This window comes from Lactuca virosa, chromosome 3, assembly GCF_052849685.1.
Source record: "Lactuca virosa cultivar CGN04683 chromosome 3, Lactuca_virosa_CGN04683_v6, whole genome shotgun sequence".
NCBI classification, from domain to species: Eukaryota; Viridiplantae; Streptophyta; class Magnoliopsida; order Asterales; family Asteraceae; genus Lactuca; species Lactuca virosa.
In genome coordinates, this window is record NC_136428.1 from 24,682,173 (window position 1) to 24,754,261 (window position 72,089).

Consider the following 72,089-nt stretch of genomic DNA (forward strand, 5'->3'; position numbering starts at 1 on the left):
TTACGGCATCCCTTTTCATAGTTCTGAAATTGTTTAGACACACATGCATGCTATCTAAGGAAAGGTGTATGATTTTCATAAAGTTTTATCAAAGCATCTCGTATCAGAAATCTGAACTTTGGTAAGAAAGTCAATAAAGTATTGATTTCTAGAAGTCCAGCTGATTTCTGAGTACATGTCAAAGCTAGTGAGAGCATAAGTGTTATGCTAATAATCATCATGTTAGTGGGAGCATGATAATTATTGTTAGTGTTGCAAATTAGCAATGTTAATTATAGAAAACAAAAGTTTAAATTCGTGAGGCTGCAGGGATTGAAAAAGTTGTTTTGCTATAATTAAGGGAGAGGATATACTTCATTCCAGTTCTAAAGGCTTAGATTGAGACCTTAATCATCTTTAGTCAAGAATATATATATGAATTTCATGTTGGATTGGTTCAACTTAAGGAAATTCTATATATTGCGTTCTCAAAATTCGATTATGATTACGGCATCCCTCTTCATAGTCAAATTTTGAAAACATGGAAAATAAAAATATTGTAGCAAAAGACTGGTCTAGAATCATGTCTTTATGTGAGACATCATGAATCGTGTATCATTTGCTTTGGGTACAGGATCGATTGCATGTGCTATAATATTTGTCATTTCTAAATTTTTCCAAATGCCCAGAGGCATTAAGAAGGGAAAAGGTCTAGAATTGGATATGACTAAAATGATTAAGCAATTGTCGAGGACAATCTGAGGTTTACCAAAGATTGGTTGCTCAGGGACAGTTGGAAGTATAGTGCTAATTTTGGAAGGACCATATTGACATATTCTGAAAAGAGGCATCTCTTATTCAGAAGTGATAGTCAAAATGAGAATATGGAGTTGTCTCCATAGGTGGAAGTTATCTGTGTAAGATTAGAAAACTTAATGCAAGAAGCATGTCCAAAGCAATGTACTTTGAATATGACACTTAGTTTCCATAGAGTTGATCTCCATTGGAATACCTTATAATGACTGTTGACAAGTCTTTGTGACTTTGTACATATTCATTACAGGAGGGTCAGTGCATATAAGTTTAAAATCTAAACAGATTTCGATAAATGATAGGAATTTGAAATTCTCACATTTTTCGATAAGGATTTGGGAGTGTGAAATTAGAATCATTGAAATTATGTTCAATTGGTTTATTTCACAAAGTAAGGATCATAGAAAAACATAGAGTGCATACTTGGTGTATGGCAAAGCTATTGTTTAAGAAAAACATAGTGTACATGCTTGGAGCATGGGACAACTAGTGTTTTTAATTCAAGTATAAAGTTGATAAAACCGAAACAATAAATAGTGAGTAATCAGTATGGTGATAAATAAAAGTGTTTATTTATATTCATACGGTTTGATACCATATTTGATTCATTTATTCTTGTGTTTCACTTTGCATGTTTTGACTTCCAGAATAACTAAGTCGCTCTTCCTGAATGATTAAGTTATTCAAACCATCCACAGTCGGTCATATGTTGGAAGTAGATATGAATCAAGACTGTCATGGGTTGGTTTGTAGAGGTCCAAGTTGGTGGACAAAGTGGTGCTACAACACTCATGAGTGCTCATAAGTTCTGAGTATTGGATTCAACCCGCGCTCATTTGAATCACTTCATGGATTTTATCACGAGTGATCATTTGACGATAATATCTTATATTCTTCAAACCTAGAGATATGAGTTGTTACTATGAGTTGGTTATACATTGATTGCACGAAAATGCATTTGGTAACTCGATGTTATAAAACGTGCCTTTGTGTATGATTCAACAAGTAGTAGAACAAGCCATATGATTCGAAGTTTATCCATTCCTTTTACCTTCGGGATAAAAGCGATATATGTGGGCCCCTCGATGATTTAGCGATGACACATGTGAGTGCTTGGCCAAGCCAGGACTGATTTGATTTGTTCAATCAGTCAGTCATCATAAATCAAAAATCGGGAAACAACAAATGGACAGAGAGAATGATTATAATCCATGTCTCAGTCCATATGATATCTAGAATGGAGGAATATATGATCCCTTATCTAATGGACAAGTCATTGACAAGGTCAGAGTTCGACAGCGGCTTTAAGAGCTACGATTGCCAGTTAGGTTTTGAAGTCATACTCAATAATAGTTTTAGACTTATCCAAGTGGGAGACTGTTGGATTAATGTCTAAGTCCATAACTATATTTGGTATGTACTTGACCCGACCCGACATGGTCCATTTGGGTTGCACTTCACCGGCACAATTTATATGGATAGTCTTTTGAGAATAGTATATTTATGATTTATATTAATATATTATAAGTTCTAATATATTAATATGGAATCATATTATTTAATTAGTATTGATCAAGAATTAATTAAGTGAACAAAAAGAACTAATTAAATATGGACTCTTATGTATATGGAATGGGCCAAGTTCATTTAGGTTGGGCTAAGCTTTCATGGATGGTCCATGGAGCTTTTAACCCATGGATCCTATGTAAATGAAAGGTCATGGGTATTAGGGTTTACATGGATGTAACCCTAATCCTCCATAATATATAAAGGGGTCCTTGGCTCATAAAATTGGCACAAGTGTGTGAAAATAAGAGTGGGCCGATTTTAGTGTGCATACATATTCTCTCAAGTTCTTCCAAGGTGTTTTGGTGATTTGTGATTCCATTTTAGGCTTCCACACTATTGGGGCTAAGCTCTTAAAGCTTGAAGAAATCAAGCACCAACAAAGAGGTATGTAATTCTACTAGATTTTATATTACATGTACTTTATATTATGCTAGTTAGAACAATACCTTGGAAAATTGATATTTGCATGTATAATAGAGAAAACATAGATCCAAGGTATTTAGGGTTGCATGTACACCATAGGTGTGTTAGAATGCTCAAAACCCAACAGTAACAACTTGTTCTACAAGTGGATAGTGTAGGGTGAGGTTTCTGTTGGATATAGTGTCTAAGTCCATAACTTTATTTGGTATGTACTTGACCCGACCCGGCATGGTCCATTTGGGTTGCATGGCATTGCAATACTTGGATAGACTAAATGAGAGAATAAGGCACTTAGGATTATTAATATATTATAAGTTCTAATATATTAATAATAGTATTATTTAATTAGTATTGATCAAGTATTAATCTAGGATTAATTTGGTGATCAAAGTGAGACTAATTAAATATATAGGGTTGATTATGACAATCATCAATTCTTTTATGGTGGATTAATGATCCATGGTTTATGGGTTATGGATGTAACCATATGGAGCTCCATGGATAGTCCATGGGAGTTACAAATCCATGGGTCATGGGAAATCAAGAGTCATGACAATTAAGGGCATTCATGTGTAAACCCTAATTGTGACAACACTATAAAAGGAACCCTATGGCTAGCAAAATGAGGACCGAGTAGACATAGTGTTACTAGAGAGGGCATAACCGATTTTGAGTGCTAGAAGTATTCTCTCAAGTTATTCCAAGTCTTGTGGTGTTGTGTGAAGCATTTGAGGCACAACATTTGGGGTGCTAGGCTCACAAAGTCTTGAAGGAATCCAAGCAACAACAAGGTATGTATTTCTAATAGTTTTATGTTTTATGTAATCCCCATGCCATGCTAGTTAGGAAATAACCTTGAAAAAGAAATTTGCATGTATATAGAGAAAACATAGATTCAAGGTTATTAGGGTTGCATGTACACTTAGGAAGTGTTAGAATGCTCAAAACCCATCAGTGGTATCAGAGCCTAGGATTGTTTTCTGTATACTTGATGCAAAACTGCTTAAAAATCGAAAATTCTGCATTCTGACGACTGGACTCGCCGAGTCCATGGGGAGGACTCGCCGAGTCCATGAACAAATTCATTCTACTCGCCAAGTAGAATAGTGCACTCGGCGAGTAGGAGCGTGTTGGGCAGTTTTTTCGAGTTTTGTTGCTGGAAATGGATTAAGATCATTATCCCAATCTGTTTTGGACTTGTAAAATCTGTTTTTCAAAATGATAATGATTATGTTAACCAATTTTACATGGCTTTTATCAATTTTCAAGTATTGTATATAGTTATATGATTTCTTGAAATTGCTTGACATGAATTTGTGTTCTTATGAGTTTTTAGAAGATCATAGGAATTATGTGTAACCACCATGTGTGTTTAATTCATGATCTTAATGGCTATGATGGTGTCCATAACTTGTCCTCAAGTTATGGATAACCAAAAGTCACTTCTTTTAATTGTGATTAAAGAACTAAAGAGGTTTCATAAAATGAAGAGTCTTCATTTTATGAACCATTAAAACTCATAAGTTACAAATTGAAGAGACTTGGAATAGTTTCAATTCTTGCCCTCAAGTTTTGGAATTTGAAAAGTCTTACACTCTAATACTTTAATTCCAAATTAAACCTTAGATTTTTAAAGAGTTTAAAAATCAACACTTATACTATTATTATAATTTTATTATATAGATATGTATAAGAATATGTCATTCTTACCGTTAGTAGGCCTCATTCACGAAGCCGGTCTATAAGGGAGGTATAAGGTTGTTGCCTATAAAATGGTGACTTAATGGGTGTCCACTCTCACCCACCGCTTCCTTGATCGGTGGAGGGTCGTTAGCCAAATGGGTAGGATACGACTTTAAATACTCGTTAAAAGTATAATGAATTATAAAGTAACTATACATTATAAATTCTCAATCTTAGTTACTTTAGGAAAATGTGAAATTGGTGCTAGCCCATAAAATTACACTTTGTATCTTACCAAGTCGTTAGTGGAGCGTGTGTGGTTAACCGGCACACTAACATGGACTAGTAAGAGTGGCAAAGGGTAACTTGACCTTATTATAGATCGGTGGAGCGTGTGTGGTTAACCGGCACATCGATTAGGTAATATTGTTGAGGGTACCAAGTCAATTTGTATGGTTATTCACACCTTGTTTGTGATCCTCGACATCCCAGTCAAAAACTTGAGAGGGCACAATCGAGATTCAAACATGCCATTGAAAAGTTCAATGTATCTCAAAAGATCTAGGAGTTTCAAAACCAATAAAACCTAATAATAAAATATTTCATTCTTATGGTGGAAATTGGTAAATCGTCATTTACCTACCTTCAAATATTTTATAGTATGGATTACGGCATCCCTCTTCCAACTATAAATAGTTTGTTGGATCCTAGCCTTAATATTTCATTTGGGTGAATTATTAAGGATTCCTAATCAAATGAAACTTGTCTTTCTTTCCTTTCAGATCTCTTCCAACAATGCTTCTGGCTCAAACCCAACAGGCTCCTTTTCCCTTATGAACTTGTGTGGTAAGGTCATCTTTGATGGATCCAATTTCAATGAGTGGATCAGAAACATCAGAATGATTACCCGCTATGAGGACAAAGAATATGTCCTCGATAGGGAGCTTAAGGTCGTGAATGAAGCCACTGCTACTCCTGAAGAGTTTGCGGAGTTTGTTGCACATGAAAAGGATGCTACTAAAGTATCATGCATCATGATGGCCACCATGACTCCTGAACTTCAAAAATCCTATGAATATTTCTACCCCTATGAGATGCACCTGGATCTGATGGAAAGGTACCATCAGAGCGCGCGTCAGGAGAGGTATGAAATCATCTCCTCCATGATAACCGCAAGGATGAAGGATGGTGAACCCATCACCGGTCACTTGCAGAAGATGCAAAGGTTCGTTGACCGGTTGCTGAAGCTAAATGTTGACTTTCCTGAGGAAATGGCGATTGACATCATTCTCCATTCCTTACCTCCAAGTTATGATCAGTTTCGTATGACTTATCATATGAACAAGGAGGAAGTCACACTTAGCAAACTTCAAGGACTCTTAAGGACAGCTGAAAATGGCCTTAAGGGTAAAGCGGTTGCTACTTCTACTCCTTCAACAGCCCTTGTTCTGGCTATTGGGCAGGGAAAGGGTAAGAAGAGGAAAAGCCCTTCGAAGGGTACCAAGGGTAAGACTCTTGATGGTTCCTCTTCAAGTGGGACAAAGAAAGGTCCCATTACTCCTTCTTCAAACCCAAAGGAAGCACAGTGCTTCTATTGCCAGGATAAGGGACACTTCAAGCGAAGCTGCCCCAAATATCTGCAAGATCTAAAGGATGGGAAGGTTAAACCCACCCATGCAGGTATTTACACAATATTGTCTAATAACTCATCTAATGCTAATTCTTGGGTGCTTGATACAGGTTGTGGTATTCACATCTGTACTGATTTGCAGGCACTAAGAAGAAGTGAGCAAGTGGAGCACGGGAAGATAAACTTAGTCATGGGCAACAGGAAAGCATCACCTGTTACCAAGATAGGAGTTTATTCTTTATTGCTTAATAATGGGTTAATGTTAGATTTGAATAAGTGTTGTTACTCGCCCGAAATGGTGAGAATATTATTTCCTTTCATGGCTTGTACAAACAAGGTTTTACATTTTCATTTGATAATAAAAATGGTGCTATTAATGTTTATTACAATGATGTATTTTACTTTAAAGCATTACCTTGTGATGGTGTATCTGAAGCCGTGAATGTTGTAGAAAATCTAGGAAATAATGTGTTGTATATTGATTCTTCAGATAGCTTGGATAGAGCATCCTTGTGGCATTGTCGTCTTGGACATGTTAACAAGAAGCGCATAGGCCAACTCCAAAAGGCTGGAGTCTTGGAATCATTTGACCTCAAGTCAGATGATAGCTGCAAGTCTTGTTTACTTGGAAAAATGACAAAGTCACCCTTCACAGGTACTTGTGGTAGGGGTGAAGGTTTGTTGAACCTTGTACACAAGGATGTGTGTGGGCCCTTCAGAGTTGCTACAAGGGATGCTAATCGCTATTATGTGACTTTTACTGATGATTACAGTAGATATGGATATATTTACTTAATCAAGCATAAGTCAGAAACCTTTGAAAAGTTCAAAGAGTTTAAGCAGGAAGTTGAGAATCAATTGGGCAGGAACATCAAGATGCTCCAATCCGATCGGGGAGGAGAGTATCTTAGCATTAAGTTCCTTGACTATCTTAAGGAATGTGGGATTGTCTCACAATTGACACCTCCCAGAGCACCACAGTTGAATGGTGTAGCTGAGAGGCGCAATCGAACCTTGTTGGATATGGTTCGTTCCATGATGAGTCGAGCTTCGTTACCAATCTCTTTCTGGGGGTATGCCTTAGAGACTGCCGCCCATATCCTTAATCTAGTCCCTACTAAAAAGGTTGCCAAAACACCTCACGAGATGTGGACTGGGAAAGTTCCCAATTTGGACCACATCAAGATTTGGGGTTGTGAAGCTTTCGTGAGGCGTGAGACTCATGATAAGCTTGAACCTCGAAGTGAGAGGTGTATTTTCATCGGCTACCCACAGAGATCCTTTGATTACCTCTTCTACAGACCCAGTGATAATGTGGTTTTTGTAGCAAGAAGAGGAGTCTTTCGTGAAAGAGAATTTATAAGCCAAGGGGACAGTGGGAGGCAAATTGACCTTGAAGAACTTCAAGAGTCAAGTGGTGAAGGAACCTCAAATGCTATCGACCAACCTGAGGAGGAAACTCTTGTTGATCCGATAGATGAGTCTGTACCTCCAAGACGTTCCACTAGGGTGAGGAACACACCTGATTTTTATTATGGTTATCACATCACCACTGAAGGTGATACATTTATTAGTGATAGTACACTAATAGATTTGGATGAACCTAATAATTACAGGGAAGCCATGGCAGGCCCTGAGTCTGCTAAATGGAAGGAGGCTATGGACAGCGAGATTCAGTCCATGTATGACAATCAAGTTTGGAACTTGGTTGACAATGTACCAGGTCGTAAGACAGTTGGGTGCAAATGGATCTTCAAGAAGAAGACCGACATGGATGGGAAGGTACACACTTATAAAGCGCGACTGGTTGCGAAGGGCTTTACTCAAACTCCGGGAGTTGACTATGATGAGACCTTCTCACCAGTAGCTAAGATTAAGTCTATTAGAGTATTGTTAGCCATAGCTGCATTTCATGATTATGAAATATGGCAAATGGATGTCAAAACCGCTTTCCTTAATGGAAAGTTGGATGAGGATGTTTACATGGCTGAACCAGAGGGTTTTGTCGATACAAGATACCCTAATAGAGTGTGTAAGCTTGATAAATCCATTTATGGATTGAAACAAGCATCTCGCAGATGGAATCTTTGCTTTGATGAGAAAGTCAAAGAGTTTGGCTTTTCTAGGAGTGAGGATGAGTCTTGTGTGTATGTCAGGGCTAGTGGGAGCATAGTTAGCTTCTTGGTGTTGTATGTGGATGACATACTTCTCATAGGAAACGACGTCCCAACCTTGCAGGAGGTTAAGTCCTGGCTTGGGAAGTGTTTCGCTATGAAGGACCTTGGGGAAGCTGTCTATATCCTAGGGATAAGGATATTGAGAGATAGGAGTAAGAGACTAATTGGACTTAGTCAAAATACTTACTTGGATAAGGTGCTGAAGAGGTTCAGTATGCAAGATTCCAAGAAAGGAGAATTACCAATCCAGAGTAATGCCAAGCTGAGTAAAACTCAGAGTCCGAGTACAAAGGCTGAGATAGCTGAGATGAGTCATATACCATATGCTTCCACTGTGGGCTCGATCATGTATGCTATGACTTGTACTCGCCCTGATATGGCCTTTGCTTTGAGCATGGTCAGTAGATATCAAGGGAACCCTGGCAAAGCACACTGGACAGCGGTAAAGAACATTCTCAAGTATCTGCGGAGGACTAAGGATTGGGTCCTTACCCTCGGAGGCAGTGATGACTTGAGAGTGGAAGGATATAGCGATGCTAGCTTCCAAACTGATAGGGATAATTTCCACTCTCAGTCAGGCTGGGTCTTTATCCTAAATGGAGGGGCAATTACTTGGAAAAGTTCCAAGCAGGAGACAGTAGCTGATTCTACTTGTGAATCAGAGTACATAGCAGCAAGTGAAGCAGCTAAGGAGGCGATATGGCTAAAGAACTTCATCGGAGACCTTGGAGTTGTACCAGCTATAAAAGAGCCAATGGAAATTTTCTGTGACAGCGAAAGTGCGGTTGCTTTGGCTAAGGAACCGAGAGATCACGGGAGATCTAGGCACATTGACAGAAAATACCATTTCATCAGACATCGAATAGAAGAAGGACTCCTCGTGGCTAAGAGGGTATCATCAGATGAGAACCCGGCAGATCCCCTCACGAAGGGACTGAGCAGGGTTAAGCATCTACAGCATGCGAGGCGCATTGGGCTGAAGGATGATATTAGTTTCAATAATTAGATTCCTGAAACTTGTAAAATGTAATTGACATTTGATGATAAATAAAAGTTGTTATTTATTTATGAGTAAGGTGTTACTATCTTGTGTTGATTGTTTACTATGTTTCAATTTTGCATGTTTTTACTTCCAGAATAATTATGTTATTATTCAAACCATCCACAGTCAGTCAAACTTTGGAAGTAAGTATTGATTTAAGACTGTCATGAATTTGGCTTGTATGATTTGTCTAAAAGTGCTTTGGACAATGCAATGGTTGCTACAACATTCATGAGTACTCATAAGGGCTGAGTATTGGATCCAACCCACGCTCACTTGCATCACTTCATGGAATTTATCTCGAGTGATCGTGAGACGGTAATATCATATAAATCTTCAAACCTAAAGATATGAGTTGTTGACTATGAGTTGGTTATTCATTGATTGTACGAAAACGCATTGGTAACTCGATGTTATAAAACGTGCCTTTGTGAATAATTCAACAAGTAGTTAGTACAAGCATATCAGTCGAAGTTTATATGTTCCTTCTAGAAATAGAAGCGATATCTGGGCCCCTCGATGATTTGGTTTTGACCTATGTACCGGGCCCGGTCAGAACCTAATTGATGTGTTCAATTTAGTTATATGTCGAAACAAATCAGAGATCGAGAAATAAATGCTGGACAATAAGTAAGACCATGTTCCATGTGTTTGTCCGGCTGATATCATGAGAACAGAGGATTATATGATCACTTATCTTAAATGGAGTATCATCATCATCTCAGTTCCGAGAGACTTTGAAAGAGCTACGATTGCTAGTCGGATTTTGAAGTCATATTCGCAAATATAGTTATTAGACTTATCCAAGTGGGAGACTGTTGGATATAGTGTCTAAGTCCATAACTTTATTTGGTATGTACTTGACCCGACCCGGCATGGTCCATTTGGGTTGCATGGCATTGCAATACTTGGATAGACTAAATGAGAGAATAAGGCACTTAGGATTATTAATATATTATAAGTTCTAATATATTAATAATAGTATTATTTAATTAGTATTGATCAAGTATTAATCTAGGATTAATTTGGTGATCAAAGTGAGACTAATTAAATATATAGGGTTGATTATGACAATCATCAATTCTTTTATGGTGGATTAATGATCCATGGTTTATGGGTTATGGATGTAACCATATGGAGCTCCATGGATAGTCCATGGGAGTTACAAATCCATGGGTCATGGGAAATCAAGAGTCATGACAATTAAGGGCATTCATGTGTAAACCCTAATTGTGACAACACTATAAAAGGAACCCTATGGCTAGCAAAATGAGGACCGAGTGGACATAGTGTTACTAGAGAGGGCATAACCGATTTTGAGTGCTAGAAGTATTCTCTCAAGTTATTCCAAGTCTTGTGGTGTTGTGTGAAGCATTTGAGGCACAACATTTGGGGTGCTAGGCTCACAAAGTCTTGAAGGAATCCAAGCAACAACAAGGTATGTATTTCTACTAGTTTTATGTTTTATGTAATCCCCATGCCATGCTAGTTAGGAAATAACCTTGAAAAAGAAATTTGCATGTATATAGAGAAAACATAGATTCAAGGTTATTAGGGTTGCATGTACACTTAGGAAGTGTTAGAATGCTCAAAACCCATCAGTTTCAGCACTGTGACACTTGTTGGTGTTGTGAAGGACAATGATTAGGCCTTCTTGGGCAATGGGGGAAGTGAGTACCTCCAGGATGGAGTGCTGGACAACTGAAGTGACGACATCAGTGTCGATAGGTTATCGGGAGCATTCCAGTCATGAGCTGAGGGCCGGAGAGGGCATACCAGACTCATGTTGTGGGCTCAGTGGCAATCCAGACCTATGCTGAGGACCATGTAAGGGTATTCCAGTCATAGGTTGTGGGCATATAGATTATGTTGGTTATGTCTCTTGTAGGAGCGTGTTCGAATTGGATGTATTGTTGAGATTCGGGGGAGTTGCACTTGGTTGTGACGAATCAGAGGATGGTGGATGAGACGCAATGATAGATCCTTGGTTCTCAAGTTATGGGTTAGACCCGATTTATGTATATAGTGGTATTCCAATCTAGGGTATTCCATCGTGAGGATGACCGGACCCTACGATTAAGTACACCTGACGTGTTTGGTATTCCAACCCGAGGGTTGATTGGACCAAACATGTGCGTGATACGAGGGTATTCCATCCTAGGGATGACTGGACCCGTTGTAGGCATGCCTGGTATTCCAGCCCGAGGCTGATTGGGCCATGTGTGAGTGTCCGTGCTCGTGAGATGATTGTTATCTGTATGATGGATCGGGAGTTAAAGGAAGCACTGTCTTGTCGACACTTAAGGGTTCACCTCTCAGTTTGTCTCCCATTGTTCATCATATCCTTGGAAATATTGTCATCAGAATTAGCTTCCTCCAGAAGGATTATCGAGTCTCTTTTGTCCAGTAAAGAGTTCTCGGCAGTAGAGTATGATCTGTGGTTCTGTACTCTGGTAGGGACCTCAGGTTATCAGTAGTTGAGTAGCGAGTTGGGAATTAAGTGCAATGAATTTTGCAATGATCCAGTGGGGGTGGTCTATCAGGGAGCCAGACCCTCTCGAGACTTCAGATTTCAGATTGACTAAATGTGATCATATTGGAAGGGAATCGCTTATCTTCAGTTTTAGAACCCTGCGAGGGTTGGTTACGGTTGCCTTGGAAAGGCTGGGGTTATGCTTGGGATTATGCATTTTCTTCGGGTGGAATTTTCTATGGAGTTATCCTCCCTAGAATATCGTCATACGTTATGGTTGTGAATGTGCCCCTCGGGATTTTGGGTTGCCAGGATTGGTAAGAAACGATTTCGAAGACGAAATCAATTTAAGTTGGGGAAATTTGTAACGCCCTGTTTCGAATAAAGTCCTAAGTCGAGGCTGTGGCCCGAAGAGCGGTCATCATAAGGATTAGGGCCTTTATAAAGGTAATATTTAGGCCCATTTGAATGTGGGTAATGTAGGTATGTGACCCAATAGCTCGGTTTGCACTTTGAGGTCAAGGGTAAAACGGGAATGTAGTGTTTCAGACTTCTTTTATGAATTTTGGATTTTATTTCGGTTGGGTTTCAGGTTAAATAAAGTTTATAGAAGTGTGAGGCTTCTCGTTACCTTTCCGTGGATATAAGGATCGTCGGAATCGGATTTATAACGAAGAAGTTATGGCCTTCGGAAGTTTCATGGTTTTCAGGCTTAACCGAGTACACGGGGCGTACACAAAGCGTACAAGGGGCGTACTAGTGAAGAGGGAGTACGTTGGGCGTACTGACCAAGATGGTCGCGAATATTCTTCGGAGTACGCTGGGCGTACTCCAGTCAGATCAGAACCCTATTTTAGGGTCTTGGACCCTATTTAAACTCCTTATCTCATAACCTAACCCTAATAACTTCAGCCTCCATCCCTCTAAACCCTAGAAATCGACCCTTAGCCTCCATTTGAGTGATTCTTGAGCTTTTTGGTGATTTAGTGGGTTTTTGGTGCTTATTGTGGAAGAAGGAGTTCCTTGGGGAAGCATTGGTTGGCTTGAAGCTTGTGGATCCAAGCCCTAATCATATTGATCTAACTCCAGAAAGTATAAAGTTTGGATCTTGGTGGCTTTCTCATGTGGATCTAGTTGGGTTATGACTTGTTATGTTTGGACCTTGAAGAAGAAGGAACTTGGTGATCAAGCTTCTAGATCCAGAACCTTCATCAACTTTGCAAGCTTTTGGAGGTATAAAGTCTCAACCTTGACAACTCTTTCATGTAGATCTAGCTAGGTGGTTTTTGTTTATGGTTTTGGTCCCTTTGTGGTGGTTCTTATGAGTAGAAGTTACTCCAGAACCTTTGAAGCTCTATATGTCACTATGATCTGTTAGATCAGTATCCTGGTAGATAGGATGTTGTTATACTGTTATGATTTGTTAGATCGGTTTGTCTGTTTATAGACTGGTATCTGTTATATGTTCACATGTTTGTTTGGCAGTTGAGGCTTATCTGCTTTGTGCGAAAGCCAATAGACCTCGGCATTCCAACCTATTGGTTGTGGGCCGTGAGTATTCCATCCCGAGGATGATTGGACTCATAGTATGTTGGCATTCCAACCGGTTGGTTGAGGGCCTGGGGTATTCCAACCCGATGGTTGACTGGACCCATAGTATTTTGTTTATGATTTTATGTGTATTGTTGTGAGTATGGGTATTTTGGGGTAACTCACTAAGCTTTCGGGCTTACAGTTTCAGTTTATTGTTTCAGGTTCAACGGATGGTCGCGGGAAGGAGAAGGCGTGACCGTACACTTCCTCGATTGATGATTATGATTTATGGGAACTCTAATGTTTAAACTATTTTGAAAACAAATTGTAATAACTGAATGGTTTTAAATGATTTAAAAAGCTTTAAATTGGCTCGAATTTTATGGGTGTTACAGCTCGTATCTCACTAACAGCAGGAGTGTGGACGGGGCTCCATAACTCATCAGTAGCAGACCAGGGGCGGGGCCCAAGATAGGTGAGGCCTTAGTACAGGAGTACAGTAGAGTATGTTTTCTTTATGTGCTAGTATGTCATTTGATTGTATGTATGTGTATAGCGGGCGAGGCCCAGTGACAGGCGGGGCCTAAGAGAGACAGATTTGTATACCGAGCGGGGCTCGATGCCAGGCGGGGCCTGATGTCGGGCGGTGCCCGATGCCGAGCGGTGCCCAATGTCGGGCGGTGGCCGATGTCGGGCAAGGCCCGATGCAGTGGGCGGGGGCCCAGTATGTGGTTATGTGTATGTGGATATGCTTGCGTGATATGTAGTAGGTTGGGGAACTCACTAAGCTTCGTGCTTATAGTTTTCAGTTTTGGTTTCAGGTACTTCCGGTAGCGAAGGGAAGAGCTCGGGATGATCGCATGGCACACACCAAGAAGTTTTAGCCTGAGATGTTTGGTCTGATAAAAAGAACATGTTTTGAGATGATGCTCTGATTTGACATATATAAACCTTTGTTTATGGATGAAATGATTTGATACTTATGATTTTATTAAATTTTTAAAAAGAAATTTTTTTGTCATGATTTTTGGGATGTTACACTTTTGCATCCTTTTATGAAGCACCATTTCAGCATATGGGGTGAGTACAGTAGTCAAACTCGCTGAAAAGTAAATATAATCAAATAAGGTTCTTATACAAGTATTTAAATAAATTTAATATTTCACCCGATATTTTACTTGCCATTAATCTGCGTTCATGGAAAGTTCGTTGAATGTAGTCACGAATTGACTCGGTAAACATTATTATCGATACATTGTGTTGATTTACTGATAATACAAAAAAAAAATTAGGGAACATCAATGTTGACTACATTCCAACGGATGTTAGGGAAATAGGCTCTTCCCCATTTCGCATGACCGATGTTGGCAAGAATTTCACGAGCATCAGGGGTTAGCCGGCAAAAGTTTTCTTCAAAATCATACATAGTATATGAGCTGGATGTCATCCAAAACAAAGGTTGTAATTTTCTGCCAGATACGCATCTTGTGCGCATATAATGGAACACGCGTTTAGAAGTATAACCATGATAAAAATTAGAGAATACATGCTCTATGCAAGAACTAACGGCGTCTTCCATATTTTTTATGAACGATACATCCATACCCTATCTCAGAGCTTCTCTTAGCTTCATAACGAACCAGGATCAACCGTAGAGATTAATTTTCAACGGCCAGACCAAATGTTATAGAGAGGGTCTGGTTGTTCCTGTGGATAGCAACCGCTACAAACATTGTTTTTAGGTAATCCCCTCTAAAAGGGACACTACCTATGAAGATGACAGGCAATAAACAGCCTGTGAATGCATGGATCTGTATTTTTTTGGGAACAAAAATGAATTAATTTAGATGTAGAAACGTTATATATTTTAAAGAAACAATAGAAAAGTGCAAAAAACAAATATATCACCCATCCAATAGCCAGAAAACAAGCTTCCAAACGATCCATCAAATTAGTTTGGATGTGAGTGTAAGTATGCGTGTTGGTTCGCCTAAAGTTGTGAAGGTAAACACGCAGGTTGTTAAAGCTTTATTCGTGTTGACGCTCGGAGAAAATCATTTTAAAACAGTTTTATAAGAGATAATTACAAATTACTTGATTGACGTTAAGGCTCTAAGAGCGTTATATATATATATATATATATATATATATATATATATATATATATATATATATATATATATATATATATATATATATATATAAAAGACGAAAAAAAAAGTTGAGGTTATAATCCGGAGTATGAACTCCGGAACGAATACCCCAGCTCTGGAATGCTATGTTCCGGAGCAAGTGGTCATTTTACAAAAAAAGATATAAATAAATAATTATTTTTGTTAAAATGGTTCTTTATAAGGGTTAGATTACTCAATTTATCTGTTATTAATTACAAATTGGGAAATTTCTTTATTAAACAAACCCTTGTGAATTGTGACTAACCCCTTGTCTTTTCTTTTATGTCCAGCAGTAACTCACGTACATTTTTTAACAAATCCAGTCCTACACCACAACAAAATAAATAACCTGATTGCTATTCTTTCAAAATAAGATTGTTGTACAGAGAAAGTACTCTTAAACAGATTCCCTTTTAAGAGAAAAAAACTACACCTAACTTATGAATTACATCATTTAAGACTGAATATATTTGTCTGTTGTTGATAATATATTATAACATAAAATAATAGAGTAAAATTTGTTGACGGCATGATTATTGCTTTTCGTAGCTGTTTTATTGGAAGTTTTTTGTTTCTGTTTTTGGCTTATATGTCTCCATAACCATCTTTAACAATTTTGTAATATGATATTAAGACGGCTTATTAATTAAAAGTTCAATAATTTCATTTTCAAATCAGGTGCAAATTATTTACAAGATCTTTAAAAAGATTATAATTATTATTTAATTATTTCCATTACATATAATCGGTTTAATGATTATAATATTCTATATTATTATTATGGTATATATATATATATATATATATATATATATATATATATATATATATATATATATATATATATATATATATATATATATATAACTGTAATCATCATAATACATCATGGTTAAAACATTTATGTATTAAATAACAGCATAGTTGTTAGTATGAACTATGCAACTCATTTGCTAAAACTTACATATTACATCGTAGTTTATTATAAAGTAAAAGTATCTTCCTATTGGTCTCAATTTTAAATTAATATAAGTAGGATGACATTTCGATATTTAAAGAACCTATACAATCAAATCAAAATCAAGTAATTAATATTGGGTACGTAGCCGGAGCGCCACTGGAAGCCAAAGAACCACCATGCAAAACCACCCCCCTCCACTTCACACACGGTTGACCTGCCATCGCACATGGCCCAATCGTATATTTGCACTGATATACGCATGCAACATCGTAGCCATTCTTTATCACCAAACCACCATCCTCTTCCACACCACCAACACCACCGTCTCTGTACTCATGTTACTGGCTGATATCGTCTTAGCTTTTATGTGGTTCACTCACCAAGGCTTTAGAATGAATCCGGTTCACCGGAGAACCTTCCCTGAAAACCTCCCAAAGGATGAGACCAAATATCCGGCCATGGATGTGTTCGTATGCACGGCGGATCCCTACAAAGAACCACCAATGGTGGTGGTGAATACGGCTTTGTCAATCATGGCTTATGATTACCCGACAGAGAAATTGTCGGTTTATTTGTCAGACGATGGAGGCTCAAAACTTACACTGTTTGCTTTCATGGAAGCTGCTAAGTTTGCAAAACAATGGTTGCCATATTGCAAGAAGAACGGAATAATGGATAGATGTCCAGAAGCTCATTTTACCTCCCACTACCCTCGCTTCCCTGAGACCCATGAAATCAAGGTCTTTTTTTTTTAATATAAAAAGTATTTATCAAAATTATCTTGTTACAAAAAATAAAGAATATGACATATAATAAGATTTACGTTTTGGCATTTTACCTTTTACCCAAATTTAACATCGTTATATCTATCTATCTATCTTGAAACTTATCTACGAAAAGATTTATGTGGTCGATCTTCACCAAAATCCAAACTTTTATTGCAGTCGATGTATGAGAGAATGAAAGTGAAAGTGGAAGAAAGTGTCGTATGTGGAAATGTTGATCTTGATGATGATGATGATGATAAGAAGTATGGCCATGTCTTCAACCAGTGGAACATTGAATTCACACGTGTGGACCACCCGACTGTTGTCCAGGTTAGAATTAGGTCCAACGAAAATTTATGTAGCTGCTAGAGCATTTAATTAGCTCATTCTGTAATTTATTATTTTTGATATATTATTTTTGATATATTACGTACTAGTTTATAACGCGTGAGAAGTATGGTTAGACAATTAATTAAACTTTTATAGTAAAACTCAAAATTATTAATCAATTATTTCAAATAAATTATTTTCAATAAATTATTAATTAAAAGATATTTTCTTATGTATATAAAATTAAAATCGTTGATTTAAATAAATATATGAAATTATATCACCATATATATATATTAATTTTATTTTATTTTTTATTCAAATATTATTAATTTAATGTAATTAGAGTGTAAAATTTAAAATTTAAAATTTGAAATAAAGAATCAATTGATAATTTAATTTAACTAAAGTGGGAAATTTTAAATTTTAAATTTGAAATAGAAAAATAATTAGTTGACATGTGGCATGATATGTAGCATATAATATTAACAAATGTTTCTAATATTATAACACTTGTCAATAACAGAATAAACTTATTTATTTATTAGAATATGGATTCATCATTTTAATTTAAAGAAACTGGGTTTTATGCAAAAACAAATAAATAAAAAGAAAATAAAAATGACAATTTTATTAAGAACTTGCAAGAAGAAGCTAGCAAAGTATCAATAAAGTGGGTTATATGCATTATTTCCAATACACAACTTTTTTTATAAAGCTTTTCTCAACAACTATATTTAAAATGTTTAATAAAACTTTTCAAAAATATAATATTTGATATTGATCAAGTATGTAGTTTTAGTAAATAAAATGCGATAAACAAAAGTTCGATATTCTATATATATATATATATATATATATATATATATATATATATATATATATATATATATATACACGGGGATAGGGAATATACATTACAGCCCCATCTAAGCTTAGGTACTAAACCTCTAAAATAAGTCGTTTTAACTTGGAAAATATACCCGGTTTGGTTTCACTTGGTAAATATACCATCCTCGATAACATTTCTTTCTTTCATTATCGTTTTACCATCTCTGTTTATTACTTTCTTTCACTTGGTACATATATCGTTTATTACTTCACCCAAGTGAACATTACTTGTTTTCACTGTCACGCAGGGCCAAGATAATCAATATTTTTGCTTCCTTATCAACCCTAAACCCTAAACCGTAAATGCTAAACCCTAAACCCTAAACCCTAAACCATAAATGTTAAACCCTAAACCCTAAACCATAAACCATAAACCCTAAACCCTAAACCCTAAACGCTAAACCTTAAACCCTACACCCTAAACCCTATTGTGTCGATCTTGAATTTACATCTTCAAGTATTAATCGTGAATCCACTAACCGTAATCTGTATATAGTAAAATAATGTATTTTCAAGAGGTTTAGTACCTAAGCTTAGGTGGGGCTGTAATATATATTCCCTTTTTCCCTATATATATAGATATATATATATATATATATATATATATATATAGAGAGAGAGAGAGAGAGAGAGATCCAGGTTCATTTGAGACTGCTAATTTTATGAGACCGTGAGACGCAATATAAAAATAATTTTAAAATGTAAAATAAAATGAAAAATCCGAAAATTCTTTTTTTTAATTATTATGCTAATGTAATTTTTAGATTGTTAGAATATTCTACTAGATTTTTCAGATATGTAAAATATTCTAATATTCTACTAGAATATGTAAAACAATGGTATTTTTTTTATTTTTTTTATTTAATTTTTGGAAAATATAAATGAAGAAAATAATATTTGAAAAAAAAATTCAAAAATTTTCAATTATTTTGCATTTTAAAAATGTTATTTTTATCTATAAAATGAGTGGCTAGGATTTCGTCTCACGGTCTGACAAAATTAGGTCGTCTCATATGAACTTAACCATATATATATATATATATATATATATATATATATATATATATATATATATATATATATATATATATATATATATATATATATATATATATATATATATATATATATCACAAAATGACCAACAGACCACATGCAACGATATTTAAATAAGGCGACAAGAGAAGGTTGAAAAGAAATAGTTGCTGAAAAAAATACAATACAAAAAAGGTTTATGCCCCACTAGTATTATCTTTCATAGGTGTTTTTATATTATAACTTTCATTGATCTATAATATAAAACAATTTATATATATAAATTATTTAATTATGTTTTAATTCGTTAATACAACTCCATAAATTTTTACATGTATAAATTGTTCATAAAAGATGAAATTTATTATTTGGATTGGTAAAAGAAATTTTGAGAATGTATTAAACATTATTGTGAAGGTCAGTAAAAAGTTCATTATGTTAAATAAGTTCGTAAAAGAAAAATATGTGGTTGTATAAATATTTTCTTAATCGTTTAAGATTTATATATAATAACATGTGTTTTCTATATGTAGTTGTTTGTATCTATATATTGCAAAATATAAATGCCACGATGCTAATGTATGATGTGAACAGGTTTTGTTAAATGGCACTATAGACAACGATGTCCAAGGTAATGTGATGCCAAACCTTATTTATGTCTCACGGGAGAAACGCAAAGGCACACCTCACAGATTTAAGGCTGGTGCTCTTAATGTTTTGGTAAAAATACTTAACTATTCGCATGTCTTTTCGAATTTGTGTAATATGTAAATACTGGTATAATGTTTCTTTTGTTTGTTTCAGCTTCGTGTATCACATACCATGACAAATGCACCAATTGTCCTAACTATGGACTGTGACATGTACTCAAATGACCCAAAAACACCACTAGAAGCATTGTGTTACTTCTTAGACCCTTCAAAAGATTCTCAAAACATAGCATATATCCAATATCCTCAACTATTTCATGGGATCAATAAAGAAGATTTATACGGTGCTGAATTTAAATTCATATTCCAAATCAATATGACCGGGTTAGATGGTTTAATAGGCCCTTCTCATGCTGGCACTGGGTGTTTCTTCAGAAGAGGGGCCTTTTATGGAAAACCCTCATCATGTACATTTGAACAAAGTCAAATTCAAAATCAAAGACAAGCAATCCAATCTAATGAAGTGTTGGCTCGAGCGCATGAGGTAGCTAGATGTGATTTTGAGGCTCAAACTGAATGGGGCTCCAAGGTATGTATATGAACTTTGTGCTTTAATATGTTATTGTTAGTATATCAAACATTTCTATAAATGTTGGAGTTACCGCTCTATCCATAAGAGCTATGTTGAAGAGTATACCAACGACTTCAAATATATCTAACACTTATAATTATACACTAGCTAAGTTTCTTTGTTGTTGTATAGTTAGGCTATCGATATGGATCATTGGTGGAGGACTTTTACACAGGATATCTTCTTCAATGTCAAGGATGGAGGTCCGTCTTTTGTTTACCAAAAAGACCAGCGTTCTTAGGGGACGCACCCATGAACCTTCATGACCTGCTCAATCAAACCCAAAGATGGTCCATGGGGGTTTTAGATATGGCATTTTCGGAGTACAACCCAATTAACTATGGGTCCAAAATATTACCCTTTTTGCAAACCCTATGTTACCTTCATTATACCTTTTGGCCTATTTGGTGCATCCCGCTTTTTATCTATTCCATTTTACCGCAATTAGCCATCATCCACTCTTTTCCACTTTTTCCTAAGGTATCATGATTGTATTATCAATTAAAAATCATAAAAATGAGTTCCAAATACATGTTAATTAGATTTTAACTACTTAAAATTTGATATATTGTATAGGTTTCAAATCCATGGTGTTTGTTATATGTCTTCTCATTCATAGGAGCCTATTGTCAAGAATTATTTGAGTTCATACTAAGAGGGGGAACTCCACGAGGTTGGTTTAATAACCAAAGGGCGTGGATCATTCGATCTCTTTCAAGCTATATTTTTGGAGTAATCGAGTATACGCTAACGAAGTTACATGTATCTTCTTCTACATTTAATGTGACAAACAAAGTGATTGATAAAGAAGCCAATATAAGATATGAGAAAGGAATGATGGAATTTGGAGTCGAATCACCTTTCTTTTACCCTATATCAGTGGTTGCTTTGGTCAACCTTGTAGCGTTAATAGGTGGGATTATGAAAATGATCAAGAATGGAGGATTTGAGGACTTATTTGTACAACTCTTTTTGGCAGGTTTTGGAGTTTTAAATAGTTGGCCTATTTATGAAGCCATGTTCATTAGGAATGACCATGGAAGAATGCCACTAAAGATAACATTAAGATCAATTGCCATTGCTTCAATGGTGTATCTCGCCTCCCCTTTGGTCTTTTAGATTATGGTAGGCTTGTGTTGTAACTTTCGATCCATTTCTTTTACTATCACTAATAAAATGTAAAAGATTGTATTTTAACAGTTTAATAGTTTAGAGATTGCATGATATGCACATGATTTATTTTGCTTATATGACTAGGTTTATAATTTTTTTAGTATTATATTATCTTATGAATTAACTATATAAAAGGTTTTAGTATGATATTATTCTATGCAAAGTCATAACTCACAATTAAGAAATCTTTTACATAGTAATCACATTATGTTCTTCAATTTATAAAAACCAAAAAAGTACGCTTACATTAATGCAAAACTTCATAAATGGTCCATATGGTTTTTCAGATTCTGGGTTTTTGTAACATCCATAAAATTCAAGCCAATTTAAACTTTTCAAGCATTCAAAAACCTTTAATTATTACCATTTGTTTTCAAAATAGTTTCATATCAGAGTGTTCCAGAAGTCAAATCATAAAAATGCAAGGAGGTACACGATCACGCCTTCGCCTTCCCGCGATCATCTGAAGTACCTGAAACAAAATCCAAAACTGTAAGCCCGAAGCTTAGTGAGTTCCCCCAAAATACATGTACAACAAATAACACACATATAATAACAGCATACTATGGGCCCAATCAACCATCGGGTTGGAATGCCCCAGGCCCTCAACCATCGGGTTGGAATGCCAACATACTATGGGTCCAATCATCCTCGGGATGGTATACCTTCGGCCCACAACCATCGGGTTGGAATGCCCGCATACTATGAGTCCAATCATCCTCGGGGTGGAATACTCTCGGCCCACAACCATCGGGGTGGAATGTCCTGGTCTGTTGGTTCATGCACAAAGCAGATAAGCCTCAACCACCAATCAATCATGTGCACATATATCAGATAATCATATAACAGTCTACAAACAGATATATTGCTCTAAAGATCACTAAGAATAGCAACATCCTATTTACAAGGATACCGATCTAACTGATCATAACCACATAGAAACATCCTATCTACCCAGGATACCGATCTAACAGATCATACTAACAATAAAGCAAGATAACAATCCAAAGGGTCGGCCTTGGTGCCTTCGACCCTTGAGTATAGTGAGGAAAAACTCACCTCACAATGTCAATCTGTAGTGATAAAATCAAACTCCCGAATCACAGCCACAAACTCTACCACCTATAACCACCATAGGACCAAGTCCATCAAGATCCCAAATTACCAAAATACCCTCAAAAGTCCAACTAGTCAACTCTTAGTCAAAGTCAAAGTCAACAGTCAAGGTCAACAGTTTATGTTGACCCAACTCGTCGAGTGCAGCTTACTGACTCGTCGAGTTCCTTCAGAACTCAAAGAATCGTGAAAATCCCAGTTAACTCGCTGAGTTTCCAGAAAACTCGTCGAGTCCATACAGTGTCCAAAATGTCGGGAAAACCCTGACCAACTCGTCGAGTCAACTCACAACTCGCCGAGTTCGTGCAGAATCCAGAAAGTGGGAAAACCCTTCTTAACTCGTCGAGTTGGCTATCCAGCTCGTCGAGTTCCTTCAGCCATTTCTCATTCAGACGTTTTTAAGCTACCCCAAAGCTCCAAATTGTAGATCTAGCCTCCTTGGGCATATTTACCACGTAAAGTTGCAAACTTTACGTGCATGCAAGGCCTTAAATGCCAAAACTAAGATAAGGAAGATGTTTAAGCCAAATAGAAGGGCCAAAGCTTGATAAATTTGATAACTGTATGACTATTAGGGCTTATAGGAGTCCAAATCTGAAGTTACAAGTTCAGATCATGCTCAATACCAGAAATGACCCACAAATATGCTAGAAATGGCCTAAAACCCTTGAATGATGAGATCTAACACTAGAATGATCAAGGTAACAACTTGTTACCTTCAAATGGAAGCCAAGGTGGAGTGGGTACTGGATCTACAAGCTTCTCCTTGATACAAACTCTTGAGTCTTCAAGCTTTTTTCACTAAAACCACCTTTTAAGCTTTTACACACACAAAATGATGAGTAATACACGATTAGGGTTTTCTGAGGTCAAGGGGGCGATAAGAGAGGCAGGGGGGCTAATGAGCCTTTAAATAGGGTGAAAAACCCTGGAAATTAGGGTTTTAGATTCCATCTCCAACTCGTCGAGTAGGTCCCAAAGTTCATACGGCCGGATCCTTTTCTACACGGCGAGTTGGGGCATCCAACTCGTCGAGCAGGTCTAAAAACATAAATATAAAGCTTTGAAATTTATACCTGAGAGTCGGGGTGTTACAATTCTCCCCCACTTGAACTAGACTTCGTCCTCGAAGTCTGTTTAGTGAACAACTCCGGATAATGCTCCCGCATCTCTACATCCGGCTCTCAAGTCCACTCGGATCCCCTCCGGTGGTGCCACTGTACCTTTACCAAAGGTATCTCCTTGTTCCGTAGAACCTTGATTTTCCTTTCTAAAATGGCCACTAGCCTCTCTACGTAATTCAGGCGCTCATCAAAAATGCAGTCGCGTGCCCAATTCCTCATGGAACTTTTTCCAGAAACGGGAGGTGAACCGAACATCACGGTCTGACACGATAGATACCGGAACTCCATGACGAGCAACGATCTCGCGGATATACACGTCGGCCAGCTTCCCGGCCGATGAGCTCTCTCGGATCGGCAAAAAATGGGCACTCTTGGTCAGTCGATCCACGACGACCCATATCGCATCATATCCCTTCGCCGTCCTCGGCAGCTTCGTGATAAAATACATTGTGATCTGCTCCTATTTCCAAATGGGAATCTCCAGAGGCTGCAGTTTGCCATGCGGCCTCTGGTGCTCGGCCTTGACCATCCTGCAGGTCAAGCACCTCTCGACGTACCAAGCAATCTCTCTCTTCATGCACGGCCACCAGTAGCTCAAACTCAGATCCCGGTACATCTTGGTGGCCCCCGGGTGAATAGAGAAACGAGACTTATGAGCCCCCTCCAATACAATCGGTCTGACCCCACCAGACATCGGAACCCATACCCGATCATATCGGGTCAACAATCCCCGGCTATCCTGCACAAATTGGGTGTTCTCGGCCTTGATCCTCTCAAGCTTCCAGTTCTCCTATCGCATACCCTCATCCCGAGCTTGCCTAATCAAGCTCACAAGTGGAGAATCCATTGATATCCTCATACATGCAGCTGGAACAGAAGATCCAACTGACTTGCGGCTCAGGGCGTCCGCAACCACATTCTTTTTACCAGGATGGTAAAGGATCTCGCAGTCATAGTCCTTGACTATGTCAAGCCACCTGCGCTATCTCATGTTCAGGTTTGGTTGATCCATGATGTGTCTCAGACTCTTGTAGTCTGTGTATATGGTACAGCGGACCCCATAGAGATAATGTCTCCAAATCTTGAGAGTGAAAACCACCGCTCCCAACTCCAGATCGTGTGTGCGATATCTCGTCTCGTGCGGCTTCAGCTGCCATGATGCATATGCTATCACCTATCCTCTCTACATAAGGACTGATCCCAATCCGTTGATCGATGCATCACAAAACACCACAAAATCCTCGACTCCCTCAGGGAGTGTCAACATTGGCGCCTCGCAAAGTCGCCGCCGTAGTGTCTCGAATGCGGTCTGCTGCTCAGGGCCCCATCGGAAATCCACCCCCTTCCTCGTCAGAGGAGTGAGAGGTACCGTAATCTTGGAGAAATCTTGTATGAATATTCGGTAGTACCCTGCCAATCCCAAGAAGCTCCTGATGTCTGAGGGAGATTTCGGAATCTCCCACTGCATAACTGCCTCGATCTTGGCCGGATCGACCAAAATCCCCTCCTAGTTAACGAGATGTCCAAGGAACTGAACCTCTCGTAACCAAAACTTGCACTTCGAGAACTTGGCATACAGCCACTCTCGCCTCTAAACCCCCGGTAGCTCATGGAGATGCTCCTCATGTTGCTCTCTGGTCTTGGAGTACACCAAGATATCATCTATGAACCCGATGACCGAGCGATCGAGCATCGGTCTGCAGACCCGATTCATCAGGTCCATAAATACTGTCGGCGCATTGGTGAGCCCAAACGGCATCACCACGAACTCGTAATGCCCATAACGAGACATGAACACAGTCTTCTCCATGTCTTCCTCCCTAACCCTGACCTGATGGTACCCGGACCTCAAGTCTATCTTGGAGAACCAAAATGCTCCATGCAGCTAATCAAAAAGACCATCTATCCTCGAGAGTGGGTAACGGTTCTTCACCGTCAACTTGTTCAACTCCTGGTAGTCAATGCACATCCGGTGTGAACCATCCTTCTTCTTAACGAAGAGAATCGGTGCTCCCCACGGGGAACTGCTTGGACGAATAAACTGATTGCCCAACTGTTCCTGCAGCTATGATAATAGCTCCTGCATCTCTGGTGGTACCAATCGGTACGGCGCCTTAGCGATAGGGGCCGCACCTGGCACTAGGTCGATCCTGAACTCGACCTGCCTCTCCGGAGGCACTCCGGGTAACAACTCCGGAAACACATCAGTAAAATCTCTGACAACCGGAACATCTGCAACTGAAACCTGATCTCTGACCCGTGTATCCACCACATACGCTAAGTAACCCGCACACCCGTGCTGAATATACTTTCGAGCCCTGGCAGCCGAGCAAAACCCTGATCCCAATCCGGTTCCCTCGCCATAGATAATCAGTTCTCCCCCACTTGGGGTTCGAACTACCACCTGCTGACCATCGCGGTCGATCATGGCACCAAAGCGACTAAGTCAGTCCATACCCACAATCACGCACACATCCCCATGGGAATCAGAATCAAGCCTATCGGGAAAGATACCCCGAAGATCTTCATCACACAACCCCGATAGACTGAAGAAGCGGAAATCTCGTGTTCGTTGGCGATAGAGACTCGCAACGGACACTCTAGCTCTCCTAATGGCAAATCGAACTCCCTACTGAATGACTGAGAGGCAAATGACCGACTCTCCCCCGAGTCAAATAATACCAAAGTAGGTAAGGAGTTTTATCTAAAAACGTACCTAATCATAGGTACAAACACACAAGCATAAAACATGTATAATCAGTAAGATAAAGGATAGAAACATACCAGAAACCACATCTGGTGCTGTCCTGGCCTCCTCGGCTGTAAGCTGGAAGGTGTGTCCCTGAGCCTTCGGAGGCTCTGCTCTTACCCTGACTCCCGTCAGTAATCCTCTGTGTAGCTGGCGTGGGAGCCTGCACCGGCTTGGCAGCTAATAGGGGACATTGGGCCTTCATATGGCCCACCTGCTCACAATGATAACAAAGTCTGAACCCAGAAGCTGTAGTCTGCTGTCTATAATCCCTAGCAATGTGGCCCTGCTTGCCACACTTGTGGCACCTACTACCAGATCGGAAAACCCCCGAATGAGCCTTCACGCACTTCCCACAAGCGCGGCCGGGCTGACCTCCAGACCTAGAATCAGCGGTTTTGGACCGCTTTGGCACTGACTGTGACTGCGGCGGGGACTGCCTCTGCTCCCGTAACTGTAACTCGATCTCAAACTCACGCCGCCTAGCGGCCTCCTGTAACTCCAGCAGTGTATCACAATGCTGGGTAGCAACAAACTGACGGATATCAGTCTTGAGCATGCTCAGATAACGTGTCATCTGAGCCTGCTCAGAAGCAAACTCCTGGAAAAAAATTGCCCTCTTAGTGAACATGCGGGTGATCTCGGTCACCGTCTCTATACCCTGTCTCAGATCCAAAAACTCTTGTGACAGCCGCTCACGCTCGACTCGTGGAATATAGAGAGCACGGAACATCTCCCTTAATTTCTCCCAAGTAATCGCAACTCTCTGATCATCAGTATACGACCCAGTCATCAATCTCCACCAGTCCTTTGCTCCGGACCTCAGCAAGTTCAGAGCACATCTGACCTTTTGGTGAGCAGGACATGAGCACGTGAAGAAACATCCCTCCACGTCCGACAGCCACCTCATGGCTATGATAGGGTCCTGAGTCCCATCGAATGTCGGGGGCTTCATGTTATCGAAGTCCCGATACTGAAAAGCTCGCCATGTACCCGCACCAGTAGCCGTCACGGCTGTGGAGGCTGCAACAGCCGCAGTCTGAACAATGGTTGCGTATCTGTCATGAAAATACTCCATCATGGCAGTCTTGATAGACCCAAACATCTCCGGAATCTGACCCCGGACAATCTCGACCACCTCCTCGCGGATGATCTCCCTAACACGAGCCTCTATCAATGATGGCCTATCTTGGCTGCCACCTCCTGATCCTGACGTGGATCCGGTATCGAATCGCCTCGTAACCACCATACTGAAAATACACCAGGAAAATATCAGATAATCCACATAAACAACGTGGAACCAACTCCCAACTAAACCATAGGGGTTATGACTTCCTTGCTACGTGTATGGGTCTTGTGCTTTCAGTAGTACGGGCTCATACTACCTTCCACACCTACCCATATTTGCATCAAGTATCATCACAATGCCCTAACAATATACATACGCATAGGCGAGCGCTCAATCCTCACTCCTAGAGGAAGGCTAAACATCTCATAACTGGCCGACTGACCCCGCACAACTCATCCATGAAACTTCCACCAACCCTGCAGCCCTAGTGTATGCTAGCCATATATAACGATGGACCCTATAGACACCCGAATATCCGATCCTACCCTAAGCCCTTCATCAAACAAGAACAGGAAATAAGATGAAACCAAACATTCTCGGGCTATAAGATCTTAATTATGTACAACTATGATGCATACACCAAGTAGCTATAGTAATGATGTCAATTTCATATAAAGAAAACCCTAGGCTACCAGGCATCATATAATCAGGAAATTCTATCATGCAATTCCTGAAGATCCCTAGCCTATCACTAGCTTGTTTTTATAACATATCATAATATTATATATCCGTATGGTATTTTGGGGTTTACTTATTGGCTATGGCTGATCGTACACTCTGCATCCTCCTTTAATATTTTGAAAACTATTTGAAAACCATTTTGAAAATCTTTTCCTTAGTTTGAGACTGGATTCACACGAGTGTTCCTCCAATTCACTCAAACTAAGGGTCTGATACCAACTTGTAACATCCATAAAATTCAAGCCAATTTAAAACTTTTCAAGCATTCAAAAACCTTTAATTATTACAATTTGTTTTCAAAATAGTTTCATATCAGAGTATCCCATAAGTCAAATCATAAAAATGTGAGGAGGTGCACGATCACGCCTTCGTCTTCTCGCAATCATCTGAAGTACCTGAAACAAAATCCAAAACTGTAAGCCCGAAGCTTAGTGATTTCCTCCAAAATAATTGTACAACAAATAACACACATATACACTATGGGCCTAATCAACCACCGGGTTGGAATGCCCCAGACCCTCAACCATTGGGTTGGAATGGCAACATACTATGGGTCCAATCATCCTCGGGATGGTATACCCTCGGCCCACAACCATCGGGTTGGAATGCCCGCATACTATGAGTCCAATCATCCTCAGGATGGAATACTCTCGGTCCACAACCATCGGGTTGGAATGCCCTGGTCTGTTGGCTCAGGCACAAAGCAGATAAGCCTCAACCACCAATCAATCATGTACACCTATATCAGATAATCACATAATAGTATACTGATCTAAAGATCACTAAGCATAGCAACATCCTATTTACCAGGATACCGATCTAACTGATCATAACCATATAGAAACATCCTATCTACCAGGATACCGATCTAACAGATCATACTAACAATAAAGCAGGATAACAATCCAAAGGGTCGGCCTTGGTACCTTCGACCCTTGAGTATTATGAGAAAAAACTCACCTCACAATGTCGATCTGTAGTGATAAAATCAAACTCCCGAATCACAGCCACAAACTCCACCACCTATAACCACCATAGGACAAGGTCCATCAATATCCCAAATTACCAAAATACCTTCAAAAGTCCAACTGGTCAACCCTTAGTCAAAGTCAAAGTCAACAATCAAGGTCAACAGTCCATGTTGACCCAACTCGTCGACTGCAGCTTATTGACTCGTCGAGTTCCTTCAGAACTCAAAGAATCGAGAAAAGCCCAGTTGACTCGCCGAGTTTCCAAACAACTCGTCGAGTCCATGCAGTGTCCAAAATGTCGGGAAAACCCTGACCAACTCGTCGAGTCAACTCACAACTCTCCGAGTTCATGCAGAATACAGAAAGACGGAAAACCCGTCTTAACTCGTCGATTTGGCTATCCAACTCGTCAAGTTCTTTCAGCAATTTCTTATTCAGACGTTTTTAAGCTACTGTAACGTCCATAACAATTCGAGCCAATTTAAACCTTTCAAACATTTAAAACCATTCAGTTATTACAATTTGTTTTCAAAATAGTTTAAACATCAGAGTTCCCATAAATCATAATCATCAATCGAGGAAGTGTGCGGTCACACCTTCGCCTTCCCGCTGTCATCTGCTGAACCTAAAACAATAAACTGAAACTGTAAGCTCGAAGGCTTAGTGAGTTACCCCGAAAATACCAACCTCATATAACCATAATCATATCATATCAACAAATACAGAACAACCATACATCTCGAGTTTACAGTGTGACTGGTCCGCCTGCACCGGGCCTTTAGTCCACCTAGTCCACTCTCTGAGTCTATAGTATGACTAGACTGCCCACACCGGATCTGCAGTCTATCTGGTCCGCCCTGGGTATGTTGGCCTACAACACAAAGCAGGACCCGCCTCAACCCAACCCCCGATCAAACAACCATGTGCACATATAACAGATAATCACATAACAGTCTATAGACAAACAAACCGATCTAACAGATCATATAGTATAACAACATCCTACAACCAGGATACCGACCTAACTGGTCACTAACATAGCATCATCTTATATACCAGGATACCGACCTAAACCAGGTCATTAAACATAATACCGTCCTAATTACCAGGACACCGATCTAACAGATCAATAAACATATCAAACAAACCAGTATACAATCCGAGAAAGGGTCGGCCTTGATGCCTTAGACCATGTTGATATAGTGAGGATAACTCACCTCGCAATGCCGACCTGAACTGAAGTATCAACTCCCAAATCCGGAAATCCCGAACTATGACATGATAAATACCAAGTCATTACACAACATAACAATCTTGGCTAAGGGTCTACTCAATCCATCATGTCCATTCTCTTTTATTGGGCCAAGGCCCAATTCCAAGTCTATAACCTTGAAAGTCTCTATGCAAGGCCCATTATTGGCCCAATTTACTAAATTAGGCCCAACTTCCTTATTGGGCTTAACCCCATGATCCACTATCACCAAAACTGGTCCAAAACATATCTACTCAGAAAGTCCAGCAAGGCCCAAACCCTACTAGCCCAAAAAGTAGCCCAAATCACCAAGAATCGTGAAAAGTCCAGCAAGGCCCCAAGGCTACGCGGGGCGTACACAAGTCTCACATTGACTGGAAAACGGGGTCATTGACTCAGTACGCTGGGCGTATAGAACCTTACGTTGGGCGTACGCAGGGTTTCACCAAAACCCTAATAAGTGCTTAATGGCTTAAGCACTTAAGCCCAAACTCCAGATCCAGTGATCAAATGTGCCTAGGACTCATAAAGTCTCGAACTTTATCACTTTGGACGTCCATAAAGCTCTTAATCCAAGGTCTTAATCCATTAAGACCCTTCTACTACATGCATGGGACATCTTAAGCCATTAGGACCTCATTTTTATCACTTAAGACCTCTTCAAGGTCCAGAAAGGACAACTTATCTTGTCCAAAATGCATCATGCACCATATTGGGGTTTTTTGGGACAAGAAATGGTTCCATAATGCTAGAAAGGCTAGATCCATGACTTACAAGCATAAAGTTTGAAGCTTTTTATCTTCTGGAGCTTCTAGGGCACAACACAACTTCAGATCTACAATCCAATCTCCTTCTTTAACTATTTGTTGCAATGGCTTCACCTTCAAGAGCTCAAAATACCCACCAACTCACTCTCACACACAAGAACTAGGGTTTGGGGATGTTTCTGGAAGATGGAGGCTGAGAAGGAGGAGAGAAAATGAGCCATAAGGATGTTTATATAGCCCCCAACCCGAGATATTAGGGTTTCCTTCTATTATGAGTACGCCCAGCGTACCCTTATGTACACGCAGCATACTCCTCCTGGTCCCAAAATTACAATTTAGCCCTTAGGCTCTTCATGGATTTACCCTTCCATCCCCAGGGACTACAAATGACAAAACTTGGGATGTTACAACTCTCCCCCACTTAAATTCGATTTCGTCCTCGAAATCATTCCTTACCATCCCTGGTAACGCGACATCCTGAGGGGCACCTCCATAACCATGACATCTGACGACTTTCGAAGGAGACTAAACCCAATGGGAATCTTTTCATCCCAGAGAAGACGATTCCACAATCCCATGCGGCACACAATCCTTCACCACCTAAAACCTGCAATCTGGAAATCTGGATTCGGTCTGACTCCCTGGCCGACCACTCATACTATCCATCACTAGCTCTCTTCCCATTACTACTAACAGACTATCCAGCCCTGGGAACCTGAAGTTCCTACCCGGAATAGAACCTTGGGTCATATTCTGCTGAATCCCTGCCCCTACGACTTACAGTTGGTCCGCACCAGGTATCTTGGCCTACTGCATAGAACAGGACCGCCTCAGCCCGATCAAGCACAACATGCCATCTAATAGACCATCAGAAAAAGATGTCCACTTAATACCGATGATAATTTACCATGTCGTTCCTTGCCATCCACCACTTCCATAGAATACAGTCCCGCAAGCGATTACCACCAATAACATACCTACCACTACCGACCCACCAGTACGACACTCATATCTATCCCATACCACCCTTCTGGTGGTAATACCAATATGCCAAGTCAAATTAATCATAGGGTCCGGTCATCCTCGGGATGGAATTCCCTAGATTGAAATACCAACATGTCGAATCAATTCAACCATCGACTTGAAACTCTTAGGGTTTGTTGGCCCACCGCCTCAACCCTACCGCTCCTCTTGAGCCTCCGTGCCTACGACTTTCAGTCGGCCCGCACTGGGTATCTTGGCCTACTGCATAGATCAGGACTGCCTCAACCCTACCCACATATAATGTGTCGCCATAAACGATCAGGAGAAAGATCTAACCCGAACGCACTCCTACAAAAGACATAATCAACACAATCTCTTTGCCCACAACCTATGACTGTAATGTCCTCGATAACCTATCGACACTGATGTCGTCACTTCAGTTGTCCCAATGCTCCATCCTGGAGATTCCCATCTCCTCCATTGCCCAAGAGGGCCTAATCAATGTCCTTCATAACACCAACAAGCGTCACAGTACTGAAACCTCACCCCACACTATCCACTTGTAGAACAAGTTGCTACCCCATAACACATATATACTCAGAACCTGATCATATAACTAACAAAACCCATACAAAGTCTTCAGCATACTCCATCAGCATGTTTAATACTTGGGGACAGACCTACTGATTGCTATCGCATGGCAGCATACTCAATACCTGCACATAGATCTACTAACACACATACAGTCTTCATCATGACTGGACCGCCTCACCAGGCCTTCAGTCTATCTGGACCACTCTCAGAACCTTCAGCATGTCTGGACCGCCTCTCTGGGCCTTCAGCCTGTCTGGACCGTTCTCCGAGCCTTCGGCCTGACCGGTACGCCCCACCGGCCTTCAGTCTATCCGGACCGCTCTAAACTGTTGAGCATCTCCCTGGACTACCCCTTCTGGTGATCTCTCCCATGAAGACTGTTCTCACCCACTTGGGGTTCCGAACCCCTGATCCATTTGGTGGACTCTAACCCCGGACTAACCCTATGCCTCATGTCGATCGTCCACCCTCTCGGAAACCCGTGGTCTGCTCCCTGATCCGCGTGTCTACCACATATGCTAAATAACCCGCACACCCGTGCTAAAATTACTGCCGAGCCCTGGCAGCCAACAAAACCCTCAATCTATCAATCCAAAAACCCTCAGAGTCGAGCACACCCTCGACCGAATACTCGAACTGAACTCAATTCATGACTAGAACTCCAACCTGGTTCCCCAACTTCTGTTATCAAGCACCAAGAAAACATGATACACATGCTAGGGAGTTTTACTGAACTCCCAACTCACACAACCCTCAAACCAAACAGCCACTTGGGTTGTCTTCCTTCCTGAACACGATGCGAAACTTAACCCATTTTCAACACCGCTCCTGCTTCTGTATCTCGACACGATTCTCCCCCACTTAGCTTCGACTAAGTCTTCACGATACATGATGATTGGAGGATTCCCAATCCTTCTCACTTCCAAACAATCGATCTGATGACAACCAACTCTTTCTATCTAGTGTTCCATTACTAGCCAATCCCAAATGATCATACACTTCTAAGAACCTGATGAACACTTCCTGAATCCCAGAGAAACCAACAATCACTAATGCTTGAATGACCCCACACTCACGTCCTGAAGACCAAAAGATAGATACTCCAACTAATACCTCGGCGACGGGCTACTTCCCCTGGTGCTTTCGTCCGTCAATCACGAACGGTTGCTAAAACCACTGAATCTTGATAATGCAGAATAACTCTTCTGTGGGACCCTATCCGCAGACCTCCCACATAATACCCCTTTTCCAAAGGTACTTCAAACAAGTCTCCCGCCTCAGGCTCTAGAAATCATTTCATTCAGGGTTCGCACCCTGACTCACTCACCCGCTCAAACGTCAACAGCTGATATGCAGTAGCTGAAGCAATCTCTGCCCTAAACTGGGCTACAAATTACTCCCAAGACATAGTCTACAATCTCAAAAGTGCAATAGGTCGCATAGTCGATCCTTACCGTCTGATACAAGAGATCCAAGGCAAACCGTACCTCACAAAATACCTATGCCACATCGACCCACCTGCACTCACCGGCGCTCAAATACTGTCACTAATCCCTGCAACCAACTGACCACAAGCTGGAATACAACCTGATCCTGGGGTCACAAGCCTGCTCACTCCTTCGAGCTCGAAAACTGAAAGGGCACAATCTTTGCCCGATAAAACGACAGTCCAATCCTTCAATTAACCATTCTACTTCCAGTTGCAAAACTCCAGCTGAACATAATCATCACTCCTTTCCGGAGTCCCCGCGACTCGCATTCCGGCCTCGAGCAAAACCCCCCGAAACCTCAAATCCAGACACTCCTGTGATAGCCACTCCCGCTCAGCCCGCGGAATGTAATGAGTACAAAATATCTCCCTAATCTCAAGTAACTGCAGTCCTCTGCTCATCAGAATATGTCCCAGCACTAGAAAGCTCGACCAGCTCCTCCTCATGCCGTAGATACAGCTGCTGCAGCAGCCGTCTCAGCAAGGGCTGCATAGCGCTCGTAGAAATACTCAACCATGGAGGTCTTAATAAACCCACACATCTTTGGCAACTGTCCTCGGACAATCTTGATCACCTCCTCCCGGATGATCTCACTAACACGATCCTCTGAAAATGCTAGCCTATCCTAGCTGCCAGCTCCCGATCCTAACCTGGATCCTGTCTCAAGACGTCTCGTAACCACCACTCTGGTAAGACTCCATAAAGATCTCTGATAATCCATATAATGACAGGGGACCAACTCCCAACCCAACCCTAGGAGTTGTGACTTCCTTGCTACGTATATGGGTCCTGTGCTTTCAATAGTACGGGCCCATACTACCTTCCACACCTACCCATATTTGTCTCAAGTATCATCACAACGCCCTAAAATTATACATAATCATAGCGAGCACTCAATACTCACTCCTAGAGGAATGATAAATATCTTGTAACTGGCCTCCCTGCCTCTCACTACCCACCCATCCATGAAACTTCCACCAACCCTGCAACACTAGTGTATGCTAGCGATACATAATGTTGGACCCTATATACTTTCGAATACCTGATCCTACCCTAAGCCCTTCATCATACAAGAACAGGAAATAAGGCCAAACCAAACATTCTCAGGCTATAAGATCTTAATTATATACAGCCATGACGCATACACTAAGCAACTACAGTAATGATGTCAATTTCATATAAGGAAAACTCTAGGCTATCAAGCATCATGTAATCAGGCAATTCTATCATTCAATTCTTGAAGATCCCTAGCCTAGTACTAGCATGTTGTTCTAACATATTACATAATCAAATAATTGCATGGTATTTTTGTTGGGTTTTGAGCATTCTAACACTCCTAAGGCGTACATGTAACCCTAGAAACCTTGGATCTATGTTTTAATATGATACATGCAAAATTGATTTTCCAAGGTTCTTCAACTAGCTAACATAACATGGGGAACTTTAAAACATAAATGCTAGAAGAAGAACATACCTTTTGTAGTTTGGATTCCTTGAGAACCTTGTGAGCCTAACACCTTAAGTGTGATGCCTCAAATGTCTCACACAACACTACAACTCTTGGAATAGGCTTGAGAGAAGTTCACTTAACCTCAAAATCGGCTAGCCCTCTATCTTGTACAAGTAGTAGTCCCGATTTTGCTTGCATGGGGTTCTTTATATAGTTGTGGCACAATTAGGGTTACACCATGTAAACCCTAATTGTCATGGCTTTTCATATTCCATGATCCATGGGTTTGTAACCTCCATGGATTATCCATGGAGCACCTTATGGGTTTTGACCCAATCCATACAAACCATGGATCATTAGCCCACTATACAAGAATAAATGATTTACACAATCAACCCCATATATTTAATTAGTCTCTTTTTGATCACTTAATTAATTCCAAATTAATTCTTGGATCAATACTAATTAAATAATATTATTAATATATTAGAACTTATAATATATTAATAATCTTTTAGTGTCCTTTCTCTCATTTAGTCTATCCATGTGTTGCAATGCCATGCAACCCAAATGGACCATGTTAATCGGGTCAAATACATCCCAGAAATAGTTATGAACTTAGACATCTAATCCAATAGTCTCCCACTTGGATAAGTCTCATAACTATATCTGCAATAATAACATCAGAAACCGATCAGCAATCGTAGCTGCACAATTTAAGACTGAATATATTTATCTGTTGTTGATAATATATTATAACATAAAATAATAGAGTAAAATTTGTTGACGGCATGATTATTGCTTTTCGTAGCTGTTTTATTGGAAGTTTTTTGTTTCTGTTTTTGGCTTATATGTCTCCATAACCATCTTTAACAATTTAGTAATATGATATTAAGACGGCTTATTAATTAAAAGTTCAATAATTTCATTTTCAAATCAGGTGCAAATTATTTACAAGATCTTTAAAAAGATTATAATTATTATTTAATTATTTCCATTACATATAATCGGTTTAATGATTATAATATTCTATATTATTATTATGGTATATATATATATAACTGTAATCATCATAATACATCATGGTTAAAACATTTATGTATTAAATAACAGCATAGTTGTTAGTATGAACTATGCAACTCATTTGCTAAAACTTACATATTACATCGTAGTTTATTATAAAGTAAAAGTATCTTCCTATTGGTCTCAATTTTAAATTAATATAAGTAGGATGACATTTCGATATTTAAAGAACCTATACAATCAAATCAAAATCAAGTAATTAATATTGGGTACGTAGCCGGAGCGCCACTGGAAGCCAAAGAACCACCATGCAAAACCACCCCCCTCCACTTCACACACGGTTGACCTGCCATCGCACATGGCCCAATCGTATATTTGCACTGATATACGCATGCAACATCGTAGCCATTCTTTATCACCAAACCACCATCCTCTTCCACACCACCAACACCACCGTCTCTGTACTCATGTTACTGGCTGATATCGTCTTAGCTTTTATGTGGTTCACTCACCAAGGCTTTAGAATGAATCCGGTTCACCGGAGAACCTTCCCTGAAAACCTCCCAAAGGATGAGACCAAATATCCGGCCATGGATGTGTTCGTATGCACGGCGGATCCCTACAAAGAACCACCAATGGTGGTGGTGAATACGGCTTTGTCAATCATGGCTTATGATTACCCGACAGAGAAATTGTCGGTTTATTTGTCAGACGATGGAGGCTCAAAACTTACACTGTTTGCTTTCATGGAAGCTGCTAAGTTTGCAAAACAATGGTTGCCATATTGCAAGAAGAACGGAATAATGGATAGATGTCCAGAAGCTCATTTTACCTCCCACTACCCTCGCTTCCCTGAGACCCATGAAATCAAGGTCTTTTTTTTTTTTAATATAAAAAGTATTTATCAAAATTATCTTGTTACAAAAAATAAAGAAAATGACATATAATAAGATTTACGTTTTGGCATTTTACCTTTTACCCAAATTTAACATCGTTATATCTATCTATCTATCTTGAAACTTATCTACGAAAAGATTTATGTGGTCGATCTTCACCAAAATCCAAACTTTTATTGCAGTCGATGTATGAGAGAATGAAAGTGAAAGTGGAAGAAAGTGTCGTATGTGGAAATGTTGATCTTGATGATGATGATGATGATAAGAAGTATGGCCATGTCTTCAACCAGTGGAACATTGAATTCACACGTGTGGACCACCCGACTGTTGTCCAGGTTAGAATTAGGTCCAACGAAAATTTATGTAGCTGCTAGAGCATTTAATTAGCTCATTCTGTAATTTATTATTTTTGATATATTATTTTTGATATATTACGTACTAGTTTATAACCCGTGAGAATCATGGTTAGACAATTAATTAAACTTTTATAGTAAAACTCAAAATTATTAATCAATTATTTCAAATAAATTATTTTCAATAAATTATTAATTAAAAGATATTTTCTTATGTATATAAAATTAAAATCGTTGATTTAAATAAATACATGAAATTATATCACCATATAATATATATTAATTTTATTTTATTTTTTATTCAAATATTATTAATTTAATGTAATTAGAGTGTAAAATTTAAAATTTAAAATTTGAAATAAAGAATTAATTGATAATTTAATTTAACTAAAGTGGGAAATTTTAAATTTTAAATTTGAAATAGAAAAATAATTAGTTGACATGTGGCATGATATGTAGCATATAATATTAACAAATGTTTCTAATATTATAACACTTGTCAATAGCAGAATAAACTTATTTATTTATTAGAATATGGATTCATCATTTTAATTTAAAGAAACTGGGTTTTATGCAAAAACAAATAAATAAAAAGAAAATAAAAATGAAAATTTTTATTAAGAACTTGCAAGAGAAGCTAGCAAAGTATCAATAAAGTGGGTTATATGCATTATTTCCAATACACAACTTTTTTTATAAAGCTTTTCTCAACAACTATATTTAAAATGTTTAATAAAACTTTTCAAAAATATAATATTTGATATTGGTCAAGTATGTAGTTTTAGTAAATAAAATGAGATAAACAAAAGTTCGATATTATATATATATATATATATATATATATATATATATATATATATATATATATATATATATATATATATATATACGGGGATAGTGAATATACATTACAGCCCCATCTAAGCTTAGGTACTAAACCTCTAAAATATGTCGTTTTAATTTGGAAAATATACCCGGTTTGGTTTCACTTGGTAATATACCATCCTCGATAACATTTCTTTTTTTCATTATCGTTTTACCATCTCTGTTTATTACTTTCTTTCACTTGGTACATATATCGTTTATTACTTCACCCAAGTGAACATTACTTGTTTTCACTGTCACGCAGGGCCAAGATAATCAATATTTTTGCTTCCTTATCAACCCTAAACCCTAAACCGTAAATGCTAAACCCTAAACCCTAAACCCTAAACCATAAATGTTAAACCCTAAACCCTAAACCATAAACCATAAACCCTAAACCCTAAACCCTAAACGCTAAACCTTAAACCCTACACCCTAAACCCTATTGTGTCGATCTTGAATTTACATCTTCAAGTATTAATCGTGAATCCACTAACCGTAATCTGTATATAGTAAAATAATGTATTTTCAAGAGGTTTAGTACCTAAGCTTAGGTGGGGCTGTAATGTATATTCCCTTTTTCACTATATATATATATATATATATATATATATATATATATATATATATATATATATATATATATATATATATATATATATATATAGAGAGAGAGAGAGAGAGATCCAGGTTCATTTGAGACTATGCAAATTTTATAAGACCGTGAGACGCAATATAAAAATAATTTTAAAATGTAAAATAAAATGAAAAATCCGAAAATTCTTTTTTTTTAATTATTATGCTAATGTAATTTTTAGATTGTTAGAATATTCTACTAGATTTTTCAGATATGTAAAATATTCTAATATTCTAGTAGAATATGTAAAAAAATGGTATTTTTTTTTATTTTTTTTATTTAATTTTTGGAAAATATAAATGAAGAAAATAATATTTGAAAAAAAAATTCAAAAATTTTCAATTATTTTGCATTTTAAAAATGTTTTTTTTATCTATAAAATGAGTGGCTAGGATTTCGTCTCACGGTCTGACAAAATTAGGCCGTCTCATATGAACTTAACTATATATATATATATATATATATATATATATATATATATATATATATATATATATATATCACAAAATGACCAACAGACCACATGCAACGATATTTAAATAAGGCGACAAGAGAAGGTTGAAAAGAAATAGTTGCTTAAAAAAATACAATACAAAAAAGATTTCTGCCCCACTAGTATTATCTTTCATAGGTGTTTTTATTTTATAACTTTCATTGATCTATAAAATAAAACAATTTATATATATAAATTATTTAATTATGTTTTAATTCGTTAATACAACTCCATAAATTTTTACATGTATAAATTGTTCATAAAAGATGAAATTTATTATTTGGATTGGTAAAAGAAATTTTGAGAATGTATTAAACATTATTGTGAAGGTCAGTAAAAAATTCTTTATGTTAAATAAGTTCGTAAAAGAAAAATATGTGGTTGTATAAATATTTTCTTAATCGTTTAAGATTTATATATAATAACATGTGTTTTCTATATGTAGTTGTTTGTATCTATATATTGCAAAATATAAATGCCACGATGCTAATGTATGATGTGAACAGGTTTTGTTAAATGGCACTATAGACAACGATGTCCAAGGTAATGTGATGCCAAACCTTATTTATGTCTCACGGGAGAAACGCAAAGGCACACCTCACAGATTTAAGGCTGGTGCTCTTAATGTTTTGGTAAAAATACTTAACTATTCGCATGTCTTTTCGAATTTGTGTAATATGTAAATACTGGTATAATGTTTCTTTTGTTTGTTTCAGCTTCGTATATCACATACCATGACAAATGCACCAATTGTCCTAACTATGGACTGTGACATGTACTCAAATGACCCAAAAACACCACTAGAAGCATTGTGTTACTTCTTAGACCCTTCAAAAGATTCTCAAAACATAGCATATATCCAATATCCTCAACTATTTCATGGGATCAATAAAGAAGATTTATACGGTGCTGAATTTAAATTCATATTCCAAATCAATATGACCGGGTTAGATGGTTTAATAGGCCCTTCTCATGCTGGCACTGGGTGTTTCTTCAGAAGAGGGGCCTTTTATGGAAAACCCTCATCATGTACATTTGAACAAAGTCAAAGTCAAAATCAAAGACAAGCAATCCAATCTACTGAAGTGTTGGCTCGAGCGCATGAGGTAGCTAGATGTGATTTTGAGGCTCAAACTGAATGGGGCTCCAAGGTATGTATATGAACTTTGTGCTTTAATATGTTATTGTTAGTATATCAAACATTTCTATAAATGTTGGAGTTACCGCTCTATCCATAAGAGCTATGTTGAAGAGTATACCAACGACTTCAAATATATCTAACACTTATAATTATACACTAGCTAAGTTTCTTTGTTGTTGTATAGTTAGGCTATCGATATGGATCATTGGTGGAGGACTTTTACACAGGATATCTTCTTCAATGTCAAGGATGGAGGTCCGTCTTTTGTTTACCAAAAAGACCAGCGTTCTTAGGGGACGCACCCATGAACCTTCATGACCTGCTCAATCAAACCCAAAGATGGTCCATGGGGGTTTTAGATATGGCATTTTCGGAGTACAACCCAATTAACTATGGGTCCAAAATATTACCCTTTTTGCAAACCCTATGTTACCTTCATTATACCTTTTGGCCTATTTGGTGCATCCCGCTTTTTATCTATTCCATTTTACCGCAATTAGCCATCATCCACTCTTTTCCACTTTTTCCTAAGGTATCATGATTGTATTATCAATTAAAAATCATAAAAATGAGTTCCAAATACATGTTAATTAGATTTTAACTACTTAAAATTTGATATATTATACAGGTTTCAAATCCATGGTGTTTGTTATATGTCTTCTCATTCATAGGAGCCTATTGTCAAGAATTATTTGAGTTCATACTAAGAGGGGGAACTCCACGAGGTTGGTTTAATAACCAAAGGGCGTGGATCATTCGATCTCTTTCAAGCTATATTTTTGGAGTAATCGAGTATACGCTAACGAAGTTACATGTATCTTCTTCTACATTTAATGTGACAAACAAAGTGATTGATAAAGAAGCCAATATAAGATATGAGAAAGGAATGATGGAATTTGGAGTCGAATCACCTTTCTTTTACCCTATATCAGTGGTTGCTTTGGTCAACCTTGTAGCGTTAATAGGTGGGATTATGAAAATGATCAAGAATGGAGGATTTGAGGACTTATTTGTACAACTCTTTTTGGCAGGTTTTGGAGTTTTAAATAGTTGGCCTATTTATGAAGCCATGTTCATTAGGAATGACCATGGAAGAATGCCACTAAAGATAACATTAAGATCAATTGCCATTGCTTCAATGGTGTATCTCGCCTCCCCTTTGGTCTTTTAGATTATGGTAGGCTTGTGTTGTAACTTTCGATCCATTTCTTTTACTATCACTAATAAAATGTAAAAGATTGTATTTTAACAGTTTAATAGTTTAGAGATTGCATGATATGCACATGATTTATTTTGTTTATATGACTAGGTTTATAATTTTTTAGTATTATATTATCTTATGAATTAACTATATAAAAGGTTTTAGTATGATATTATTCTATGCAAAGTCATAACTCACAATTAAGAAATCTTTTACATAGTAATCACATTATGTTCTTCAATTTATAAAAACCAAAAAAGTGAGTGCATTTTTTATTTGTAGTTGATCCTTTCAAACATAAATGTCTTATTTTTTAAAACGGAGAATCTAATCAACTCCTAAACTACTCTTAATTTCACATATACCCCAGGGGGATTTGAACCCTTACCTCAAAAAGGGAGATAAAGACATGATATCATTGGGCTTCGACCTGGAAAATGCAAACAACACAAAACAAACATCAATTGGTTCAACATACTTAAACATAATCACTACTTTTGTAATAAATTATGCAAAAACCAATATATGGACTCATTTGCTATACTTCGGTGTTGTTTTTTTTTTAAGCAAAAATTTATGAAGTCTACGGACCACCTCTACAACTCTCTGTAGCAGAAGAGGTGGACCAAACGGCTGCAGACTGTAATAAGAAACGTGTTTGTTTTATAACATCTGCATGTTGCTGCAGATATTTAAAAAAAATAAAATAAACTGATTTTATATAACGAAAATAGTTTTTTTTAATACCGAAAATTTAATAATGTATGACATTTCAGCAAGAATTTATGATATTTCAGTAAAAAAATAATGATATTTCAACAAAAAAATAATGATATTTCAACAAGAAATTATCATTATTCAATATAAAAAACGAAAAAAAACCATTTAGAAAGAATAAACCAAAAAAATGAAAAACAAAAAGAAGGTAAAACAAGAATTCAACAACATATAATCAAGATTTCAGCAAGAAAAAAAGAAGATGTTGAAAAAGGTTGGAAGAGGCAATACAAGTACTGCCCCAAACAGAACAAGCGCAGATGTTTTTTTTACCCGGAAGACTTCTAAAAAACAAACAGTTGTGAGATGAAAAGTGTTGTGCGTGTGCTGCGCCGCGCAGCAATAAGAGGTCTGAAGAGGTTTTTTACAAAAAACAAACAACACCGACATCTCTTTTGGGAGTTGAAAGATTCCATCGAAATTGTAAATATATGTGCAAAAGGTAGACAATTCCTCACCAACAACATCTAAATTCCATTAAAAAAAATCAGATTATTTTTAAGTTTTAACACATTGAGCGACAAATGACGACTTCTCCATGACTCCTTCACACATTCTCTTCTCTACTGGAAGTACCTTATGTCAAATCCATGGATATATTCATTTATGTTGTCTTTTTTTTATGGCTGGTTACATAAAATGAGACATGTGATATTTTTTTACATCTAGTTCCTTTACATGCCACACATCTGTAGCAATGGCCATATTTGTTTAGGAAAATACACTTACATTAATGCAAAACTTCATAAATGGTCCATATGGTTTTTCAGATTCTGGGTTTTTGTAACATCCATAAAATTCAAGCCAATTTAAACTTTTCAAGCATTCAAAAACCTTTAATTATTACAATTTGTTTTCAAAATAGTTTCATATCAGAGTGTTCCAGAAGTCAAATCATAAAAATGCGAGGAGGTACACGATCACGCCTTCGCCTTCCCGCGATCATCTGAAGTACCTGAAACAAAATCCAAAACTGCAAGCCCGAAGCTTAGTGAGTTCCCCCAAAATACATGTACAACAAATAACACACATATAATAACAGCATACTATGGGCCCAATCAACCATCGGGTTGGAATGCCCCAGGCCCTCAACCATCGGGTTGGAATGCCAACATACTATGGGTCCAATCATCCTCGGGATGGTATACCTTCGGCCCACAACCATCGGGTTGGAATGCCCGCATACTATGAGTCCAATCATCCTCGGGGTGGAATACTCTCGGCCCACAACCATCAGGGTGGAATGTCCTGGTCTGTTGGTTCATGCACAAAGCAGATAAGCCTCAACCACCAATCAATCATGTGCACATATATCAGATAATCACATAACAGTCTACAAACAGATATATTGCTCTAAAGATCACTAAGAATAGCAACATCCTATTTACAAGGATACCGATCTAACTGATCATAACCACATAGAAACATCCTATCTACCCAGGATACCGATCTAACAGATCATACTAACAATAAAGCAGGATAACAATTCAAAGGGTCGGCCTTGGTGCCTTCGACCCTTGAGTATAGTGAGGAAAAACTCACCTCACAATGTCAATCTGTAGTGATAAAATCAAACTCCCGAATCACAGCCACAAACTCTACCACCTATAACCACCATAGGACCAAGTCCATCAAGATCCCAAATTACCAAAATACCCTCAAAAGTCCAACTAGTCAACTCTTAGTCAAAGTCAAAGTCAACAGTCAAGGTCAACAGTTTATGTTGACCCAACTCGTCGAGTGCAGCTTACTGACTCGTCGAGTTCCTTCAGAACTCAAAGAATCGTGAAAATCCCAGTTAACTCGCTGAGTTTCAAGAAAACTCGTCGAGTCCATGCAGTGTCCAAAATGTCGGGAAAACCCTGACCAACTCGTCGAGTCAACTCACAACTCGCCGAGTTCGTGCAGAATCCAGAAAGTGGGAAAACCCTTCTTAACTCGACGAGTTGGCTATCTAGCTCGTCGAGTTCCTTCAGCCATTTCTCATTCAGACGTTTTTAAGCTACCCCAAAGCTCCAAATTGTAGATCTAGCCTCCTTGGGCATATTTACCACGTAAAGTTGCAAACTTTACGTGCATGCAAGGCCTTAAATGCCAAAACCAAGATAAGGAAGAGGTTTAAGCCAAAGAGAAGGGCCAAAGCTTGATAAATTTGATAACTATATGACTATGAGGGCTTAGAGGAGTCCAAATCTGAAGTTACAAGTTCAGATCATGCTCAATACCAGAAATGACCCACAAATATGCTAGAAATGGCCTAAAACCCTTGAATGATGAGATCTAACACTAGAATGATCAAGGTAACAACTTGTTACCTTCAAATGGAAGCCAAGGTGGAGTGGGTACTGGATCTACAAGCTTCTCCTTGATACAAACTCTTGAGTCTTCAAGCTTTTTTCACTAAAACCACCTTTTAAGCTTTTACACACACAAAATGATGAGTAATACACGATTAGGGTTTTCTGAGGTCAAGGGGGCGATAAGAGAGGCAGAGGGGGGGGGGGCTAATGAGCCTTTAAATTGGGTGAAAAACCCTGGAAATTAGGGTTTTATATTCCATCTCTAACTCGTCGAGTAGGTCCCAAAGTTCATACGGCTGGATCCTTTTCTACACGGCGAGTTGGGGCATCCAACTCGTCGAGCAGGTCTAAAAACATAAATATAAAGCTTTGAAATTTATACCTGAGATTCGGGGTGTTACAATTCTCCCCCACTTGAACTAGACTTCGTCCTCGAAGTCTGTTCGGTGAACAACTCCGGATAATGCTCCCACATCTCTACATCCGGCTCTCAAGTCCACTCGGATCCCCTCCGGTGGTGCCACTGTACCTTTACCAAAGGTATCTCCTTGTTCCGTAGAACCTTGATTTTCCTTTCTAAAATGGCCACTAGCCTCTCTACGTAATTCAGGCGCTCATCAAAAACGCAGTCGCGTGCCCAATTCCTCATGGAACTTTTTCCAGAAACGGGAGGTGAACCGAACACCACGGTCTGACACGATAGATACCGGAACTCCATGACGAGCAACGATCTCGCGGATATACACGTCGGCCAGCTTCCCGGCCGATGAGCTCTCCCGGATCGGCAAAAAATAGGCACTCTTGGTCAGTCGATCCACGACGACCCATATCGCATCATATCCCTTCGCCGTCCTCGGCAGCTTGGTGATAAAATACATCGTGATCTGCTCCCATTTCCACATGGGAATCTCCAGAGGCTGCAGTTTGCCATGCGGCCTCTGGTGCTCGGCCTTGACCATCCTGCAGGTCAAGCACCTCTCGACGTACCAAGCAATCTCTCTCTTCATGCACGGCCACCAGTAGCTCAAACTCAGATCCCGGTACATCTTGGTGGCCCCCGGGTGAATAGAGAAACGAGACTTATGAGCCTCCTCCAATACAATCGATCTGACCCCACCAGACATCGGAACCCATACCCGACCATATCGGGTCAATAATCCCCGGCTATCCTGCACAAATCGGGTGTTCTCGGCCTTGATCCTCTCAAGCTTCCAGTTCTCCTATCGCATACCCTCATCCCGAGCTTGCCTAATCAAGCTCACAAGTGGAGAATCCATTGATATCCTCATACATGCAGCTGGAACAGAAGATCCAACTGACTTGCGGCTCAGGGCGTCCGCAACCACATTCTTTTTACCAGGATGGTAAAGGATCTCGCAGTCATAGTCCTTGACTATGTCAAGCCACCTGCGCTATCTCATGTTCAGGTTTGGTTGATCCATGATGTGTCTCAGACTCTTGTGGTCTGTGTATATGGTACAGCGGACCCCATAGAGATAATGTCTCCAAATCTTGAGAGTGAAAACCACCGCTCCCAACTCCAGATCGTGTGTGCGATATCTCGTCTCGTGCGGCTTCAGCTGCCGTGATGCATATGCTATCACCTGTCCTCTCTACATAAGGACTGATCCCAATCCGGTGATCGATGCATCTCAAAACACCACAAAATCCTCGACTCCCTCAGGGAGTGTCAACATTGGCGCCTCGCAAAGTCGCCGCCGCAGTGTCTCGAATGCGGTCTGCTGCTCAGGGCCCCATCAGAAATCCACCCCCTTCCTCGTCAGAGGAGTGAGAGGTACCGTAATCTTGGAGAAATCTTGTATGAATATTCGGTAGTACCCTGCCAATCCCAAGAAGCTCCTGATGTCTAAGGGAGATTTCGGAATCTCCCACTGCATAACTGCCTCGATCTTGGCCGGATCGACCAAAATCCCCTCCTAGTTAACGAGATGTCCAAGGAACTGAACCTCTCGTAACCAAAACTTGCACTTCGAGAACTTGGCATACAGCCGCTCTCACCTCTAAACCCCCGGTAGCTCACGGAGATGCTCCTCATGTTGCTCTCTGGTCTTGGAGTACACCAAGATATCATCTATGAACACGATGACCGAGCGATCGAGCATCGGTCTGCAGACCCGATTCATCAGGTCCATAAACACTGTCGGCGCATTGGTGAGCCCAAACGGCATCACCACGAACTCGTAATGCCCATAACGAGACATGAACGCAGTCTTCTCCATGTCTTCCTCCCTAACCCTGACCTGATGGTACCCGGACCTCAAGTCTATCTTGGAGAACCAAAATGCTCCATGCAGCTAATCAAAAAGATCATCTATCCTCGAGAGTGGGTAACGGTTCTTCACCGTCAACTTGTTCAACTCCTGGTAGTCAATGCACATCCGGTGTGAACCATCCTTCTTCTTAACGAAGAGAATCGGTGCTCCCCACGGGGAACTGCTCGGACGAATAAACTGCTTGCCCAACTGTTCCTGCAGCTATGATAATAGCTCCTGCATCTCTGGTGGTACCAATCGGTACGGCGCCTTAGCGATAGGGGCCGCACCTGGCACTAGGTCGATCCTGAACTCGACCTGCCTCTCCGGAGGCACTCCGGGTAACAACTCCGGAAACACATCAGTAAAATCTCTGACAACCGGAACATCTGCAACTGAAACCTGATCTCTGACCCGTGTATCCACCACATACGCTAAGTAACCCGCACACCCGTGCTGAATATACTTTCGAGCCCTGGCAGCCGAGCAAAACCCTGATCCCAATCCGGTTCCCTCGCCATAGATAATCAGTTCTCCCCCACTTGGGGTTCGAACTACCATCCGCTGACCATCGCGGTCGATCATGGCACCAAAGTGACTAAGTCAGTCCATACCCACAATCACGCACACATCCCCATGGGAATCAGAATCAAGCCTATCGGGAAAGATACCCCGAAGATCTTCATCACACAACCCCGATAGACTGAAGAAGCGGAAATCTCGTGTTCGTTGGCGATAGAGACTCGCAACGGACACTCTAGCTCTCCTAATGGCAAACCGAACTCCCTACTGAATGACTGAGAGGCAAATGACCGACTCTCCCCCGAGTCAAATAATACCAAAGCAGGTCAGGAGTTTTATCTAAAAACGTACCTAATCATAGGTACAAACACACAAGCATAAAACATGTATAATCAGTAAGATAAAGGATAGAAACATACCAGAAACCACATCTGGTGCTGTCCTGGCCTCCTCGGCTGTAAGTTGGAAGGTGTGTCCCTGAGCCTTCGGAGGCTCTGCTCTTACCCTGACTCCCGTCAGTAATCCTCTGTGTAGCTGGCGTGGGAGCCTGCGCCGGCTTGGCAGCTAATAGGGGACATTGGGCCTTCATATGGCCCACCTGCTCACAATGATAACAAAGTCTGAACCCAGAAGCTGTAGTCTGCTGTCTATAATCCCTAGCAATGTGGCCCTGCTTGCCACATTTGTGGCACCTACTACCAGATCGGCAAACCCCCGAATAAGCCTTCACGCACTTCCCACAAGCGCGGCCGGGCTGACCTCCAGACCTAGAATCAGCGGTTTTGGACCGCTTTGGCACTGACTGTGACTGCGGCGGGGACTGCCTCTGCTCCCGTAACTGTAACTCGATCTCAAACTCACGCCGCCTAGCGGCCTCCTGTAACTCCAGCAGTGTATCACAACGCTGGGTAGCAACAAACTGACGGATATCAGTCTTGAGCATGCTCAGATAACGTTTCATCTGAGACTGCTCAGAAGCAAACTCCGGGAAAAAAATTGCCCTCTTAGTGAACATGCGGGTGATCTCGGTCACCGTCTCTATACCCTGTCTCAAATCCAAAAACTCTTGTGACAGCCGCTCACGCTCGACTCGTAGAATATAGAGAGCACGGAACATCTCCCTTAATTTCTCCCAAGTAATCGCAACTCTCTGATCATCAGTATACGACCCAGTCATCAATCTCCACCAGTCCTTTGCTCCGGACCTCAGTAGGTTCAGAGCACATCTGACCTTTTGGTGAGCAGGACATGAGCACGTGAAGAAACATCCCTCCACGTCTGACAGCCACCTCATGGCTATGATAGGGTCCTGAGTCCCATCGAATGTCGGGGGCTTCATGTTATCGAAGTCCCGGTACTGAAAATCTCGCCCTGTACCCGCACCAGCAGCCGTCACGGCTGTGGAGGCTGCAACAGCCGCAGTCTCAACAATGGTTGCGTATCTGTCATGAAAATACTCCATCATGGCGGTCTTGATAGACCCAAACATCTCCGGAATCTGACCCCGGACAATCTCGACCACCTCCTCGCGGATGATCTCCCTAACACGAGCCTCTATCAATGATGGCCTATCTTGGCTGCCACCTCCTGATCCTGACGCGGATCCGGTATCGAATCGCCTCGTAACCACCATACTGAAAATACACCAGGAAAATATCAGATAATCCGCATAAACAACGTGGAACCAACTCCCAACTAAACCATAGGGGTTATGACTTCCTTGCTACGCGTATGGGTCTTGTGCTTTCAGTAGTACGGGCTCATACTACCTTCCACACCTACCCATATTTGCATCAAGTATCATCACAATGCCCTAACAATATACATACGCATAGGCGAGCGCTCAATCCTCACTCCTAGAGGAAGGCTAAACATCTCATAACTGGCCGACTGACCCCGCACAACTCATCCATGAAACTTCCACCAACCCTGCAGCCCTAGTGTATGCTAGCCATATATAACGATGGACCCCATAGACACCCGAATATCCGATCCTACCCTAAGCCCTTCATCAAACAAGAACAGGAAATAAAGCGAAACCAAACATTCTCGGGCTATAAGATCTTAATTATGTACAACTATGATGCATACACCAAGTAACTATAGTAATGATGTCAATTTCATATAAAGAAAACCCTAGGCTACCAGGCATCATATAATCAGGCAATTCTATCATGCAATTCCTGAAGATCCCTAGCCTATCACTAGCATGTTTTTATAACATATCACAATATTATATATCCGTATGGTATTTTGGGGTTTACTTATTGGCTATGGTTGATCGTACACTCTGCATCCTCCTTTAATATTTTGAAAACCATTTGAAAACCATTTTGAAAATCTTTTCCTTAGTTTGAGACTGGATTCACACGAGTGTTCCTCCAATTCACTCAAACTAAGGGTCTGATACCAACTTGTAACATCCATAAAATTCAAGCCAATTTAAAACTTTTCAAGCATTCAAAAACCTTTAATTATTACAATTTGTTTTCAAAATAGTTTCATATCAGAGTATCCCATAAGTCGAATCATAAAAATGTGAGGAGGTGCACGATCACGCCTTCGTCTTCTCGCAATCATCTGAAGTACCTGAAACAAAATCCAAAACTGTAAGCCCGGAGCTTAGTGATTTCCTCCAAAATAATCGTACAACAAATAACACACATATACACTATGGGCCTAATCAACCACCGGGTTGGAATGCCCCAGACCCTCAACCATCGGGTTGGAATGCCAACATACTATGGGTCCAATCATCCTCGGGATGGTATACCCTCGGCCCACAACCATCGGGTTGGAATGCCCGCATACTATGAGTCCAATCATCCTCAGGATGGAATACTCTCGGTCCACAACCATCGGGATGGAATGCCCTGGTCTGTTGGCTCAGGCACAAAGCAGATAAGCCTCAACCACCAATCAATCATGTACACCTATATCAGATAATCACATAATAGTATACTGATCTAAAGATCACTAAGCATAGCAACATCCTATTTACCAGGATACCGATCTAACTGATCATAACTACATAGAAACATCCTATCTACCAGGATACCGATCTAACAGATCATACTAACAATAAAGCAGGATAACAATCCAAAGGGTCGGCCTTGGTACCTTCGACCCTTGAGTGTTGTGAGAAAAAACTCACCTCACAATGTCGATCTGTAGTGATAAAATCAAACTCCCGAATCACAGCCACAAACTCCACCACCTATAACCACCATAGGACAAGGTCCATCAAGATCCCAAATTACCAAAATACCTTCAAAAGTCCAACTGGTCTACCTTTAGTCAAAGTCAAAGTCAACAATCAAGGTCAACAGTCCATGTTGACCCAACTCGTCGAGTGCAGCTTACTGACTCGTCGAGTTCCTTCAGAACTCAAAGAATCGAGAAAAGCCCAGTTGACTCGCCGAGTTTCCAAACAACTCGTCGAGTCCATGCAGTGTCCAAAATGTCGGGAAAACCCTGACCAACTCATCGAGTCAACTCACAACTCTCCGAGTTCATGCAGAATCCAGAAAGACGGAAAACCCTTCTTAACTCGTCGATTTGGCTATCCAACTCGTCAAGTTCTTTCAGCAATTTCTCATTCAGACGTTTTTAAGCTACTGTAACGTCCATAACAATTCGAGCCAATTTAAACCTTTCAAACATTTAAAACCATTCAGTTATTACAATTTGTTTTCAAAATAGTTTAAACATCAGAGTTCCCATAAATCATAATCATCAATCGAGGAAGTGTACGGTCACACCTTCGCCTTCCCGCGGTCATCTGCTGAACCTGAAACAATAAACTGAAACTGTAAGCTGGAAGGCTTAGTGAGTTACCCCGAAAATACCAACCTCATATAACCATAATCATATCATATCAACAAATACAGAACAACCATACATCTCGAGTCTACAGTGTGACTGGTCCGCCCGCACCGGGCCTTTAGTCCACCTAGTCCACTCTCTGAGTCTATAGTATGACTAGACTGCCCACACCGGATCTGCAGTCTATCTGGTCCGCCCTGGGTATGTTGGCCTACAACACAAAGCAGGACCCGCCTCAACCCAACCCCCGATCAAACAACCATGTGCACATATAACAGATAATCACATAACAGTCTATAGACAAACAAACCGATCTAACAGATCATATAGTAAAGCAACATCCTACAACCAGGATACCAACCTAACTGGTTACTAATATAGCATCATCTTATATACCAGGATACCGACCTAAACCAGGTCATTAAACATAATACCGTCCTAATTACCAGGACACCGATCTAACAGATCAATAAACATATCAAACAAACCAGTATACAATCCGAGAAAGGGTCGGCCTTGATGCCTTAGACCATGTTGATATAGTGAGGATAACTCACCTCGCAATGCCGACCTGAACTGAAGTATCAACTCCCAAATCGCTATCTCACCGGAAATCCCGAACTATCACCTGATAAATACCAAGTCATTACACAACATAACAATCTTGGCTAAGGGTCCACTTAATCCATCATGTACATTCTCTTTTATTGGGCCAAGGCCCAATTCCAAGTCTATAACCTTGAAAGTCTCTATGCAAGGCCCATTATTGGCCCAATTTACTAAATTAGGCCCAATTTCCTTATTGGGCTTAACCCCATGATCCACTATCACCAAAACTAGTCCAAAACATATCTACACAGAAAGTCCAGCAAGGCCCAAACCCTACTAGCCCAAAAAGTAGCCCAAATCACCAAGAATCGTGAAAAGTCCAACAAGGCCCCAAGGCTACGCGGGGCGTACACAAGTCTCACATTGACTGGAAAACGGGGTCATTGACTCAGTACGCTGGGCGTATAGAACCTTACGTTGGGCGTACGCAGGGTTTCACCAAAACCCTAATAAGTGCTTAATGGCTTAAGCACTTAAGCCCAAACTCCAGATCCAGTGATCAAATGTGCCTAGGACTCATAAAGTCTCGAACTTTATCACTTTGGACGTCCATAAAGCTCTTAATCCAAGGTCTTAATCCATTAAGACCCTTCTACTACATGCATGGGACATCTTAAGCCATTAGGACCTCATTTTTATCACTTAAGACCTCTTCAAGGTCCAGAAAGGACAACTTATCTTGTCCAAAATGCATCATGCACCATATTGGGGTTTTTTGGGACAAGAAATGGTTCCATAATGCTAGAAAGGCTAGATCCATGACTTACAAGCATAAAGTTTGAAGCTTTTTACCTTCTGGAGCTTCTAGGGCACAACACAACTTCAGATCTACAATCCAATCTCCTTCTTCAACTATTTGTTGCAATGGCTTCACCTTCAAGAGCTCAAAATACCCACCAACTCACTCTCACACACAAGAACTAGGGTTTGGGGATGTTTCTGGAAGATGGAGGCTGAGAAGGAGGAGAGAAAATGAGCCATAAGGATGTTTATATAGCCCCCAACCCGAGATATTAGGGTTTCCTTCTATTATGAGTACGCCCAACGTACCCTTATGTACACGCAGCATACTCCTCCTGGTCCCAAAATTACAATTTAGCCCTTAGGCTCTTCATGGATTTACCCTTCCATCCCCAGGGACTACAAATGACAAAACTTGGGATGTTACAACTCTCCCCCACTTAAATTCGATTTCGTCCTCGAAATCATTCCTTACCATCCCTGGTAACGCGACATCCTGAGGGGCACCTCCACAACCATGACATCTGACGACTTTCGAAGGAGACTAAACCCAATGGGAATCTTTTCATCCCAGAGAAGACGATTCCACAATCCCATCCGGCACACAATCCTTCACCACCTAAAACCCGCAATCTGGAAATCTGGATTCGGTCTGACTCCCTGGCCGACCACTCATACTATCCATCACTAGCTCTCTTCCCATTACTACTAACAGACTATTCAGCCCTGGGAACCTGAAGTTCCTACCCGGAATAGAACCTTGGGTCATATTCTGCTGAATCCCTGCCCCTACGACTTACAGTTGGTCCGCACCAGGTATCTTGGCCTACTGCATAGAACAGGACCGCCTCAGCCCGATCAAGCACAACATGCCATCTAATAGACCATCAGAAAAAGATGTCCACTTAATACCGATGATAATTTACCATGTCGTTCCTTGCCATCCACCACTTCCATAGAATACAGTCCCGCAAGCGATTACCACCAACAACATACCTACCACTACCGGCCCACCAGTACGACACTCATATATATCCCATACCACCCTTCTGGTGGTAATACCAATATGCCAAGTCAAATTAATCATAGGGTCCGGTCATCCTCGGGATGGAATTCCCTAGATTGAAATACCAACATGTCGAATCAATTCAACCATCGACTTGAAACTCTTAGGGTTTGTTGGCCCACCGCCTCAACCCTACCACTCCTCTTGAGCCTCCGTGCCTACGACTTTCAGTCGGCCCGCACTGGGTATCTTGGCCTACTGCATAGATCAGGACTGCCTCAACCCTACCCACATATAATGTGTCGCCATAGACGATCAGGAGAAAGATCTAACCCGAACGCGCTCCTACAAAAGACATAATCAACACAATCTCTTTGCCCACAACCTATGACTGTAATGTTCCCGATAACCTATCGACACTGATGTCGTCACTTCAGTTGTCCCAACGCTCCATCCTGGAGATTCCCATCTCCTCCATTTCCCAAGAGGGCCTAATCAATGTCCTTCATAACACCAACAAGCGTCACAGTACTGAAACCTCACCCCACACTATCCACTTGTAGAACAAGTTGCTACCCCATAACACATATATACTCAGAACCTGATCATATAACTAACAAAACCCATACAAAGTCTTCAGCATACTCCATCAGCATGTTTAATACTTGGGGACAGACCTACTGATTGCTATCGCATGGCAGCATACTTAATACCTGCACATAGATCTACTAACACACATACAGTCTTCATCATGACTGGACCGCCTCACCAGGCCTTCAGTCTATATGGACCACTCTCAGAACCTTTAGCATGTCTGGACCGCCTCTCTGGGCCTTCAGCCTGTCTGGACCGTTCTCCGAGCCTTCGGCCTGACCGGTACGCCCCACCGGCCTTCAGTCTATCCGGACCGCTCTAAACTGTTGAGCATCTCCCTGGACCACCCCTCCTGGTGATCTCTCCCATGAAGATTGTTCTCATCCACTTGGGGTTCCGAACTCCTGATCCATTCTGTGGACTCTAACCCCGGACTAACCCTATGCCTCATGTCGATCGTCCACCCTCTCGGAAACCCGTGGTCTGCTCCCTGATCCGCGTGTCTACCATATATGCTAAATAACCCGCACACCCGTGCTTAAAGTACTGTCGAGCCCTGGCAGCCAACAAAACCCTCAATCTATCAATCCAAAAACCCTCAGAGTCGAGCACACCCTCGACCGAATACTCGAACTGAACTCAATTCATGACTAGAACTCCAACCTGGTTCCCCAACTTCTGTTATCAAGCACCAAGAAAACATGATACACATGCTAGGGAGTTTTACTGAACTCCCAACTCACACAACCCTCAAACCAAACAGCCACTTGGGTTGTCTTCCTTCCTGACCACGATGCGAAACTTAACCCATTTTCAACACCGCTCCTGCTTCTGTATCTCGACACGATTCTCCCCCACTTAGCTTCGACTAAGGTGTTGTTTGTTTTTCTGAAGCCAAAATGTCTGCAGTCTGCGGACCATATCTGCAAGCCTCTGCAGCTGAAGAGGTGGACCAAACGTCTGCAGTCTACAATAGGAAGACTGTTTGTTTTTTAAAGTCTGCAGGCTGCTGAAATAAACTGAATTTTAAATAAAATAATTTTACAAACTTAAATGATTTTTCAACACCAAAATTTTAATAATAATAGTCATAAAACACTCAAAGTAAAATTCATGCAACTAAATTAGTCATACAATAAAAAAAATTGGTTTTACAATAACAATTCATATTAGAATCGAAATGCAATGCTTTTATAAATACAAAAATTATTAATGGCTTATATAATTCATATTAGAATCAAAATGCAATGTTTTTATAAATACTTTAATATAACTCATTGTTTTGGTCTTAAACAATAGGCATATCACATTTTTTTTTTAAATTCTAGTCGCACATCATAAAAGTAGAAACATGGTTTTAATGTTCTATTTTTTTTCTTTTAATATTATTGAAAAAAATCAATAAACAGATATATACATTAATAATTAAATAAACATAAAATAAAAAAGTTATAATAACTTATACTTTCAATATGATGGATTAGGAGGTGCCGAAAGAAAAAAAAATGTGTATGTTTTTTTTATTTGTTTTGGTTTAGGTTTATTGGACTTGTGAAGACCTTAGAAGACATTGGTGCATGTCTGCGCCAAGAAGGCCTCGCGCAGATGTCTTTAGGTCTGTGCACTTTCAAAAAACAAACGGTCTGCGAATGCATATGTCTGCGCGTGGTCTGCGCGACGCAGACAAAAGTGGTCACGCAGATCTGCAGACAAAAAACAAACAGCACCTAAGTCTTCACGATACATGATGATTGGAGGATTCCCAATCCTTCTCACTTCCAAACAATCGATCTGATGACAACCAACTCTTTCTATCTAGTGTTCCATTACTAGCCAATCCCAAATGATCATACACTTCTAAGAACCTGATGAACACTTCCTGAATCCCAGAGAAACCAACAATCACTAATGCTTGAATGACCCCACACTCACGTCCTGAAGACCAAAAGATAGATACTCCAACTAATACCTCGGCGACGGGCTACTTCCCCTGGTGCTTTCGTCCGTCAATCACGAACGGTTGCTAAAACCACTGAATCTTGATAATGCAGAATAACTCTTCTGTGGGACCCTATCCGCAGACCTCCCACATAATACCCCTTTTCCAAAGGTACTTCAAACAAGTCTCCCGCCACAGGATCTAGAAATCATTTCATTCAGGGTTCGCACCCTGACTCACTCACCCGCTCAAACGTCAACAACTGATATGCAGTAGCTGAAGCAATCTCTGCCCTAAACTGGGCTACAAATTACTCCCAAGACATAGTCTACAATCTCAAAAGTGCAATAGGTCGCATAATCGATCCTTACCGTCTGATACAAGAGATCCAAGGCAAACCGTACCTCACAAAATACTTATGCCACATCGACCCACCTGCATTCACCGGCGCTCAAATACTGTCACTAACCCCTGCAACCAACTGACCCCGAGCTGGAATACAACCTGATCCTGGGGTCACAAGCCTGCTCACTCCTTCGAGCTCGAAAACTGAAAGGGCACAATCTTTGCCCGATAAAACGACAGTCCAATCCTTCAATTAACCATTCTACTTCCAGTTGCAAAACTCCAGCTGAACATAATCATCACTCCTTTCCGGAGTCCCCGCGACTCGCATTCCGGCCTCGAGCAAAACCCCCCGAAACCTCAAATCCAGACACTCCTGTGATAGCCACTCCCGCTCAGCCCGCGGAATGTAATGAGTACAAAATATCTCCCTAATCTCAAGTAACTGTAGTCCTCTGCTCATCAGAATATGTCCCAGCACTAGAAAGCTCAACCAGCTCCTCCCCCTGCCGTAGATACAGCTGCTGCAGCAGCCGTCTCAGCAAGGGCTGCATAGCGCTCGTAGAAATACTCAACCATGGAGGTCTTAATAAACCCGCACATCTTTGGCAACTGTCCTCGGACAATCTTGATCACCTCCTCCTGGATGATCTCACTAACACGATCCTCTGAAAATGCTAGCCTATCCTGGCTGCCAGCTCCCGATCCTAACCTGGATCCTGTCTCAAGACGTCTCGTAACCACCACTCTGGTAAGACTCCATAAAGATCTCTTATAATCCATATAATGACAGGGGACCAACTCCCAACCCAACCCTAGGGGTTGTGACTTCCTTGCTACGTATATGGGTCCTGTGCTTTCAATAGTACGGGCCCATACTACCTTCCACACCTACCCATATTTGTCTCAAGTATCATCACAACGCCCTAACAATATACATAATCATAGCGAGCACTCAATACTCACTCCTAGAGGAATGATAAATATCTTGTAACTGGCCTCCCTGCCTCTCACTACCCACCCATCCATGAAACTTCCACCAACCCTGCAGCACTAGTGTATGCTAGCGATACATAATGTTGGACCCTATATACTTTCGAATACCTGATCCTACCCTAAGCCCTTCATCATACAAGAACATGAAATAAGGCCAAACCAAACATTCTCAGGCTATAAGATCTTAATTATGTACAGCCATGACGCATACACTAAGCAACTACAGTAATGATGTCAATTTCATATAAGGAAAACTCTAGGCTATCAAGCATCATGTAATCAGACAATTCTATCATTCAATTCTTGAAGATCCCTAGCCTAGTACTAGCATGCTGTTCTAACATATTACATAATCAAATAATTGCATGGTATTTTTGTTGGGTTTTGAGCATTCTAACACTCCTAAGGTGTACATGTAACCCTAGAAACCTTGGATCTATGTTTTAATATGATACATGCAAAATTGATTTTCCAAGATTCTTCAACTATCTAACATAACATGGGGAACTTTAAAACATAAATGCTAGAAGAAGAACATACCTTTTGTAGTTTGGATTCCTTGAGAACCTTGTGAGCCTAGCACCTCAAGTGTGATGCCTCAAATGTCTCACACAACACTACAACTCTTGGAATAGGCTTGAGAGAAGTTCACTTAACCTCAAAATCGGCTAGCCCTCTATCTTGTACAAGTAGTAGTCCCGATTTTGCTTGCATGGGGTTCTTTATATAGTTGTGGCACAATTAGGGTTACACCATGTAAACCCTAATTGTCATGGCTTTTCATATTCCATGATCCATGGGTTTGTAACCTCCATGGATTATCCATGGAGCACCTTATGGGTTTTAACCCAATCCATACAAACCATGGATCATTAGCCCACTATACAAGAATAAATGATTTACACAATCAACCCCATATATTTAATTAGTCTCTTTTTGATCACTTAATTAATTCCAAATTAATTCTTGGATCAATACTAATTAAATAATATTATTAATATATTAGAACTTATAATATATTAATAATCCTTTAGTGTCCTTTCTCTCATTTAGTCTATCCATGTGTTGCAATGCCATGCAACCCAAATGGACCATGCTAATCGGGTCAAGTACATCCCAGAAATAGTTATGAACTTAGACACCTAATCCAACAGTCTCCCACTTGGATAAGTCTAATAACTATATCTGCAAGAATAACGTCAGGAACCGATCAGCAATCGTAGCTCTTTCAAGGTCTCGCGGAACTGAGATGATGATGATACGCCATTTAAGATAAGTGATCATATAATCCTCTGTTGTAGATATCAGCCGGACAAATACATGCAACAATGTCATACTTATTGTCCAGCAGTTTGTTTCCCGATTTCCGATTTGTTTGACATAGAACTTAATTGAACACATCAACTTAGTTCTGACCGGGCCCGGTACATGGGTCAACACAAAATCATCGAGGGGCCCAGATATCGCTTCGAATCCAAGAAGGAACAGATAAACTTCGACTCATATGCTTGTTCTACTACTTGTTGAATCATACACAAAGGCACATTTTATAACATCGAGTTACCAATGCGTTTTCGTACAATCAATGTATAACCAACTCATAGGCAACAAGTCATATCTCTAGGTTTGAAGACTTATATGATATTACCGTCTCACGGTCACTCGAGATAAATTCCATGAAGTGATACCAGTGACCGTGGATTGAATCCAATACTCAGAACTTATGAGCACTCATGAATGTTGCAGCAACTCGTGTTATGTCCCATACCTTGGACATCTGCAATCCAGCTTCATGACAGTCTTGATTCATATCTACTTCCAACATATGACCGACTGTGGATGGTTTGAATAACTTAGTCATTCGGGAAGAATGACCTAGTTATTCTGGAAGTCAAAACATGAAAAGTGAAACACAAGAATAATCGAATCAAATATGGTCTCAGAACTTTTGAATATAAATAGAACATCTTTTATTTATCACCATATTGATTACACATTATTCATTGCATACTGTTTCAAACTATCAACTTTATACTTGAATTAAAACAATAGTTGTCCCATGCTCCAAGCATGTACACTATGGTTTTTTCTAAACACTAGTCATGCCATACACCAAGTATGCACACTATGTTTTTCCAAACATTAGTTATGCCATACTACAAGTATGCACAGTAAGTTTGTCTATGATCTTTACTCTGTGAAATAGATCGATTGAACATAATTCCAATGATACTCATTTCACAATCCCAAATCGTTACCGCAAATGCAAGAATTCCAAATTCCTGCCATTTACCTAAATCTGTTAGATTCTAAACTTATATGCATTGGTCCTCTTGTAATAATTATGCACAAAGTCACAAAGACTTGTCAACAGACATTACAGAGTATTCCAATGGAGATCAACTCCATGGAAACGAAGTCTCATATTCAAAGTTCATTGCTTTGAACATTCTTCTTGCACTAAGTTTCCTAATCTTACATAGATTTAATGAATAACTTCCACCTATGGGAACATTTCCATATTCCCCTTTTGACTATTACTCCTGAACAATAGTTGCCTCTTTTCAGAATATGTCAATGTGGTCCTTCCAAAATTACCAATATACTTTCAACTGTCCCTGAGCAACCAATCTTTGGTAAACCTTAGATTGTCCTCGACAATTGCTTAATCAAATTAGTCATATCTAGTTCTACTACTTTTTCCCTCTTAATGCTCTGGGCATTTGGAAAAATTTAGAACATATGAATGTTATAGCACATGCAATCGATCCTATATCTGAAGCATATGGGACACGATTCATAAAGACATGATACTAGACCAGTCTTTTACTATAATATTTCTATTTCTATTTGCCAAGTTCTCATAATTCAGATTATGAAAAAGGATGTCGTAATCATAAAAAGGATGTCGTACTCATAATCGAATTTTAGAACGCAAATAATGGACCCATATATAGAATTTTCTTATGTTGAGCCATTCCAACATAAAATTCATATATATATATATATATATATATATATATATATATATATATATATATATATATATATATATCCTTGACTAAAGATGATTAAAACCTCAATCTAAGCTTTTAGAACTGAAATGAAGTATAATTTTCTCTCCCTTAATTATAGCAAAACAACTTTTTCCCAATTGAAACATTTTGTTTTTCTATAATTAACATTCTAACTTGCAACACTTATTATAATTATCATGCTCCCACTTGCATGATGATTATTAGCATAACACTTATGCTCCCACTAGCTTTGACATGTACTCAGAAATCAGCTGGACTTCTAGAAATCAATACTTTATTGACCTTCTTACCAAAGTTCATATTTCTGATACGAGATGCTTTGATAAAACTTTATCAAAATCATACACCTTTCCTTAGATAGCACACATGTGTGTCTAAAAATTTTCAGAACTATGAAAAGGGATGTCGTAATCATAGTCTCAATTGTTTAGACCTTTGCCATTTCTCACAAGTCCATGTTAGTGTGTCGGTTAACCACACACGCTCCACTAACGACTTTGAGAATGCAAATATCACAATTGCTATCTACTTAAAATCTACTTAGTGAAAGCGTTTCCTCACCATCATTTTCATGATCCAGAGAGAAACCTTATGACACTTAGATTTTATGGTGTATGTGTTCCTATCCATGTGAATTTGTCAAACCATAATCACAAGACAAGGTTAGTGACAAATCCAAACTCTTATGGATTGAACTAGTGCAGTCTTAACTTCTTGCCATATGGCAGCGCACGGGCCTGCCATTGCTTCCAAGTTGTTATGCAACCAATTGAGAACTCTCAGAACTCATATGCAATGCCAACTTTAACTGGAATGGGCACAAAAATAGGAATATGTCATCATGATAAGTTATAAACCTCAAGTCGTGTGCTAGTGATAAACTATAGTTTTTTTCTTCTTGATTAGATCTGGAAGCTTTTCCAAGATCTTTAAGACTCCTACTGTCCTCTTGACATATAAGACTCACTTGCCAAATATTCAAGAGATAGTGCAGATTCTTTATCAAGACAAACACTTCACACAATTGGCCTTAGTTGGTCTTTGTTTTATCCAAAACATAACAACCTACCAATTTCAAATGTACTAGAGTAGGACACATTTTACTCTTATATTTGACAAGTGTTATAAACCTTTCTTTAAGATATGTCACTCAAGTTACAATCTTGGAGTATGTCTCTAAGACTTGTTTTGGAACGAAATATGACTCATCTTCTTGATTTAACAACTTCAATAATTCATGATTCCTCTTCTTAGCCATAAGAATGCACTAAGATGTCCTTAGAGGACCAATTGTGATATGGTTTCTTAATCATTAAGAAGATCACAAAACATGATACTAAAGTACTCTCCCATCTTTTCAGATTTGAGAAACTTTTATCTTTCTGCCTAATTTGATTCTTCTCATTCGTCCTGCCATACATCGAAACTTTTCCAATGTTTCAGAATTATACTTAAACTGGCAAGTATAACCATATTTACTCAACTTTAGTAAATCATAACGAATAGTCTTATCGATCTTTTGTGGTGGACCTTGACCAGTGCACAAGAATGTGTACTGGCTCCCTTAGTCCTTCACTTGACTCACATATACATGTAAACAAGGAATTAGTCTTAATTTTTCAAAGATGAAAATTCTCATTCATCATACTGTATAACTTACATGATTCCAAGTTTCGATCCAATTTGAAACTTGGTTGATGAGAATCTTCTTTATTTGGTAAATTTAGACACTACCACAAATGAAAGAATCAAATTCACATTTCCATTATTGCTAGAACCATACAAACATCAATTTTTCATAAAATGTCATTGCAAGGAGATATAATAAAATAAAACAAAATTTTATTTATTTATAAATGCGGAAAAACTTTTTCCTTATAATGCAACTTTAAATGAAAACTATGCTATTTACATATTTTCTAGCAATCTATCATAACTCCTAAGTAGTAGCTCAAGAATCTGATCTTTGAACCATGCGATTGAAATCCATCTTCGTGATTAGATTCAGCATACTCTTTCTTTAAGTTTCCTTCCCTTTGCTTGATCCTGCCAAACACCAAAATGTAACTGAGTCACATTTTGTATTAAGAATCATCAATAAGGAACTTAACAGAGTTAGATAGTGGACTTACCTGAAGCAGAGTCAAACCTTTTTGATTTTTTTTCTCTTAAATCTTTCAGGTAGTTAGGGCAGTTTCACAACCAATGCCCCTTCTCTTGACAATGAAAACATATAGACTCTTTGGGAATGGTACACGGGACTATCACAGACTTAGCTTTTTTCCTTTACCTTTTGGTCAACCGGGTTGACCAAGGCCGATCCCTTTCCATTAGGAAGAGAAAGCTTTTCTGGACTTCCAATGTTACCATTGTCAATGTCCATGGAAGTTTGAGAAATAGACCTTAACCCATATTTACTTGACCATTGTGCCACATCATTTCTGACTCAGCAGCAACAAGCAAATAAGATAGATCTATTAGGGTCATGTCGTGATCTGTCACATAGTAGTTCTTAATGAACTCACTATATGACTCAGGAAGTGACTGAAGAACCCAGTCAATAGCCAACTTCCTTGGGACAACGGCACCCAACATTCTCAACCTGTCAATGTGTGACTTCATCCCTAAGACATGAGTGCACACAGGTCTTCCATCTTTATGTTTCATTGCTAGTAGGGCTTGAGTGACCTTGAATTTTTCCAATCTTCGAACTTGTGGGTCAGGGAGAATAAATGGAGGAGGTGGAGGTAGAGAAGTATGATTTCCATGAGATTTGGGAAGATCATAGTTGTCTAAACCAGACATCTACAATGGGAGATATTCAAGTTAGTTGATTTAAGTCCTTAATATAGCACCCAATATGAAATATTAAGGCTAGGACCCAACACAATATTTTATAACTTAGAAAAGAGATGTCGTAATCCAAGCTATAAAATATTTGAAGGTAGGTGAATGACGATTCACCAATTTCCACCATGAAAAACGAAATAAATTATTAGGTTTTAATTGGTTTTGAAACTCCTAGATTCTTTGAGATTCATTGAACTTTCAATGGCATGTTTCAATCTCGAGTGTGCCCTTCAGGTTTTGTGACTAGTATGCCGAGGATCACAAAACAAGGTGTGAAGTAACCATGCAAATTACTTGGTACCCTTAATATTTACCCCTCAATCGATGTGCCGGTTAACAACACGCGCTCCATCGATACTATGATAAACATTAAGTTACCCTTTGCCTACCTTGTTAAGTCCAGGTTAGTGTGCCGGTTAACCACACACGCTCCACTAACGACTTAATCAAAGTGCAAAGTGTAATTTCATGGGTTAGCACCTTATTCACATTTTCCTAAAGTAACTAAGATTGGGAATTTATAAAACATTTAGTTACTTTATTTTTCATCATACTTTTAATGAATAGTTAAAGTCCTTGTCTTACCCGTTCGGCTAACGACACTCCACCGATCAAGGAAGCGGTGGGTGAGAGTGGACACCCATTAAGCTGCCATTTTATAGTCAACAACCTTATACCCCCCTTATAGACCGGCTTCGTGAATGAGGCCTACTAACGGTAAAACGACTTGTTCTTATACATATATATATATATATATATATATATATATATATATATATATATATATATATATATATATATATATATATATATATATATATATATATATATATATATATATATATATATATATAAACTTATAATATTATAAAGTATAAGGGTTGAATTTTAACTTTTAAAATTCTAGGGGTTGGAACTAAAGTTTTTTTTTAAAGTGACTTTACATGTTCCAAAACTTGAGGGCAAGTTTTGTACCTTTCAAAACTTTTCATCTTTCATAACTTATGAGTTAATGGATTAATAAAATGAGAGACTTTTCATTTTATGTAACCTATGTGTTTAATAATGGACTTTAAAAGAGTGACTTTTGGTAATCCATAACTTGAGGACAAATTATGGATTTCATTAAAAAAAACATAATGATCAAAAATTAAACTAAAAAGCAAGTTACAAATAATTCCTATGATCTTCTAAACTCATAAGTTCATGAACATGCATATCAACTATTTCAAGAATCATAAATAAACCATATAAAACTTGAAATTTTGATAATAGCCATTGAAAATGGATTAGCATAACCATTACACCATCTAAAACAAGTTTTATAACACCAAAACAGTTTAGGGTAATGTTTCTAGTCCATTTCCAGCAGCAAAACTCGAAAATCTGCATTCAGGGGCTCCTACTCGTCGAGTGCACGAACCTACTCGACGAGTAGGATGAATTTGGTCATGGACTCGTCGAGTCCCCCATGGACTCGGCGAGTTCATGCTGCAGAGTGCAGAAAAACTGCGTTTTTTCACAATTTTGCATCATGTATCAAACAAACATGCCTAGGATCTGATGCCACTGTTGGGTTTTGAGCATTCTAACACTCCTAAGGTGTACATGCAACCCAAGAAACCTTGGATCTATGTTTTACTATGATACATGCAAAATTGATTTTCCAAGGCTCTTCAACTATCTAACATAGCATGGTGAACTTTAAAACATAAATGCTAGAAGAAGAACATACCTTTTGTAGTTTGGATTCCTTGAGAACCTTGTGAGCCTAGCACCTCAAGTGTGATGCCTCAAATGTCTCACACAACACTACAACTCTTGGAATAGACTTGAGAGAAGTTCACTTAACCTCAAAATCGGCTAGCCCTCTATCTTGTACAAGTAGTAGTCCCGATTTTGCTTGCATGGGGTTCTTTATATAGTTGTGGCACAATTAGGGTTACACCATGTAAACCCTAATTGTCATGGCTTTTCATATTCCATGATCCATGGGTTTGTAACCTCCATGGATTATCCATGGAGCACATTATGGTTTTTAACCCAATCCATACAAACCATGGATCATTAGCCCACTATACAAGAATAGATGATTTACATAATCAACCCCATATATTTAGTTAGTCTCTTTTTGATCACTTAATTAATTCCAAATTAATTCTTTGATCAATACTAATTAAATAATATTATTAATATATTAGAACTTATAATATATTAATAATCCTTTAGTGTCCTTTCTCTCATTTAGTCTATCCAAGTGTTACAATGCCATGCAACCCAAATGGACCATGCTAATCGGGTCAAGTACATCCCAGAAATAGTTATGAACTTAGACACCTAATCCAACAATTTTGGGGTCTACTTACTGGCTCCGGATGATCGTACACTTCGCATCCTCTTTTACTTATTTTGAAAACCATTTAAAATCATTTTTAAAATCTTTCCTTGATTTGAGACTGGATTCACACGAGTGTTCCTCCAATTCACTCAAACCAAAGCTCTGATACCAACTTGTAACGTCCATAAAAATTCGAGCCAATTTAAAACCTTTTCAAATATTTAAAACCATTCAGTTATTACAATTTGTTTTCAAAATAGTTTAAACATCAGAGTTCCCGTAAATCATAATCATCGATCGAGGAAGTGTACGGTCACGCCTTCGCCTTCCTGCGGTCATCCGCTAAACCTGAAACAATAAACTGAAACTGTAAGCCCGAAGGCTTAGTGAGTTACCCCCCAAAATACCAACCTCATATAACCATAATCATATCATATCAACAAATACAGAACAACCATGCATCTCGAGTCTACAGTGTGACTGGTCTGCCCGCACCGGGCCTTCAGTCCACCTGGTCCACTCTCTGAGTCTATAGTATGACTAGACCGCCCATACCGGGCCTTCATTCTATCTGGCCCACTCTCCAAGCCTCGGCACGTCTGGACCGCCCTCTTAGGGCCTTTAGCATATTCGGACCGCTCGTCGGGCCTTCGGCCTGACTATGTGCCCTCCCGGATATGCAGTCTATCCGGTCCTCCCTGGGTATGTTGGCCTACAGCACAAAGCAAGACCCGCCTCAACCCAACCCCCGATCAAACAACCATGTGCACGTATAACATATAATCACATAACAGTCTATAGACAAACAAACCGATCTAACAAATCATATAGTATAGCAACATCCTACAACCAGGATACCGACCTAACTAGTCACTAACATAGCATCATCCTATATACCAGGATACCAACCTAAACCAGGTCACTAAACATAATATCTTCCTAATTACCAGGATGCCGATCTAACAGATCAATAAACATATCAAACAAACCAGTATACAATCTGAGAAAGGGTCGGCCTTGATGCCTTAGACCATGTTGATATAGTGAGGATAACTCACCTCGCAATGTCGACCTGAACTGAAGTATCAACTCCCAAATCGCTATCTCACCGGAAATCCCGAACTATCACATGATAAATACCAATTCATTACACAACATAACAATCTTGGCTAAGGGTCCACTCAATCCATCATGTCCATTCTCTTTTATTGGGCCAAGGCCCAATTCCAAGTCCATAACCTTGAAAGTCTCTATGCAAGGCCCATTATTGGCCTAATTTACTAAATTGGGCCCAACTTCCTTATTGGGCTTAACCCCATGATCCACTATCACCAAAACTGGTCCAAAACATATCTACTCAGAAAGTCCAGCAAGGCCCAAACCCTACTAGCCCAAAAAGTAGCCCAAATCACCAAAAGTCCACAGAAGGCGTACGTTGGGCGTACCCCAAGGCTACGCGGGGCGTACACGAGTCTCACATTGACTGGAAAACGGGGTCATTGACTCAGTACGCAGGGTGTACACAGGGTTTCACCAAAACCCTAATAAGTGCTTAATGGCTTAAGCACTTAAGCCCAAACTCCAGATCCAGTGACCAAATGTGCCTAGGACTCATAAAGTCTCGAACTTTATCACTTTGGACGTCCATAAAGCTCTTAATCCAAGGTCTTAATCCATTAAGACCCTTCTACTACATGCATGGGACATCTTAAGCCATTGGGACCTCATTTTTATCACTTAAGACCTCTTCAAGGTCCAGAAAGGACAACTTATCTTGTCCAAAATGCATCATGCACCATATTGGGGTTTTTTGGGACAAGAAATGGTTCCATAATGCTAGAAAGCCTAGATCCATGACCTACAAGCATAAAGTTTGAAGCTTTTTACCTTCTAGAGCTTCTAGGGCACAACACAACTTCAGATCTACAAGCCAATCTCCTTCTTCAACTATTTGTTACAATGGCTTCACCTTCAAGAGCTCAAAATACCCACCAACTCACTCTCACATACAAGAACTAGGGTTTGGGGACGTTTCTGGAAGATGGAGGCTGAGAAGGAGGAGAGAAAATGAGCCATAAGGATGTTTATATAGCCCCCAACCCGAGATATTAGGGTTTCCTTCTATTATGAGTACGGCCAGCGTACCCTTATGTACACGCAACGTACTCCTCCTAGTCCCAAAATTACAATTTAGCCCTTAGGCTCTTCATGGCTTTACCCTTCCATCCCCAGGGACTACAAATGACAAAACTTGGGATGTTACAGCTACCCCAAAGCTCCAAATTGTAGATCTAACCTCCTTGGGGATAGTTACCACATAAAGTTGCAAACTTTACGTGCATGTAAGGCCTTAAATGCCAAAACCAAGCTAAGGAAGAGGTTTAAGCTAAAGATAAGGGCCAAATCTTGATAAATTTGATAACTTTATGACTATGAGGGATTAGAGGATTCCATATGTGAAGTTACAACTTCAGATCATGCTCAATACCAGAAATGACCCACAAATATGCTAGAAATGGCCTAAAACCCTTGAATGAGGAGATCTAACACTAGAATGATCAAGGTAACAACTTGGTACCTTTAGGTACTAGATCTACAAGCTTCTCCTTGATACAAGCTCTTGAGTCTTGAAGCTTCTTTCACTAAAACCACCTTCTAAGCTTTTTACACACACAAAATGAGGAGTAATACATGATTAGGGTTTTCTGAGGTCAAGGGGGCGATAAGAGAGGCAGAGGGGGGGGGGGCTAATGAGCCTTTAAATAGGGTGCAAAACCCTGGAAATTAGGGTTTCATATTCCAGCTCCAACTCATCGAGTTGGGTCCTACAACTCGTCGAGTAGGTCCCACAGTTCACGCGGCCGGATCCTTTTCTACGCGACGAGTTGGGGCATCCAACTCGTCGAGCAGGTCTAAAACATAAATATAAAGCTTTGAAATTTATACCTGGGATTCATGGTGTTACAGTTTTAGTCCTTAACCTTTTTTAGTCTCATAAAAGGTCCATATGATTTCAATTTCTATCGTGGTTAGTCACTGACCCATATGAAATGACTTATATACACCTTTTAATTTTTTTTTATTTTTCTATAATTAAAATTATTTAAAAGAAAAGAAATAAAGAAATAAATAGCAACCCCACCCAACTCTATTTACCCACCACCTTATTCTTCCCATTCTCTTATATTTGCAGGTCAATCAAATTGGTTCGATTGTATGCTATCTAGAGAAAAAGGTGTGGAAAACCATACCGCTGCAATACATTCGTTAAGATGAAGAGATGAAAAGGCAAAGGAATTTGAAAGTTGAAAATATAAAATCCAAGTCACTTAAATTACAGATTCAACTTCATAATATGGATCCAGTTCCGGCACCGTCACTAATGCCAGTGGTTGTGGTGGGTGGTGGTGGTGACGATTCGCTGCTTTGGAAGGGTTAAGGAGGCGGAGAAGTATTGAACATGAATTTTCCGATGACTCGTTTTTTCCTTTTGAGTGTTTATTGGAGATTTGGTTGCTCAAAAGAACATCACATTCAAAAATCACCAAAGAGGATATTCCCAAAATAGAAAATCAAAATAAAAGGGAAAAAAAGAAAGGTCTTTGATTTCCTATTATACATTTGATTGGAGACGGTGTTCCGCAGGTGCAATCATGTAAGGCCTGGTTCCTGGTATGCATTTAACTTATTTATTTATTCATTTTGGAAGGGCTACTTGACAAGTTGGTGGCCCTAACTCGTCGAGTAGAAGGCAGAATATGTGCGGGTTTTAAGTGACCTACTCAACGAGTCGGGAGCCTCAACTCGACGAGTAGGACTGCCAGGATGAAACCCTAATCTTTAGGGCTTGCACCTATTTAAGCATCATATCTGGCCTCCACCCCAACCTCTATCACCTCCAAACCCTAATCTCGAAACCCTAATCAACCTTGAGTGATCTTGAGCTATTTTCTTGCCATTTTGTGATTTAAAGCTAGAAGAAGGAAGCAAAGACTTGGAGTTGCAAGAGGAAGACTAAAGATCCAGAGCTTAGACTACATTTCTGTCTTGATAGAGGTATAAAGCTTATACCTTGGTTTCTATTCTCTTAGATCTTCATTTGAGCTTGTATATTGTCACTTTTGGGGCATTTCCAAGGTCATTCCCGAGATTTAAACCCTTGGTGGTGTAAGGACTTCAGATCTGGGCACTATTGAGCCTTAGAAACTCAAAGTTGCTAGCTTTATTCAGCCATGGCCCTATTCCATGACTTAGACCTCCATTTTTAGCTTGTGGTGGGTGTTTTAGCTTCATAACACCATGCATGCATGTAAAGCTAGCAACTTTACATATAATGCTAGTTTAAAAAGTCCATATCTGTGAGTTGGAGGCATTGGAATTGATTAGAATCGACTGTATGGATTTGGCATATGGGGGACTCGACGAGTTGTTCATGCAACTCGGCGAGTCGAGTCGTGGTTCCCTAACCTTTTCTGGTTTTGAGTGACCCGTTGATTTTAGGAAATGACTCGGCAAGATGGGCATAATTAGGACTCGAAAACCAAAGAAATCAGCGAGTCCATGGAGGGACTCGACGAGTTGATTCGTTTTGTCCCGAATCTGTACAAGATAGAACTCGACGAGTCTGTGAAGGGACTCGACGAGTTGACTCAGTTTATCACGAGACTGGATAGCATGGAACTCGACGATTTGGGTTGACTGGGAGTTGACCTTGACTTTGACCTTAACCGAACGCTGACTTTGACCAAGGGTAAAATGGTCATTTTACCCTAAGAAGGATTATCAAATTGTGATTAAGTATTATTTTGATATTGATAGTCGGGGAGTCATTGGAGCGCTATCAGATATTCCCCACCGCGAGATTTTGCAGACAGCTTTACGAGGTGAGTTTTCTCTAGTAGAAACGGGTCTAAGGCCACAATGCCGGCCCGTTTAGATGTTAGTAGTTTCGGGCTACGGTCCGATGCCGGCCATGGCCCAATGTAGGTTATATGCTTTCCGGATTAAGATCAGATGTCGGGGCGGTCCCGAGGAATGTTTATGTATGCTTGATGTCTTTGTGATTCTTGCATGTTATGTGTTCTGTG

At 39.5% G+C, this 72,089-nt stretch overlaps 2 protein-coding genes and 2 long non-coding RNA genes across 5 annotated transcripts; 2 read left to right on the forward strand and 2 right to left on the reverse strand.

Annotated features, from left to right (window-relative positions):
• Positions 1 to 16,385: 16,385 nt before the first annotated feature.
• Positions 16,386 to 17,174, reverse strand: LOC145165372 (uncharacterized). Its single transcript, XR_013740038.1, has 2 exons — positions 17,059 to 17,174; positions 16,386 to 16,944 (listed from the first exon to the last, which is right to left on the reverse strand). It is a non-coding gene; the product is annotated as an uncharacterized LOC145165372 (long non-coding RNA).
• LOC145165371 (cellulose synthase-like protein G2) lies at positions 16,553 to 21,958 on the forward strand. 2 transcript variants are annotated; one of them, XM_079084101.1, is made up of 6 exons: positions 16,554 to 17,197; positions 17,402 to 17,554; positions 20,075 to 20,200; positions 20,285 to 20,719; positions 20,894 to 21,241; positions 21,338 to 21,958. In XM_079084101.1, exons 1-6 carry the CDS (start codon positions 16,634 to 16,636, stop codon positions 21,878 to 21,880), a joined length of 2,169 nt encoding a protein of 722 aa, XP_078940227.1. In that variant the 5' UTR covers positions 16,554 to 16,633; the 3' UTR covers positions 21,881 to 21,958. The 2 variants fall into 2 exon arrangements, with proteins under 2 accessions (XP_078940228.1, XP_078940227.1); XM_079084102.1 differs by lacking the exon at positions 21,338 to 21,958 and having other exon boundaries at positions 16,553 to 17,197; positions 20,898 to 21,134.
• Positions 21,959 to 37,324: 15,366 nt separating this feature from the next.
• Positions 37,325 to 38,113, reverse strand: LOC145165375 (uncharacterized). Its single transcript, XR_013740039.1, has 2 exons — positions 37,998 to 38,113; positions 37,325 to 37,883 (listed from the first exon to the last, which is right to left on the reverse strand). It is a non-coding gene; the product is annotated as an uncharacterized LOC145165375 (long non-coding RNA).
• LOC145165373 (cellulose synthase-like protein G2) lies at positions 37,492 to 42,897 on the forward strand. Its single transcript, XM_079084103.1, has 6 exons — positions 37,492 to 38,136; positions 38,343 to 38,495; positions 41,014 to 41,139; positions 41,224 to 41,658; positions 41,833 to 42,180; positions 42,277 to 42,897. Exons 1-6 carry the CDS (start codon positions 37,573 to 37,575, stop codon positions 42,817 to 42,819), a joined length of 2,169 nt encoding a protein of 722 aa, XP_078940229.1. The 5' UTR covers positions 37,492 to 37,572; the 3' UTR covers positions 42,820 to 42,897.
• The last annotated feature ends 29,192 nt before the right edge of the window (positions 42,898 to 72,089 follow it).

Bases quoted from the DNA above. Each gene is read 5' to 3' on its own strand.
- LOC145165371 (XM_079084101.1), top strand. From the start codon at position 16,634: ATGCAAAACCACCCCCCTCCACTTCACACACGGTTGACCTGCCATCGC. The intron at 20,201-20,284 runs GTAAAAATACTT...TGTTTGTTTCAG, and splicing joins CTGGTGCTCTTAATGTTTTG to CTTCGTGTATCACATACCAT. The intron at 20,720-20,893 runs GTATGTATATGA...GTTGTTGTATAG, and splicing joins AAACTGAATGGGGCTCCAAG to TTAGGCTATCGATATGGATC.
- LOC145165373 (XM_079084103.1), top strand. From the start codon at position 37,573: ATGCAAAACCACCCCCCTCCACTTCACACACGGTTGACCTGCCATCGC. The intron at 38,496-41,013 runs GTTAGAATTAGG...TGATGTGAACAG, and splicing joins ACCACCCGACTGTTGTCCAG to GTTTTGTTAAATGGCACTAT. The intron at 41,659-41,832 runs GTATGTATATGA...GTTGTTGTATAG, and splicing joins AAACTGAATGGGGCTCCAAG to TTAGGCTATCGATATGGATC.